Source organism: Maylandia zebra, linkage group LG15 (assembly GCF_041146795.1).
Source record: "Maylandia zebra isolate NMK-2024a linkage group LG15, Mzebra_GT3a, whole genome shotgun sequence".
Classification (NCBI taxonomy): domain Eukaryota; kingdom Metazoa; phylum Chordata; class Actinopteri; order Cichliformes; family Cichlidae; genus Maylandia; species Maylandia zebra.
In genome coordinates, this window is record NC_135181.1 from 9,516,697 (window position 1) to 9,577,644 (window position 60,948).

Genomic DNA, 60,948 nt, shown 5'->3' on the forward strand with positions numbered 1-60,948 from the left:
ACCAAGAAGAAAATGGTTAAATATTTATGTTACAGAGTTCGATCTTGATCTCTCTATCAGTGGCACAAATGGGTGACAGTAAAAATCACAAGTGCATCATGAGCAAATCAATATACACGTAATTTACAAACTACAAGGCAGCTAATCAATGGGTATAAAAGTATATGAAATATACATTACAGGAATTGGGCTGCGGCGCTAACCACAGACTTTAATAAATAGTTAAGCCATTTATTTTTGTCAGTATTGATTATTCAATCCCGAGAGTTCAGCAGAGTCATCTATCTTCTCCTCCCCTTTTCACTCAATCTTCCTCTGAGAGCTGATTTATGATCTTTTGGGTCAGATGAGCAGCTGCTGGTTAAGACACCTTGGACATGCATAAAAGAGATATGAAGTAACGAGGCCCGAATGGGATTTTTAAAAAGTGGCTTCCCTTGTTTGAAATTGTTAATTAAGAATTTAATACATTCCTTTTGTATGTGGTTTAAATAGATGAATGTAACATTGGACTCGTTTAATTTCCAATTTTTAGTTACTAGTTAAGTAAAAAAGCTGCTGAAATTTATGTGGCAATAACAACACCTGGCTAATGTCACAAGGTTCTGCATTTTTATTAAGCCCTTTATTCTTTTTTAAAATTTTCATCTTCTTGCCAACTTCAGATTTCCCATCTTTGAGCAGCCATTGCTTGTCATTAGAATAACAAATGCACCGGGGCTTCTGATTTAGTGTGGCACTCTGCCCTGTGATGTATATTAATACCACAGCTCTGCACACTTTACCCAGGGTTCATCTTTCATCGGCGTAAAAAAGGTGGAATTGAAAAGCAGTCCTTGTTTTTGCGGGAATCTGTATCATAGTCATTTATTGTGTCATGAGACAGGGCAACCACTCCGCATGTCCTTCATTTCCACGTGCAATGCCAACCTCTGTTAGGCACTACACTGTGTTTGGGTTTAAGCAATCAGGTGTCAACATGGATGGCAGACTTGACCATTTGTGAAAACGTAGGATACGTTTCCGAAGCAGCTCATCAGGTTAAATATTTCTTCTTGTTTTTTTTTTAAATGTTTTCTAGATTTGTCTAAATGTGACTTACGCTCAGATTTCTGAGGCCAGCAGTAAAGTAAAAGGATTTGCATTTCATTTCATGTGGGTTTTTAATCATATCTCTCTCTGGCTCTGCCCAGCATTCCCATTTTAGTCTGGTGAGATTTTCATTGAGTGAGTGGTGCAGCTCTGGGTTGAGTTAAGTGATGACTGCTGATGACAGATTGTCCTCCACCACATTGCTAGCACTTCTCCCAGACAGAACGTCCATCCCTTTTTCATCTCTTCCTGAGTGGACATGAGGGCTCACCCAGCAATACAAGACAAATAACACTTCTGCCAGGCCATCACTCTTTCCAACAACAAGGCAGCTTACCTTTCACTTGACTATAGTCCATGTAGTATCAGACTCAGCATCACCTCAGCTTCTTGTTCACTGACTTGTCCTCGGTGCTCTGCCTGAATGCGCAGGGCTGAATCAAGACATCTATGTTTTTTATCTGTTGATTTTCACTACAATGACTGTAATAACATTTAATCAGCAACATAAAACAAGATAAATAGAAGTCTTTTAAAGCAAGAACTATGATAAAATGCTTTTTAGTTTATGGTAATCAATAAGCTCAATGATATAAATGTTCATAGTATGATATATTACTCAAACAGTGTATTTTCTGCAGGTCACAAGGTTTGTAAAACCAATACTGATATTTCAAAAGCTGATATTCAGATGTTTGAATGGTGTTTCTTTCATCTCTTTCTTTTTTTTGTTTCTTTTGTTTTGTTTTTTTATGTACTAGCCATTAGAAATGCCAATGCTGACGTACCAACTAATAGGTAATACTGGGGCAGCATAGGGGCACTGAGGTTAGCACTGTTCCCTCACGCTGGATCCAAATTCACCATCTAATCAGGGCCAGCATGGGTTCTCTCCAGCTTTCACTCACAGTTCTAAAAGCCATGCAGTGAGGGGTTAGCTACAGGTGTGAATGTGAGTGCAAATAGTTGTGTGTCTTCCCGTGTTAGCCTGAAACAGACTGTAGACCTGTACCCTGCCTCCTGTTCTATGGTAGCTGGGTTTAAGCCCCACCAGCTCGAGTAGGATAAGAGGATGAATGGGTAGGTGATAATATTGGCTTGATAAATCGGCTGAGTTCTCCCCACAGAAACTTGTCAGAAGGCAATCAAGTAGCCTGACCAAAAATATTTTCTTTGATGATTCATTCTTTGGTAGCAGGGGATCGGTCCGCCAGGACCTCCGCTGCTGGCCACCGTCTGACTCACAATGCACTCGACTCTATGGCGCCTCCTGCAGGTGTTGGGCCTGCATGTCCCTTTTTCGGGCTGTGCCCTGCCGGGCCCCATGGACTAAGGCCACCAGACGCTTGCCCTCGGGCACCCTCCCCAGGCCTGGCTCCAGGGCGGGGCCCCAGTAACCCTATCCCGGGCAGGGTGAACCGTTCCCTCGATGGTCTTCTCACAGATATCTCTTCTCGTGTCTCTTACAGATAAGGTGAGACGTTTGGCCATCTGGGAGGAGCTCAGAGTAGAGCCGCTGCTCCTTCACATGGAGCCAGTTGAGGTGGTTCTAGTGATGTGTTGGTCGCGAACGAAATGGCTCTTAGAGCCGGCTCTTTGAAGTGAACGACGCAAGCCGTTTTGTTTTTCTTTCTCCCACCTTCTCTCTCGCACTTTTTTTCCGCTTCACTCCATACGCGAGCCTTGTGCTTGCGCTGGGCAGAGGGGGGTAGCACAGGAACAGAGCGGGAGGGAAAGAGAGAAAAAGAGAGCCAGAGACAACAACGTCACAAATTCAAATCAAATTCAAATTTTATTTGTCATGTACACAGTCATACACAGTACGATATGCAGTGAAATGCTTAGACAACTGCTCGTGACCTAAAGAAAAAAGAAAAGGCTATGAATAAGATAGGAAATAAATATGAAAATTAAAAAGGGTAAATTTAACTAGGAAGGAATAAAATAAAATATATAAATTAAAGTTGAAAATAAAATAACTGTACAACAAAATACACAATACACAGTATAGAAATATATAAGAATGTATGAAGAATTATAAATATATATATACACAATAACAGCAGCTGTACAAGTATTAACTGGAAATGAAGAATATAATGACCAGTGTTGTGCAATCCACATTATTTAATGTCTTGTGCAGTGCAAATATGCTTAAAGTGATTTAAGTGATGAAGTGAAAACAATGTCCAGAATGTCCAGTGTGTGTGTAAGAACTATATGTGTGGGTCAGTACTGTGTGGTGGTGTGATTGAGAGACCGTATCGCCTGCGGGAAGAAGCTCCTCCTCAGTCTCTCTGTGTTGATCTTCAGGGAGCGGAATCGCTTTCCTGACCTCAACAGAGAGAACAGTCTGTTGTTGGGATGGCTGAGGTCCTTCACGATCTTCCTGGCCTTGGTCCAGCACCGCCTGCTGTAGATTGAGTGCAGGTCAGGGAGCTCGGAGCGGATGGTGCGCTCAGCTGATCGCACAACCCTCTGTAGAGCTCGTCTGTCCTGCATGGTGCTGTTCCCGAACCAGGTTAAGATGTTTCCCGTCAGGATGCTCTCTATGGTGCACGAGTAAAAGTTCCTGAGCACCTTGGAGGGCACATTAGAAAGGTATATTATTGGTCCACAACAATTTTTAGTTACGGATGATAAAGGATTCAGAAAGTTTATTCACGCAGGCCCATATGACTGTGAATGTGCATCTTCTTTGTGTTTTGCATATTTTAATTTATATTTAATTGTGTTGTGGTTTGCAGTGTTTTGTGTTGTTTCACTTTAAATTTGTTTGAATGGAAAAAGCTGAAAATTTAAACAGTTAAAAGTTGAAATGTGAATAGTTGTTTTTTGTATTATATGATTTATTTATTACATTGTATGTGGAGTGAATAAATAAAAGTATATTTACGGTGGCCCCTAGAGACAAAACACGTACAAACTCCAAAACACGTAAAAACTCCAAAACACATACAAAACACAACGGAAGTGCTCCAGGATGCTAGGGGGCAGTGTTGAGCTTTTGTTACCTAGTGGCTACACAAGCCAAGAAGTACCAACGACCGGATTTGGTGTGTGGTAGTAACAGGTAAATGAACTTTTTTTTATTTTTTATTATTTGAATATATATGAGTGCTTGTGTATAAATACACAAACAATACGCATATCCTTTCAATTGTGTAATTTAAGTGATCTAGGTAGCTCTGTTTTGGAAGGTCAGTTAATGCTAGCGATGTGTTTTGGAGTTTGTACGTGTTTTGGAGTTTGTACATGCTTTGACTCTAGGGGCCACCGTATATATATTTATAGGTAAACATATAAATAAATCCACGTTGTTTTTTTTTACATTAGTAATTTCTTTTGTGCATAATTTTATATTGTTGTTGATAATCAATTAATTAAAGCAACAAAACAACCTGAAGAGCCGGTTGGGAGCCGAAAGACCTGGCTCTTTTTAGTGATCCGAGCCGAAAGAGCCCGTTCTCCAAAAAGAGACAGAATTCCCATCACTAGGTGGTTTGGACATCTGACAAGGATGCTCCTGGGCACCTCTTGGGTGAGGTGTTCCAGGCATGTACCAATGGGAGGAGGCTCCCGGGCAGATACAGGACACGCTGGAAAGATTATATCTCTCGGTTCGCCTGGGAACGCCTTGGTGTTCACCCCGACAAGCTGGAGGAGATGGCTGGGGAGAGGGGGGTCTGGGCTTCTCTGTTTAGGCTGCTGCCCCTGCTACCCGACCCCAGATAAGCGGAAGAAGATGAAGATTGATGGATGGATTAATTCTTTTAATAAAAAACAAATACAACAACTTTGATTTTATATATTTCAGTTGCATTTTATTTAGAATTATTGCTTTACGTTTGCAAGGACGAAGAGCGGGAAGATAGGACCTTCTTTCTCACCTAAGGCCACTTTTCTGTGGCCTTCCTTAAACTTCTACAACTTAAAAATGTGCAATTTCTTCCTTTTGTTCAGGAGCAGTCTCACATTTGATTCTCCACACTGGATAAAAACTCACTAAAACTGACAGTTGGGTTGCATGTGACTAAAATTATAATAAAATCATTAAAACTAGTGTATATATTTCTTGTGTCATAACTCTGGCGGTCTCATTGTGCTGAATATAACATAAGAAAAACAAACTTTGGCTCAAGACTGGCTCTACTACACATTTTACCTTGTACGGAAGCATTAAAATGAATGTGTGCAGAGGCGTATACAATAAACCATGGGAATCGCACAGAAAATGCCTCGCTGACAGCAGTGCTGAGGGATGAAATGGAAGACCATTACTCAGAGCTGTATCCAGAGCAATTCACATCTGATGTAAACTGAAATGAATGCAGCATGTTTCTAAAGCTGAACAAAAGACTGGTTATAAAATTTTGCAAGTAAATTTGTCATGTTATTACTTATAAAATAAAGCAACCCTAAAAAATGAGCCTCATTTAAAAAAAAAAATATTGCATTTAACAGAAAAAAAATGCAATAATTTAATGCATGTCTCATTTTACATGTATTTATTGTGCTGGTCTGCTCAAATATAAACTGGGCTCAAAATTTTAGACAACTTAAAATTATGTTTAAAAAAAGCTTTTTATATATATTTTTTTTTACAAAAAAAGAATCACTTCAAGGTTTTTACCTGAACTGCAAAAGGCACTAAATGTGTTGCCTGAATAACGGTATACGGCTGCTCTACCAGCCTATTACTCCGGAGGACGCTGGTGTGAATGTGCTTGTATGAAAGAGGAGCTTCGGCTGAATCTCGACTTATGATTCGTTAACTTCACAGGCGCTCTCGGGGAATCCTGAGGCCACACTCCCCCTGTCACCGCCCTGGGCAATTATGCTCTTTTGAAATGCAAATGATGGCATGTGCGAGTGTGTGTGTGTGCCTGTGTCGCTGCACGGGTGGGTGTGTGGGTGGGTATACGTACAGGTTTTTGTGTGTCTTCATTCACATCTGTGGGTATGGGTGCGTTTTTCCCGTAACTTATCTTAAAAGCACCTAAATCCACTGGCACCCTGGTGCAGCAGCAGTCAAATACAATAACATCTAAAAGCGCTGCTACCTTGTGCTCGCTCGGTCCATAGAAGAGACCCTCCAAAACGCAGCGCCGACAAAGAACATACCTTCAATTAGCTAAACGATTAACATTTTAGAGGAAGTCTGTGTTTGGGTCCCATGGGCTCCCTGTGCGCCCCACCAGTCTCTTTTCATATTCAAATTCACAACATAAAAGTTAGCCATATCTAATCCTAAAAATGGGTCTTTTACTGTTTTGTAAGGAGATAATGCCTGAAGTTTTTGCAAGCAGCATAATTGCCAGGTTATGGAGGAAGGTGTACCATTATGTTAGACAACCATCATGGGCCATGGGTGCTAAGAGCAGAACAAAGCTCTGATATGCAGCACAGAGCTGTATGATATTGTCTTTTCTAATTTACTCGGCGATTAGTCAATCATACTAACCTAGATTCATTTAAACAAGTGCCTCTCTGAGGGTAGCCTCAACGCTTCAGTGGCTTTGTGGTCATTATCATGTTGTGCCATGGTTTGGTCTTCTCCATGAGAGACGCCACTATTGATTTGTTTCATTTTTGTGTCTGGCTGCTGTCACTTAACCATGGCATCTTGGTGCGGTGTAAGCAGGGGTTGCCCATCTGCCCGCCCTCCATAATACAGTGTGACAGTGTAATAAAATGGTACAGCGTGGAAGCCGTAAACTTTGCGTGAACTTACACCACGCTCCTGCGCCATTAGGACTGGATGAAACTCCTCCCGGACGCTTAACCCCGGGTCGGGTAAAGTGAATTTCTCTCGGCTGGGCCACTTAGAGGATGCACAGAGGTGTCTGTTTAACCTTTTTTTGTGACTTTAGACTAAAAATTCACGGCAGTGTGCTGTCAGTTCTTAGTAATGCTAGACCTCACATTTAGCAGATTCAAATTCAAACTCTATTTGCATCCAGCAGCTTTAAGGTGACTTTATATAACCCACAACAGGAAATAGAGGTAAATCATTATTTATTATCAACTATTTTCATTGTACAATAAGAAACACAAAAAGAGCTTAACTCACAAAACAACTAAGTCAGAGTGGTGAATTGAGACATTGATTCAGTTGAAGGAAACACCCTCTGAAATGCTGAAATTATGTATTGATTTTCCTCCTGTCTTTCGCTTCAATGACTCTGGATAATTGCCTCTTTGCTGCTGCTACAGCTGAACTGAACCATCAGGGTGTCTCAGTGTCTCTGGCCTGTTATGTAGACTCGTGGAAGACAACCCTGACGACTTCACATTGCTTATGTGTCTCCACCACCATCAGCTGGACAACTGCAGATCTCTCTTTAACTTAAACATTAGGAAACATTTCAGGTTCTATTAATGGAATAAAAATGTTAATGTTATTTATAAAACAATACATTTAAAAGATGAAACCTTAAAATTGTTTGTTGGTATAATATCAGTCCATTAGGAGCCAGTTTATATGTTTTTATTTGAATAGTTTTAGTTATTAATTATTATTTTATTTCTAACCATGCTGCATGAAACTTTTACTAAATATTGCTTCGCTAAATAATGAAGGGGGTTGAATCTGTCATATAGATGACAAAGTAGATCAAACCACGTTCTAACATTGAGTTATTTTCTTTTTATAGTGTTGATTTTATTTCCATATTTATCCAACACAGTTAAGTTTCCTGCACAGTTTGACTGACTGGAAGTAGATCTTACAGTCCCAGGACTCCGGCAAGCTTCTTCAATCATCTCTTAGATTTTTTTCCTTACTTTCAGATCAGAAACATCTTTAGATTTCTTCGTTATTTTGGTCCTATTTTTTAACAAAGTGTTTTCTGAATATGGCCTCTATTTTCAGTCCAATTCTGATAGAAATTTTAGCATGTATATTTTGTATATTTTTTGTAAATATACAATTCTTGCACTTTTTTTTATCCACTATCAGCAAATATTAAGAGGTGAAATAAAATATTTTTTCTATATTTTTGATTTATTGGTCAAGATATTTCTTTCATCAGTGCAACTTTTATTCATTTCTATAAAATGAATAACTTGTGGATGGAAACCTGCTTTGCCACCTCTTTTGAGTGCAATCAGCCCAGTAAATAACTGTTGCTTTTGCTCCCATAATCATGCATCAGTGAGGCCAGAATAATTGAGATTTCTAGACTAATATCTTTTTCAAAACCATTAAATTTGGAAAGCATAATGCATACTTTTGTTACATCTAGACTGGACTACCGTAATGCACTGTACACTGGACTTAATCAATCATCTCTTACTTATTTGAAATTAGTCCAAAGTCCTTTGGCCAGATTACTGACTGGATCAAAAGAAGAGAGATCATATTGCTCCAGTGTTGGCAGCCTTGCACTGAGTCCCTGTGCATCACAGAATCTAGTATAAAGTGGCACTGTTAGTGTTTAGAGGCTTAAATGTTCTTGCACCTACACGTTACATACCTACATGCTGGGTCCATAGACTCTCTTAAGAACAACAAGGTCCCCAATATCTCTTAAAGATCCTGTAATGGTGAAGAGCGATTGGGAAGCTTATTTCAAAAGGGGTTTGCACGATGCACTCCGCAACGATCTCCCAAGTGACCTCAGACAAAGGTCAACTGTGACTGTCTTTAAGCAGCTAATCTCCGGGACTGTGGTTGAAGGATAGGTTGTTGTTCTGTTATTTCATGTAAATAGTGTATAAATAGTATATATGTATTTTTTTTATTGTTGCAGCCTCTTCCATTCAAGCCACAAGTACAATCACCTATGTGCTACCAACCAAAACACTCACAATTAGGTTTTTGCAGTGACCAATTTCACCCACAGACAGACACCAACCACTCATCAGCTGGTCAGTTGCCAGTGTCTAGGCCTGTATGCATGAGGCCTGAGCCAGGAGGTGTCTATCATTAATTCTGTCATTGACAATCACATAAGGAGGGCACAAGTGCGCATAACATGTCCAGTGTTGACCACCGTACTATCATTGAAAGCATTTGTTGAAGTATCCTACTGGTTCACTAGAGTACCTTGTGTTGTGTTTTGAGCTTGTATTGGTGTGAAAAAGAGGTTTTGTCCAACAACTTGAACCCAAAGTACGATCTTTCCCTAAAAGTTTTCTTTTTTTTTTCTTTTTGCAAAAACTAAACAGTTTCTGATAACTGTGAAAACCTGGACAAGAAACTATGAGTAAAAAACTCCATCCGGTGGCATATACCACCACCAACACCACCATCTAAGGTGTCATTTTTTGCTACTTCAGCAAACATATGTATGTGATCTGTGCTGCCATCTCCATTCAGTAAGCTTAGCCCAGTAAACAGTAGAAGAGAAACCGTGTTAGCTATAACAGTGAGAGTAATAACAACTGATAACATCCTTTTAAAGAAAAACCTCAAAATCATATGTATGTTTTTCCTCTGTTTTTTTTTTTTGTGTGCCTTTGAGCCATCTAGTTTGGAGATCGACAGCTGCACAGATGCCTACAGTTTTATGTAGAAACAATTTTTTTTATAACAAGCTACTTGTCTTATCACTTTGCAGAAGTAAGGGTCTCTCAACCCATAAAGAGAGGCTCATGACAGTATGACAACGTCACTTTGTGGCACCACCAATCAGCTTGGCTGAGCTGTTACATTAATGACCTGCACATTTCTTATGGCTAGTAAAAAGAAAATGTCCCCGGTGTTCTGGGAATACATCCTACCCCACAAACCATCCTACCCCTTGTTTCTGCATATGTGTGCGCATGCGCAGAACACAAAAATGCAAGTTGCTAGCATCTGGCTGTGATTTAACACTACTCCGTTTTCATATTTTGAACTATTAGCACTTTATTGACATGGACACTGTATTTTTTAAGCCACTGTGATTGTTAATTGTACAGTGAAAAACTATCTGCTTATTGCAGAAAACTATTGAAATCAAATTTCCAGCTTTGGTCAAGTCTAGTTTCAAGTTATTGCTTCTGCACATGTGCACAACACAAAAGCGCAAGTTGATAGCATCCGCCTGTGATTTAACGCCTTTTTCATATTTAGAAAATAGCTAAGTATTAGCACTTTATTGACGCGGGTACTTGATTTTAATATGCCATTGTGAATGTTTGTTAATTTTCAAGTGGAAATGCCATCTGCTTTTTGCACAAAACTATCAAATTTGCAGCTTTGGTTGAGTAGGATGGTTTGTCAGAACAACGGCATTAAATCACTCACCACAAAGTGATGTTGTTGAGGTTGTGATGGTTGGAAAGAATTGCTGCCGATAGTTCAAAACCAATTTATTTATTTATCATTTATTTAGTACTAGGTTAATGGTTACTTGGTGTCAGGATATTAAAGAGAAGGCCAATATTTTTATAGCAGTTGTTTCCACAAGTCAGGCAACACGGTGAAATAATTAAGATCAGCGGTCCCCAACCCCCGGGCCTCGGACTGGTACCGGTCCGTGAGTCGTTTGGTACCGGGCCACGAGAGTTGAGGCTCAGGTCTGAAATGTATGGTTTTCAGGGTTTTTATCGGTTTTCAGCGTTATTTTGTTATCGTTTTTATCGTTAACTCGGTTTTCCTGGGTCTTTTCACGTGTGTTATGAATAAATCTTCTTTTTTTCGGTACCGGTACTAGTTTTATTTTCTTGTATTTATCCGCGACACCTTAAAGGCCGGTCCGTGAAAATATTGTCGCGTATAAACCGGTCTGTGGCGCAAAAAAGATTGGGGACCGCTGATTTAGATGAATAAATAGCACCGCGGGCAACTTTAGAGAAATTTGTACATTTCATTTCCTGGTCAGCTGTTCCTGAGCTTTATTTTTTGGTATGAATACTTTACCACTTTTCAGATGCAGAACATAAGTTTAAAAAAAATTAATATAAACATGTCATTGCTGCTGAGGATAAAATGTGATTTCCACCTCAAACTCTTGAGATAATAAAAAATCTTAGGCAAAAAAAATGCAAATAAATGTGGAGATAAAATCTAAATTTTTATTTGTGTTTTGAGATCAGTGCTTCACAGTAGCTTACATGTCATGTAACTGTCATGTTTTTCAGTGGTTTTAACAAGCATGAGTAAAAGTCTGGAGGTGAAGCCCGATAATTGCGATGTGTCTGAAGCACACTGCCTCACTGCTCCTGTTTGACAGGTGCCAGCTTTTGGTGCTACAGACAGATTTAATGAGCAGGACCTTTTCCCTGAGAGGTGACACGCTCAGGTCACAAATAGTTTTGCCTTTTATGTCTCGGATATTGGTGAACAATTTTGACACTGTGTTTTGAACAGAGCAGAATAAACCGCTATTTTCATACTTGAGGACTCGTCAGTACACTTTAATTCTGTCAGGATGCTTGGCTGCCTTTTGAAAATGGAAGACGATGAGCCCTCTGCATGAAATGTCTTTTTTAGGACAATGAGCCTTGTGGGCTTTAGAGAAATATGAAGACAAACTGTTGATGACAGCCCCTAATTCCCAAGATCTAGAATAAATGTTTTTCCCTTTTTTTTGGTCCAGAAAAAAAATAGACCTCTATCCATCATCGAGTTTTCAGAGCACGCCTACAGAAAACATGCTCTTATTTCCAGGGCTAGATGTTGCTCATTTGGCTGAAAGGTAAGTGGATTTTTCTGAGGTTAAACTGTCGTTTAATGCCCATTAAAGGTTTGACGCTGTTTTGCAAACTGACATACGTCCTAGCAAAATCACAGGGCAAACATGGGACACGAAAATGGATAAAAAACTGATTCAAATTCCTTTGATGTGGCGTTGTCTCAGTCACTTGAAAAATCAGATGAAGACAGAGCTGTGGTAAATTGCTCTGTGAATGTGGCTGCTGAAACCAATACTGTTTTCTTTGCTTTGCTAATTATTAATTACCCATCTCCATGCATATGTGTTTATTCCTAATTGTATTTGATGGATGAGTGGCAGCTTTGACACCTCATTAGACCAGATTAATTGAACGACACAATATTTATGTCTCGGCAATGACCAGTTATCCTGCCATCTATCACCGAGATGATCTCACTGATTGAAAACCACTGGTCCGTGTAATCCTAATTATTTTGAATTAGAAAAGAATTTATTGCTTCTTGTGGCGTTTTTCTGTGATGATGGCAAATTGGAAACATTAAATGCATAACGAGGGAGAAAATGAGAGGAAGACACAATCACAGAATTAATGCGGGTGAATGTCGGAGAAGGGGGAAGGGCGCACAAAACAAACCAGGTGCGCGCCTTATCGAGCCACGGCTTTTCTCCTGCACTGCACAGTCTTAGACGCAGGCTGTCATGTTTTCTCAGGATTCTGCAATAATATTTGTCTCTTTCTCATAAGTCTATAAGGCAATGCCCACAGGATGCCTATTTAGAAGAAGGGTTACTTCTTTCTTTCTTTTTTTTACTCAACCAAACCTCTATATTTTCCAACTCCCTATCCACTCTCTTCCAAACAAGCTTGTGCAGAACATCTTGATCCATATTCTTGTCTTTTATTAAAAAGTTGGCTGAGTACTCGAAAAACATTTCCACTGAACTTCACATAACCCTCCTCCAACTTCTGCAAAGCTTTGCCCCTCATGGGAGGAGCACAAGCTAAAATCCAGCATTTGAGCTCACAGAGAAGCAACAAGGCCCTGAAGAGTGGAGCTTTTACTATCATACAGCATAGGAAAGCCTCAAGGAACAGACTTCTTTCCCAGGTAGTCAGAACTTCCTCATGCTTATTTTTCCAACTTTTCAAGTTTCTAACACCATTAGCCGGCTCCCCTGTGGTCTTGAAAGCAGTAGCGTTGATTGAATTAAGCTATTTCCTTCTTTGAGACACTTTGACTAGCTTTCTTATACCGCAGCCAGTCACTGCTGTAACTACACAAACGCCCAAAGCTATAGGCACATACAGCACACACACACATGCTCACCACTGTTTGTATATGTATATGCACAGACAGCGCACATTAAAGATTGCACACGACTACAAATGCAAACTGAATCTGACAAACCATCTGTAGAAATCTGCTGACCAGAGTCGCTCAATGTGATATAGACCAAAGACATTCTTAGAAGCTGCTCTATAATGCCATTTACACCATAGTATTTTAATCAATTTAACTGGCCTTTTTAGATATAGTTGGCTCAAAATGCTCTTTATAGTTTTAAAAATAGGACAAATGGTCTTTTGGAATCAGCTGGGGAGAAGTTTAATCTCATTGAATGGAGCCAAAGCCAGACGTTTAACTCCACACAGTGTAGAATACAAGATTATACCGGCCTGATATAGCCCTTCCACCACCCGTTTATTTTTATCCTCTATTAAGGCAGCGATATCCTTAAAGGCTGCCAAAATTATCCTGTAAAAATGCTGACTGGGAAATATGAAAGGTTCCAGGCGGGTCTAGTAAGCAATCTGTGTGCATGGCGGAGCAATGTGACTGCTGTGCTTGCTATACCAACAGGGGTGACCCCAGTTGGAGGGAGAGGTGAGACTAAATGAAAGTCATCCCTGGATCTTGGGGGAGCCGAGCCTGGAATACCAAGCCTCTCTCTCCGAAATGAGATTTGCTGCCAATGAGGCTGCTTTGCATAAATGTTTGCTTTTATTTATTTATTTATTTATTTTAACTTGATGATTTCTCGGCAGCTAAACTAATATTTAGAGAGCTTCTTTTACGGGCTACGCCACCAAATCTCCGCTTAACCGTTTTGATAATTCTTTCACCCATGGAGGTAATTCATTCACACAAAGAGCTTCTTTCCTTGTGGGTTTGGGACGAACGAAGAGGATAATTTCCCTATCAAACGCGCTCATTTAAAACAGAAAGTTTCGCACTTAAGTTAACCGTTCCTCAGAGGGAAGCTCGTAATTGAAGAGTCACTAGTGCCCTGTGGGTGTTCTGAGACGTTGAAGTCGGTATGAGCCCAAATGGCAGCTCTGTGACATGAATTTGAGAACGTGCTATATTTTTCTTCTTTCAGACACTTTCGGTGAGGCTGACTAATGTGCACACTTGCTATCATGAAGATCTAGATGCTCGTATGCATTCCTGTGTGTTTTATTTTTGTCCAATCAGTTGTGTTACCCACTTCTCTTTGGGCTAGCCGTTTTTATCGGCAGGGTCTAGACACGGACATGCGCGCAAGCATCGTAAGGCTTTAAAAAGCTGACGGCACCAGGCTCCCCTTTTTGCCAGCTTCCATATTGGAATGAACTTGAGATGAATGTATTGATCCGACAATGACACAACCTGGCTTTGCTTCAAAGGTGACTCCATCCCAGACCCTCTTGTGTTATGCAGTTGACGTGGGCGAGTCGCAGAGGATTCGAGCGGTGTCAAGGAGTCGTTTAAAATTAGAGCGTGGGGGGTAAAATTGATTTTGTTTATATGTGATGTGATTAAACACAGCGGAGACCGTTTGCTGTCGCTGGAATCACAATCGCGGCTTTCAAAGATGCAGCGCAGGTTGGAGAAATGTCCTTAAGTTAATATATGCCATTTGGTGATTGCCTTTAACCAAAGTGACTTCTGATGAGTGAAAACATTTAACAAAGAGCACAATACGTAACAGCACCAACAAGGCAGTGATTTAAGAGTTCATAACAGCGGATTTCTCTAATTATGATGCAGACTCTGCACTGAATACTTAGTCAAAGGTCTGATGGAGGCTGCTTAGCTAATTTGGGTGTCATCCCTCTCAGCCTTACATATTTATAATACATTTGCTCACAATATAAACTCCCGCAGGACCTTAAAAGATGTTTTTGGAGAAGCTGTATGCTCACATTTGGTCACACTCAGCCTGTTCCTTACTATCAGTGATGTCACATCAATATCCCACAATAGTAAATGATCAATCTTGAATTGACTGCATGGACATTTTTAACAGCACGAACCAGCAGAAGAAAAGTGAATCCAGTCACATTGTGGGAGTCCGGCTCTCGCAGTCAACGATATCGGAGCCCTGCAACAAGTCTCTCATTTACACAAGCGCTCACGTAGTTTTATTTTAACTGCCCTCAGTAAAATGAGAAATTAAGAGGCAAGAGATAGAGGCTAATAGCATTTATTAACCCAGCGTGAGCGGGCAGCGGGGCGACAGCGGTCCTCCACCAGCCCTGTCTCGTCCTGGTGGTTCAGTCGGCGCAGCCCAGAGAGGGGAGTGGAACATAATAAAGCCCAACAAATGCACCCAGCTGATTAATGCAGCCCTGTGGCTATAGTAATTATCCCTCTCCACACTCCTCCGGCAGACGAGCCAAACAAGTACGCGGCAGCGAAAGGAAAATGTGCAAATGATGGATTTGTGGGACTCAGTGTCTGTTTCGTGAGCTTTGTGTAAGAAGTCGAATGTTGACACGGGGTTTGTTGTTTCGGTTTTGCTGTGGCGGCGGAGTTGAAGGTTTTGCACTTGCAGAAGTTTAATGTCAGCAGTTTAATGTCTGTCTGGAGTGAGTTACAAATTCCTCGTGGGTTTAAATAGATGAAAATAAATGTATCGATTTATTGCATGTAGACGAAAGAGATAACAGTATGTGTGTTTTCAGACAGCAACATACAACAAACTTTTAACTAGTATAAAGTGAATCAAATAATGATATGCACTTAAATGCAACACTGAATTTTTATTTTATCAGATTTATATGAAATGCTAGTACACTGATAAAGCAGCTTTGCAACGTGATCAAAAAGTCATATGTATATATATTGCACTATTCCTGTTAAGAATCACAAAGTGCTTGATGACAACAATCAAACGCATTAAAATGCACAAATCTCAAATGTAATGGCAAAAATAAATATAATAACAATTCTATATTTTAAAAGAAAACCACAAGTTTTTTGGTTCTACCTTCATGCACCTTGATTATTTTCCGTGTCACTGATTGCTCATTATGTCAGTAATTTGATTAAAGCAACTGATGATTTCAGGCAACGCGCTGAGTTCATCAAAGTGGCCGCTGATCGAGTGGTGTGTGGCCGAAGTGAAACTAAAAACACCGGCTCCAAGAACTGAAGGTATTGTCTCGTGTTCCCTGCATAAATGAACCAACAAGAAACGGTTTCATCTGTACCAGCTTCTGGAGACTGAATTGAATGCCCAGAACATTTAGGAAGGCGTACAGAGTGAACTTCCTCCTGCTGATACACTTTCTTCATGGCGAGGTCAGAAGGTCAGCCATAACAGGCAGTTTGCTCGTGAATCAAGAATTTAATTACATACAAGCAGCGTGACAGGAAGACCGTGTCCCTCAGCCCACTACAATATGTCATTACTACTTATTGACACGTAACAATTTTGTCCTTTTTTGCACTTTTTTGCACTTTTGAGAAATCTGCAAATTTCTGGTCCTCTACAGAAATTTTTTTCTCACAATCCTTCTCATCTTTGTTTTCATTCATTAACACTCACTGTTTACACTAGTCCAGATTTCACTCCAAAAATAAACCCCGATTCCCTTTCCTACTCAGCTGTTCTTCTCTAAATTACAGTCGTGCTGGGAGTTTACAGTGCTGAGAATGTAAAACGGCAAATGAGAACAAAACTATAATGAGAGCCTAAACTGCTGCCTGAAAATGCAGGGTGGTGCGAGGCTGGTCTGCACTGATCTCCTTAAAGAGACACAGTCACGGTCATAGAGCCGAAAATCTGTTTTTGCTTAAATACAGATTTAATGATTGGATTACGGTTTCTTCTTCTGAAGATAACGTGATGGTGGGATTACACAGACTGTGCGCTCAATAGATTTCCTGTCAGATGCCACAAAACCCTGTGTCTCTACTCTGTGTGAGCAGGCCGCGCAGAGGAAGGGAGACAAATTAGGTCTGGACGCAAGTATGTACCCACCTCAGAAAGCTGGCAACACAAGAGTGGAGCGGGAAAATGCAAGAAATGTGGAATTTAGCCTTGAATTAAGCATTGCCAAATAAAAATGTGTTTTATTTTAAGGTAGTCTGACATACACTTTATATTTTGCATAAAGTTATTCAGTCTTAAAAATACCAAAAGACCACTTTTTTTTTGGTTTGACTGGCACTGGCTCTATTTTCTGCATGTGAAATCATACATGTCATCTGAACATCAGTTCTCATCTTCTCGGTCTCATTAAAAACATAAACATATCCCCCCTATTGATTATGTCTGGATGTCTTAATCGGATCAGCGGGAATAGCCAGATTTTCCTTCGCAGGAAAGTACATTAAATGCTAAAATATTGATCAAAAATGAAATGGAGAATGCACAGCTGCTTTAATAAAGCAATCAGCCTTTTGCTCCTGTGACTCTGATATGGACTGACATGAAAAGAAAACATTCAAATGTATAATTCCTTTTCATTTAAAAGATGGTTGGGAAACGGGAGTCTGTCCTGAGGCTTGTGGCGACACGGCAACGCTGTGATCAATAGGAGCGTGTGATGGGTTTTGCATCGATCGGGAAAATGTGGGTTGATGAAGTGGGCTGGAGGGGTGGGTGGCGGGGCTTTGGGTTTCCTCCGATGGGCTGCCACATTTCACGTACGTGGTAAAGATCCACTCAAACTTCTCTGTCGTCGTCATCATTATTATCATTCCTGCCGAGGTCATTATCACTCTCAGTTTTCCTACATCCTGCCTCGCTAAGGACGGGTAGATCCCCTCTCTTCACAGCGTGACTGGTGGAATGCTGTGGGAAGCAGCTGTCATTACTTTAAAGGAGGGCAGGCTGTGGAAAGCCAGATCCATGGTGGAGAGGATAAAAGACTAAAGGGAACCGTTTAGCTCCATAATCTGGCACTGAGCCCTTTAAAGCACCGTAAACAGACCTGTTCAAATCACCCTCAGCGAACGTGCCTCTACTTCTGTTTCTTGTCAGTTACTGCTGTCCACTTTTGTTTACCTCATTACTTTGAATAGCTATCTATCTATCTATCTATCTATCTATCTATCTATCTATCTATCATTTCTTTCTTTCTTTCTCTGTTTTGCAGTGCTCCCTTGTGAATGGAGGCCGACTAGTGGCCCATTAGCCCGTCTCATCTCAGTAATCTTTCATCACCATTGGCTGCTGGCAGGACAACCTTCCTGAATCCAGCCAATAGTGGTCGCTCCATATGCACCTAAACCACTCCCTCCTGTTCTTAAAGAGCCCCCTTGTCTTCAATGGAGACTCAATCCCCCCTCGCCGACTTACTCAGCCTGAGTGCGCTCTCACTGCTGCTGCTCTCCATCCATCCCTCTTATCTTTTATTCTCTTTCTCTGTCCACCAATCCCATCATCTGTGTTCTACCTCCTCTCGTTGCTCACCGTTTCCTCTCTTCATCTCTTCCTGAGGTTCTTTTTTTGTTTTTTCCTCTCTCCTCTTTCTCGGACCACCACTTTTCTTCTCACCGGCCGTACTCCTGAGCCCGAGCGTGCGGCACCTGTGCAGACTGGAGTTTGTTGGGCCGAGGCAGAAGGTTTTTCTTTTTTTTTCTTCTTCTCTTTTTTTTTTTTATTTTAAGTGTGCAGGTTGAACACAGGAGGGAGGGGAAGCAGCACCCGGGACCACCTGACCAATATTTATTGAGAATATGAGGAGATTTAGGAACTGATCTCCTGCTTCAGCTTTTCCCCAGCTGTTTATCTGTTGTTGTTTTTGAATTTTTTTTAAAATTGCAACATCTGGAATGCTTAACAAGGACTGATGGATGTTTCCGAACTGTGTATCCCTGACCCTCTCTGCTACCACAACCAGTAGGTGCTTCTTTATACAAATCCCTTTTTTCCCTTCTTGGTTAGCTCATCTAAACTTTTCTGTCTCTCTCTAAGTTGATAAAAATTGTTTAAAAATGTTATAATTTGTTTCTTAAAAAAAGCAAACGAAACTATTTCCAAAGACAGGGAGTTGCTCTTGTTCATGTACAGGACATCAGAGCTGAGCGGTGGCTGCTGTGGCGTAGCCTGCAGGGAGACCGGGGAGCTGGTCTCTGTACAGCTCTCTAGCTTCTGCAGGGTTTAAACTCAGCTCGTAGGAGAGAGTCACAGGCAGATTAATGCAGCCGGTATCCCGTGCACTGTCCTCCAGCACCAGCCGGTGTCCCGGGGAAAGTTAGTTGTGACTGTACTGTGTAAGCGTGACACAGAAAAGTGTGTAACTGAAGAAGTAGATACATGTCTGTCTGTGTTACTGATACAGCTCATCTCATTTTATTGTCATTTATAGTTTTTATATAAAATTGGTGGTTATGATTAAATAACACTGAGAGTTTAGTAAGTTTGGTCACCTCCAAATGTGGCACAGTATGTGAGTAAAATGCAGTTAATACGAACAACAAAATGTACACTTTAAAACTTTTTTTTTCTTGCGCATGCAAATGGTTATTGTGCATTTTCTTAGCTCAAAGGCAGGGATCAAGCAGCTTTTTTCCCTAACAAATGAGAAGTTAAAGAAACTCTCAAATCTCATTTGGAGCTCCAGTCTTTATCATTGTTACAGTTCTTGGATACCTGGAAAGATTCACTGGGATCCTCTTAATGTTAATCTGTAGATGGGATTGGAAAGGTTTAATCTGCTAAGCACTTTTTACAGGACTGCGATTAAGGATATTTCCAACTCTGCAAGGCTCCACAAAAGAAAAAAAAAGGGGGAGCATCTCCTGAAGTGTTAAACAAGTGTTTATTCTAACTGCATCAGAGCTGCCACTGCACATAATCAAAACAAATGAGATCCTATCGGTTTGTATTGGTTGAGCAAGTGAAACGACAAAGCAGCTTTGGTTAGAAGCTGTTCGCTCAGTAGAAGTATGTGTCGTTTTAATGCACTTTGCACATGCATCAAAAAAAGCTCATTTTGGTGTTAAGTGTATGTAGTTCTATTGATCACGAAATAAAATGTATACACTGCTGCTGCTGCTCATGATGACGATGATTCAAAGCGCTTCAACACTTCAGTCAAAGGTGTCGTGCACACCTTGAAGGATGTACATAAATTTGATTTATTCACTGTAATCAAATGAATCACATAAAATTCCTTTTGAAAAAGGATGTAAATCATTTCCAGGCTGGAAACTTCAACCACAGTTTTGTCAGTTGTTTTGATATTTTACATAAAAGTAACAGATCTCAATTAAATACATCTGTTTCAAGCATCGTCTCTGAAGGCTCTAACTTTTAATATCACAGTTAATTCGTGGTGGTTTTAAAACACACAATCGCAAGGCTTTCATTTTTACACTCAAAAAACCTTCAAATGAAAACTCTGAAGTTTTAATTACATCTTTAAAGAAAAAAAAAACTATGCCAAATAGAAATGATTAAAAATGACAAATCCTACGATATGATGCTATTAACCCATCGTGACCCCAGACTGTGTCTGTGTCCATCTATGTGTGTGTGTGTGTGTGTCTGCATTTATGTATGCAGATAAAAAAATATGCATGCGTGTGCTGACAAGTGAGTAGCTGGTTATGCATGCTATACCTGCATCCTTAAATACTTGTTAGGTCATATTTGATAGGCCAGCACTACACTAACACCACAACTCTACATATTTTTACTGGTTCTGCTTGAGATGAACGATTCTACACTTAGAATTTTTTTATTTAAAAATGTATTTGTAAGCGTTAAAGTTGCATTAACCATGTTGTCCTACATTTTCCCACATCGAGAAGTCGCACGCTGAAAATCTGTGTGCTCAGTGTCACATATATCTGTGATTAGTTAGGTTTGCCTCTGCTTTCAAACCCTTGGAGACTTTTGCCTTACAACTATCATACTGGCCCGAGGTGAAAGGTCAAAGGATTTTAGTGCCCAGCTGTCAAACCACATTTCTGATGCTAAAGCAAATACCTGCTTTGTCAAGAGACCAAAATATTAGTTACATCTAGTGATTTATTCTTTATGAAAATGTGCACGTCGGGATCGTGTTTGCGTGTTGTGGACCAAAATCACAATAAAATGCAGCTGTACATAATTGCATATGACCTACTATTTGCATCAGCCTCCACAGGTGCTCTCCACTATTTCTTGTCAGTCAGAACCATCTGCTTTAAAATTAATGGAGGCAGTTTTGAATTAAGAGTCGCATTAGACACGTTTTTTTACACATATTGCTTTATTCTTCTTTTACAATAACTGCATTTTTTTTAATTATAGAAATTCTAATACTTATTAATTAACTTATTATTAACTGACAAAGGCGTCACATGAAGATTAAATATACTGCTTGCTCAAATTTTTTTTCAACTTGTTTTACCTGCTATTCCCACAGGTGTCCTCCCCAAGTAAACAAACAGGAATGCATAAGCGAGCAAATGTATGCAGACACAGATAGACAGACATATGCACACACATGTAGACCAAAGAATCACACACTGACCTGGGATCTAATTTTAGCCGTCCGATACATAGAAACACCTGACTGTGTCTGTTAAAGAGGAGCACATCATCTTATCATACATTACATCTGTAATTTGTTACGCTTAACACACGGGTCTTGCTGTGATTAAGATGCACCCGCAATTTATTCTTTTTTTTTTCTTTTTTTTTAACACTTGGTGTCACATACGGATGCTTGAGGTAAAATTAATTTGATTGCAACGGAGTATTTAAAACCCTGAACATAAGGAAAATAGTACCTGGAGTTGCCAGTTGTTTAGGGGAATTCAAGCATTACAAATTTGCAGTGAGTGCAGTTCACTATCTGCAATCAGTGTTTTTTGCAACATAAAACATGTAGTGGCAGATTTATTTCCATCCATTCGTGATCGATCTTGCACTCATTGCTTCTTTCGTGTGCTGTCCAAGGTTCGAGTTTGAATATTTCACTTTATGTGTACTCACAGCTCCCGGCCACCTTTTCGCACTTCACCAGTCACCGTTTGGTTTGTGTCAGACTGCTTGAAAAGGATCCAAACCTTACACAAGGGCTGTGATCTCTACCAACTTTGTTTGATAGTTGGCTGATCTGACCAGCAGAACTGACTGGAAAGCCAAAAGAATCCACTGACGGATGGAGGGAGCAGGTGGTGGGAAAGTGCTGCGTTGTGTTGAAACTGTGGTGAGGGGGGGAAAACAATCTGCTTCCTTCCAACTTCACCACCAGCTTTGAGTTTTCATAAAGCTGACAAAAACTGGCCGAGATAAAAACAGCTCTGAACGTGTGAAGTCGCTGCTGTGTTTTCTCATGACTGTCGCGTTCACTGTTAGCAGTGGCTACTCCTTATGAGCCGAGCTTTGTTGGTTCTGTGTGATGGCATGAGGGGAGAAATAGCTTCATCACATGTCATGACCGCCCCTCTTGTTATAGATATATCCTTTAGGTGGCCTGTTAAGACTCTGAGTTCATCAGGCTGGAGATGGACACCTTTTTTTTCTTCACCTGCTGTTCAATCAAACATGAATGTGCCTTTCAAGTGCTCAGGCTGAGTGTAAGCAGCAGTGAGAGGACTTCTTAGAAGGAGTTTGTTTTATTGATCAAATGAAATTAACACACACACACGCACACACACAAGGAAAGAAGCAGTGTGCGTCTAATCATGGAGTGCGGGTCAGCCGGCATGTTTAATTTAATGGGCCTCATCGTAGCTTCACGAGGTCTCACATTGTGAACTTAATTCCTCTTCACCACGTTAATTTGCATTGTGTCAATTGACCGGAGCACTTACTGTATCAGCTTGAGTCTCACTTGAAATTCAGTCCATGCTCTAATACCATTAGGCAAATGCAAAGTTGTGTCATTTACACATTTGGGGGAGAAAAAAAGGGGATGTGGGGGGTGGAAGGGGTAGGAGGGGTGAGAGAAAAGCCAATTTGTGCCGAACAAGACTCGCTTGTGATTATCAGTGGATGTTATTACTGTGGAGAAGCAGACGTTTGAAGGTTATGTTTCTGGGCAGTAATTGAAATGCAAAATAACATTAGGATCGATGGCCATCTCTGTTTATTTATGAAATCAATATCGTAACTGTCCCTCATGAGTCCTTCTCTGATTCCCAATGACGGCTTAAGTCTCTGCTCGTTTATTCTTTCTCCCCCCGTAACCTCCTTCTTCTGTCTCTTTTTAAAAGGCAGTTAGGGGTGTGTTTGACTTTGCAGAGAGAGCAATTTCCTAGAGGTGCTGGATGTGTATGTAGATGGGGGTTGATACTCCAGGTAAGGAGACATCATCCATGTGGGAAATCTATGCAGTCTCTCCTCGTGGCAGTGACATTGAAGAGGCCATATGCTGGAAATTCTCTGTATGGTATGTGCATGTGTGTGAGTGTATGCGTGTGTGTTAGAGAGATAGAGAAGAAGAAACAAAGTATATCTATGTGATGCAAAACTAGTGCTGGGACTTACTACCTGAGATAAAACAACATTAAAACAAATATTTTTAAAAATGAAGGTGTCAGAGCAAAATAACTTACAGAATGACTTTCCAGCTTTGCAGCACAAGTAAAGGATATGCTTGGTTCCACAAACTTATCATCAAGCTTTAAACTGTGGTTTTAAAGCAGTTGCAAAGGAATACAATCTGATCCATTTTAAACCAGAATCACTCAGTATTATGTACAAGTCTGTGTGTGGAATGCACATAGTCGAACATTAGCATAAACACATATTAAATACACATGCAAGTACACTAAACATAAGCTCAAATGTATCCGAAAAAGAGGGAATAGATAAATCAGTCACACAACAATGCAAGAAAATCCGAACGACTTCAGGAATAAGATGCTCCGAAAAGAAGAAACCTTCACCCTTTAAAGGCAAATACAATAAATACTTCTGTTCAGTTGGTAGATTTTTTTGTTGTTGTCACATTTAACTGTAGGTTTGCGTTTCCTTGACTGAATCTGCAACGTTGTAGCAGATGATTATTAGATTATTAGAAATCCTCTTTCATGTGTTTGCTTCTATCAAATCAGCACATTACAGGGATAGCTCTTTTAAATGTGTATTCATTATAAATATATGAGGGGAAAAAAGCGATATTTGCAGCAGCGAAATTTAAGAACACACACATTTTTGATGACCTTCATTTGTGTCACCCGCATGTTGTTGTTACCACTTAACACTTGGAGACACACGCTACCCCCATTTTCCCACTCGCATGACCATTCATTTCCCAGACACCGCGGCCACTGACTAACAGTGTAATCTATGTGTCAGGCGGGAAGGGGCACTCCGTTTAAAGCTGATAGAGTTTGCCCCAAACAAGGACAGCCTATCATAGAAAGATTAATGAACTAATTTCATGCATGGCTCCTTGCCTCTGTCCTTCTGTGCTTCCATGTTCGACTGTGTGTTCAGCACCGTGATTTACGCTGTGTTCCCTGCTACAAGCTTAACCCCAAGCTCAACAATAATATTTCCTTTATGCGGAAAAGTACACGGTAAAAATTTGGAGAGCCGTATATATTCACTCCTTCACCCAAGACAAGGACAGCATGAGGTCATTTATGGAGAACTGTTTTAAATATGCATTTTCTTTTTCGTGTTTGAGTGGCGGTGTAAATTTATCATGCTGAAATTCAGGAGGCTAGACAACATATTTCATGGAGAAGAGGTGGATGGATTCGGGATTTATGTTGGGAAGCTGGGGATCTGCGGCTCTGCCAGCATGAGGAGGCATGCCAAAATACACACATGCACATGCAAACATCTGAGATTTCAGCTGCTCTGTCGGGACATTTTCCGCACCTATCTCATGTTAGCTTCAAAAAAGAAAAAATGGTCAATGATCTGAGCGTGCATCACAGTCCTGTCGCGTTAAACATTCTGGACGACTGTATTTTGTCGTACAGAGTAGTCTCTTGACGTGTGGTGGACAGACTGGAACGCGTGCATCTGCTGCTCCGTGGTGTCCATTGTGGGACTGTGTGGGCCTCTCAGAACAGAGAAGGCAGGTGACCTTCACGTCTGTCTGATGAGTCCTGCTTGTCTGCTCCGTTTGTACAATTTTTCTGCGCAGCGGAGCAAACACTACCCCATTAGGTATTAGGTGCAGTGCATGTGTGTGTGTGTTTTTTTGTCAAGGGAGTGGGACAGGTTGAGGAGAGTCAGGCTGTGGTTTGAAAACTCTATGTCTCTTTATATTGGGGCTGGTGGGGGGGGGGGGGGGGGGGGGGGGGGGGGCGACCAAATTATGAAACTATGAAGCTATTTCTGTCTGCACGAATTGGTGGTTCGTGCCATTATTTCATTTCGACAGATTTGAAAGGGCCCATTAGAAATTTCCATTAAACCTAACAAAAAACATCTCCCCAGCGTTGCCGTGTGCTAAGTGTGGAATGAACTACTTTTTACGTATGCCACAATGTGCTATTCCATAGGGAATCCCCCCCTATCTGGCTGCAATGATGTATTAACTATTACCAGGCTGGTCTCTCTCCACTTCAGCTTGGAGAAAATATATCGTCCAATTGACTCTAGGTGAATGCTGATTGCTAACAAGATTTAACATGAGTCATCTGAGTCTTTTATAAGCCACAATATCCTTAGAATGAAGGCTAACACAATGCTGTATCTCTCAATCTCGCACTATGTTAACAGTCTCGACTGATTAAAAATGCATAAGGAATGTCTGGGGCCCGTAAGAGGAGGGTTTATTTTTTCATGCCTCATCTGGAACAGGAAGGAAGCCGAGGATCAATAGATCTGATCTGGGCCCAGGGGTAGAGGCTATCTCCTCCTCTTTTTCTCTTCTTCTCACTACTCGTTTGCAGTTAAAAAAGAAAAAAAAAGAGGTTTCTTGGCTTTAAATAAACACTTGTGCAAAGGAGGCAAAAGAAGGAAAATGCATTCGGAAACACAACACCATATTTTAAAAAAAAAAAAATGGAGACAGCTCCTGGCAGTAAAAAAAGCCAAAAAGTTCAGACTGTAAAGCAGCATTAGCTTGCTATTAGTTTCAGACATTCCCATCACGCCTTTCCGCCACTCTCACCCCATATTTATGACTCATAAGAATTTAAGGGCTGAAGTTCTGTAAGATCAACACCAACTGTGACAGACAGAGCCAGCAGTTCTAAGACCAACCCGGGCCTCATTTCATGCTTCGTTTGAGAGAATATTATTGAATTACAGCAAGGAGCGCAACATACACTGGCTTTGCGGCCTCAAAGAGAAATGACTACCCACCAGTAGCAGTAATCGTTAAGTAAACAAGCATACTTATGGAGTTATAACATCACCGTTAAGCAAAGTGTATAATTTCTTATAAAGCTTAACAAGGCAAATAAAGAATACTCTCTTTAGCTTCTACCCTGCATTATGAGGATTTTTTTTTTTTCTTTAATCCTACCTTTGTAATCTTTATGATGAAATTCTTGGAATAAGGCACTTCCTCTGCCAGCTGTAACCCAGCACCTCCACTGGCAAAATAACTGGGACTATTGATTGGGTCATCTATTACCCACAATCCTCCATATGCTGAGTGTAACACCTCTCTTTGTCCATTAACAGCCTTCTGAAGTTTCATTCATTCATTTACTTCTGGCAGCCGACCAATTGTGGGCATTGTTTGCAAGATGTATGGGGCATCTGTTGACATGGTCGTTAGTTACCATTTTGCCTGAGAGGAATGAGCTACTGCACTATATCACTTGGCATTCCGGCGCATTAATGGTTGTGTGTGTAAGGCAATCTATCAAACTCAGGTGAACGGGCTGATGAATTTCTCGCAGAATGAGTGGCGGATGATGGTAGCAGGCAAGACTCGGTACAGTCACGGCGAAGCTTTTGTGCTCTGTTGTGCTCTGTTGTTTGGTCCTCTTTTTTTTGAGAGCCATTGCGTTCTTTTTATTTAAAGAAAAAGTTTTAAAAATGTGTGAAGAAAATGCGGTAAAACGGTTAATATTTTTAAAAAGTTTGCTAATTATTAATACTGAGATATGTTACTTTTATGTTATTAGTTTGTGTAATAAAATATTATTTTTATGCCAAAGCTCAGTGTCCCCTGATGTGGTTTCTATGCCAATATGACAGTTTTTGTGTTTTGTTTTGTTTTTTTCCAAATCCAAATCACAATTTTTTTCCTAAATCCAACCAAACAACTCGTGGAAACAAAAGTTGAAAACAACACAAACCATGGTGTCCTTCTGCCTACTTATATATGTGCTTTAAAACAAGTGGTTTGAACTCCACCATATCACCCAATGCTCTCCTTTTCTTTTCTCTTTTTCCTCACACACAGTCAGTCAAAGCAGATGGCTGCCCTTCTAACCTTGTTTCTCCTCGAGGTTTCTCCCACTTAAAAGGGAGTTTTTCCTTCCCACTGTCGCAAATTGCCTTCTCATAGGGGGGTTGTCTGATTGTTGGGTTTTTAGCTCTTATACTGTGGGGTCTTTACTGGACAGGATAAAGCATTTTGCGGTGACATTATAAAAATTCAGTTGAACTGAATTAAACATTCATTTCTTTTCAAAAATTTGGAAAACCATTGCATTCCCTGTAAATTCAGTTTCAAAACTGACTGACATTCCGACTCTGTTTGTGTTTCTCCAGGTTATTAACCAGAATGCCCTCCGAGGACCGGCACCTATCCTCGAGCTGTGGTTCTTATGTCAAAACTGAGCCTTCCAGTCCTTCCTCCTCGCTCATAGACACTGGCAGTCACCACAGCCCCAGTGGCAACTCTGACGCCAGCGGCGGCTACGTTAACGTTGGCAGTGGACGGTCACACACCCTGGACTCCCCCCCAATGTTCAACCCAGGCATGCTGGGAGGCGGCAGCGCCTGCTTACGCCGCTACGAGGAGTGCTCCGGCGGCATGGCCGATGACTCGCCAATCAAGTGCGAGTACATGCTCAATGGAATTCCCAAGAGGGTGTGCCTGGTGTGTGGCGACACTGCCTCGGGGTACCACTACGGAGTGGCCTCCTGTGAGGCCTGCAAAGCCTTTTTCAAAAGAACGATACAAGGTATTTTCCCCCTTTCCCACTTTTCCTTTCACATTTCACTGACTCACCTGAGCTGTCAGTAAAACTGTCTTTTAGGTAATGGGTTCTTTGTATTTTTGTTACAACTGGAGACAAGTAAAAGCACAACCGCAGCAATAGAAAATATGAGTAAAAATGTCTGCTTTTTGGATTAACTATAACTTGTGAATACTTAGAAAAATGCTCTGTGGTGCTCCCATTTACTGCTTAGACCATGCACTGCATTTTTGCATTTTTTGTTTGTAGCTGTTTAAGTACTGGTTTATTTTAACTACATTAGACACAATAATATTCATTCACAACACCACAGCTAACCAGATAAATCAGAGGATGTGGAGAACTGATCGATAGAAGAGAAATGAAGAACCCACACACGTTAAAAATTTTACAGTTTTCATTTTATTTTTTATTGGTTTTTTTCTGTGGATTATCAGATCAATCGATATTGACGGCCTCTGTTTTTTGGATTTTCAAAATAAGTAGCAAAAAAGAAAACCACTTGTCGATAGGTGTTACCAACTCACAGACATCAAAACAGCGACAGGTGAACAGCGCCAGATAAAAATGTTACATTGTTATCTTTTTTTCCCTTAAAGTGGCCATAAAAAAACAATGATTCCTGACTTTCCACCAGTACTTTTAAGCAAGGTGTATTTTCACTCTTGTCACAATAGAGAAGTGCTACTTTTTAATGATTTTAAATACTTTACGTTCACTTGAATACGTGGTCGTGCGTGTCACAGGTTCCTCAGTGCTTTCATGGGGCTAATACGATGTGGTGTCTACCGCAGGCATTAGGCCCAGACCGCAAATCTGCTCTAGTTTGTGATTTTTGATGTCTTTGCATGCGAATCATACATCTGGCACCGAATCTGCCATGTGTGGGATCCGTTCCAGAGTAATCTTTTGGACAGAGATAATGCGCCACTTTTTTTTTTTGATTTGATTTGCAGCATTTGTGTCTGGATACATGGAGTCAGAGTGAGGGCACATTAAGTCAGGCAAATTTGAAAAGTATTCTGCCTAAATCCCTCTCAATTACTGAAGCACGAAGAAACAGAAGAAGCATCTTTCGGCACTGTTTTTTCCTTTTATTTTATTGGCTTTTGTTAAAATCCAAAACAGCGCATTACTGTCAGAATAAAGATGGAAAACGTGGGACTGATGTGAGAGCTGGTTACCTCACTTGGTCTTAAGAGTGAAACTCTTCGGCACTCTCTCTAATTACATCACATGTTTACAAAATTCTGACTTTTTCTAATAACTCTTAATGTGATGATGACAAATATACCAAGCCTCATCCTGATATATATAATTTTTCTTTTTCTTTGGCAGCGAGGTTTTTTTTTCTAAAATTTTCTAAAATATCCTATTTCTCATTATTAATTATCAGACATTTCTAAAAGAAAAACACACACAAAAAATAGAGACAGCAAAGACATATTTCCCAAAACTTATTATTTATTTACATTTTTTGGCTGCCCATTTTTAGGAAGGCCTTTCCTGGCTTAATTAGCCTATATGAAAATGGCTGGATTGTTTTATCTTAGGAGAATTTTCACTTTTCATGTACAAGAGGCTAAAGCATCTTTGGATCGGGAGCATCAGAAAATGTAGGAAACCCCTACTTTCTTTCAAGTCATCAGCACAATATCTGTTGTTCAGTCCGCATGCTACACTTTGTTGGGTTTTACTGAATGTTTTTGGCCTTCTGTCCAAATCCTGCATGCCTGTTTATGATCAATCATTGGTAGTTAAAAGGCTGCTCGTGCCCCAGTAATGCTGATGTGTGACTTTGCATTGTCTTGCCGAGACCTCTCTCTCTCCTTCTCATCTTCTTCCTCGTCACTGTAGTCTTCTTCTTCTTCTTCTTTTCACTCTCCTTCTTGGAGGACAGGCCTGTAATGAGCTTAATCTGTCCGTCATTCGTCCTGAGCCACGGGAGTTTCAGTCAATAACAATCAGTGTTGGGTGACTGTAATTAAGAACCAGGCATTTCATTGGGAGAAAGTCAAGAAAGGAGGGTGGGAGGTGTGGATCCGTTCCTTTTGCCCCCAGGCCCCTCAAGCCCTCACCCAAGGGGAAGGAGATGGGGTCCAATTAGAAGCAGAGGCACGTGTTGTGGTGGCAATAACAGAGGAAGGGAACAGCGAGACAGAGACGCTGAAGAGTCCTCTAAATAAAGGCGGTGGGACGAGGGATGGGGTAGGTGGTCATTCACAGAGAGGAGAAGCTGCTTTAATGGAATGGTAATCAGGAAGGGGGTCCCGGCCTCGGTAAAGGAGGAGGACAGGAAGAGGTCCAACTTGAGTGGAGATGCACGTGGATAATAGCATAGCATAATAATATATCAAAATTTAGAGGGAAAATAAGAGAGGTTAAGGAAGGTTATTAGAGTGGTTGAAATGTCCTTTGAGAAATAAAGGTGGACACAAGACCTGATTAACTAAGAGGGTTGCCGACAGTGAGCTTTTAGAGGTAGGCAATTTAAGTCTATTGTGGACCCTCGTCTCACCCACCCACACCCAACAAAAAAACACACACATGCAGGTCATATTTGACCTATCCTGTTATTTTTGGATTACTGTTTGATTTTGAAGGAAGAAAATTTGATATCCAAGCAAGTTCATCAACCTCAGAAGGTCATGAAATATTGCATGTATGTAGTACAGAGAATAAGTTCAACATTTCAGGCATGCAGCAAACTGTAATGTTGTCTGCTTGTTAAGGCAAAGCTCAGAATCACTGCCTTCAGTTAGTGAAAAATAACATATTGCTCGGTGCTCTACAACAATAGAACAAACAGCAGACGTCAAGGAGGCAGCTGAAGAAAGATGAAAAAAATGAAAACTATTGTGTTTCATTTTGTAAAACCGGAATTTTATACTCACAGATTTATTAATGCCTTTCAACATATCACATCATTTTCATCATTTTGTGCTTGTGCAAAATGTGGTTATGTGATTTAACGTGAATTAGATTTTCTTTATGTATACAACATGCATCATATATAACATGTGTGTATATACATATATATATATATATATATATATATATATATATATATACACATTTATTCTTAATTGTCTCTAGTGTGAATTGTGGGACATTACTGTGCATTAAAAAGTATTAAGTGTACTCATTAGATTATGTAATTTTTACCATAAGAATTTACCCTCTAGTATTCGCACTGAGAATAAAACTAAAGTACTATATATTAATACTGCAAATATTATAACGCTCTTGCTGCATGCAGTTAGTTTGCAGTGTAGTATGCAGTAAGGTACATGGCGTGCATCTCTACATACGAGCGCTGCAGTGTACTTTATTTCCCCTCTGCTAATGCCTCTCAGTTTAACAGACTTTACCTACCCCGAATCCAGCAGCAGCCTCTGCCAACATGCTGGCGTGGTGCCCTCGGCCCCTAACTGTGCGTGTGACCCTGCTGGCACTTTCGATGCCAGGGATCCTGACAAATGTTGGCACCTTCTCCTTGACCAACAGGGGGTTGTGTGTGTGTGTGTGTGTGTGTGTGTGTGTGTGTGTGTGTGTGTGTGTGTGTGCTCCTCTGGCAGACCTGCAACAGACAACACCTGGTTTGCTGTTTTTAGGTACCATTAATACATCTCTGGACTTACGGGACATTGTTCAAACAGTCAATCATGGGGTTACGGATACTTGGGAAAGAGGATTTGTCACTGGATTCTTGGTGTCGTGTCAACTTTTGAAGTGTGTGCGTAATGATTTGGGGAAAAAATAAATAAAAAAAACTCTTAACCGGAATCAGGTGAGAAAGACGGGCAGCGGTTAAATTCCAGCAGATTCAATATGTCTGCATTTTCTGGCTGTTTTTGGATCTGAGTGATTAAATTGCATAGGAAATATTTCCATAGTGAGCCAACAACCGTCAAGACGACTTGAATAATACATCGAGCTTTGCTACATGATATCGCAGTCTTAGATTGTCCAGTCTAGCAGCAGCTCCTGGTCTTTGCTGGAGAACATTATGCAGAGTGCTCAGCTGTGCGTCCGTCTCTTAGCCCCGTGCTGTTGAGGGAGGGCAGTTTTCCCATCATCCTTTAGGTGAAGAAGGATGGGCTGGAAAGGGTCGTGGTGAGCGTTGCAGAGAGGACGCTCTGCATTAATGAAGCTAATTTATCTGTGAATCAAAATTTGAGTGTGACTGCGGGGCGGGTAGGTGCTTTTTACATGCCCCATCAAAATGCCACTAAACCCTCCTCTCCTTCAGGAGTGTCACACGGGGTCACCTTGGGACAGGTGTGTGTGTGTGTTCACAGGCACACATGTGCACACACGTGTTGTGTATTTTGCAGTGTTCTCACTCCGCGCCTGGTGTGATTTGATCTTCCTGCCAGCGCAATAATTCCAAAACAAATTATTCCTAATTGCTGATGTATATCTTTTAAGCACACAGAATAATGGAGTCCTTTTTTTCCAATCCTTTTCCAGGGAATATCGAGTACAGCTGTCCGGCTACCAATGAGTGTGAGATCACCAAAAGGAGACGAAAGTCTTGCCAGGCCTGCCGCTTTATGAAATGTCTTAAAGTTGGCATGCTAAAAGAGGGTGAGTACTGGTTTTTCACACAAGCTCACACAACATATATATATGTGAGTGTGTGTTTGCTTTATCCTTTTATTTTTACTCTGCCCCTTGTGCAAAGCTGCATTATTTGGGGTCTCTGTTCAGTGCTGCTCCTCAGCACTATGAAAAAATCTAAGTACTGTTGTATCCATGGTTGTATATCACATAGGAAGCAGCGTGAAGCAGTTGAGTTCACAGTTCGCAGAGTGACGAGGGCTGCGGTGGATGAATGCTTTAAAGACTTTTGTCTGGAGTCTGTGTCCCTTATAAAACCACACACATGTAATTTTTAGACTTAATTTCAGTCACACTGTGGCTAAGCTTGGGTAACAAAACTAGCTCTTTATGTGCAGGAAAAGGTTATAGTTGAGGTGTTAGAACGCCTTTCTGGCAGTGAGTGCTTGGGTTCAAGTAACACTTTTGGCTACGGACACCCCGGTGCTTGTCTCTGTGATGCCGTATATGCCATGCTATATACTCCCTGGTGTAAATAGCCACATTAACTTTTCCACCCACTGGTGCAAATAGCATTGTTGGCTATTGACACCTTGGTGCTAATAGCATCTGTCTAGATTAATTAACTGTCACATCAAAATCCTAAAGATCATATGCTTCTTAGGCAGCTTTCTCTGTTTATTAGTATATAAACTTTAGACTCTCCTCTATGGCACCAAATTGTCTTGTGATTCTATATTTTAAAATATATGAGATGGTGTAAAGATTTTATGATCAAGCTGAAATCAGGAGGTTTGCCTATATGTTAGAGTAAGCTGTCTGTTTTTCAATGGTTGTGGATCTGTGATGGTCACTCCGGTCTAGAGGATGGTCAGTGATATTAAAGCCAGCTGTGGCCTCAGGGAGACACCGGTGACATCACCCACAAGCCTTACTTACTTCTCCTCACACTGCCGAGCCTCTGAGTGTTTAACTCAGCCGGGTGGAAAAAGCTGCTGAGCTGGATATTCTTACCAAGACCGACTGAGATGTGTAACAGTACTCTTAAAAAGCACAGGCTGTTCCCCCAAGACTTCCCTCTCCCCTGGGCTCTGGGTGTCTCTCTCTCCATCTCCCACTCTGTCTGTCTGTCTGTCTCCCTTCCCCTCTCTTGCCTGCCGTATTGATCCACTAAATGCTTTCCGAATATCCCACCTCACTTCCTGCACGTGTTGTTTTTCCTCCAGTGTGAGTCCTCTGGGAGTACAGAGGGAAAATCTAGCCGATAGATTTTCTTTTTTTCTTTTTTCTTTCCACGGGAAGAGCATTTTTTTTATCTTTTCAGTTTGCAGAGCGAGAAGAACTATCCTACACCAATGCAAAGTCTATGAAAAGTCTAAATCATGCTATTTATACGCAGAGGGCTTGTGCTGAGCTTGGACTTCAGTGAACATTTCTGGACAGATGTCCATGAGAAAAAACAAAATCTCAAATTGCTGAAATACAGCCTATTTTAATTACATTTCTTTGTCTTATACTGAAACAAAGAATAATTTTTGAGCAACTGTGGTACGAACGCTGTATAGGACAATAAATGCACACTGACAGTAACAGTAAATTAATTGAATAATGTGCTGAAATAAGGCAGAAGTGTAGGCTTTCCATAGGTGTTGATGGCATAAAAGATATAAGAAAATAAAGATTTAGAGAAAAAGAAGCAAAGGAATTTTTAAAATATTTCATTCACACATTAGGATTTCTTTATTTCTACCAACATTAAGATTAAGTGTAATTGATTAGAGGAATGACCGCATCGTACATTTTATTAGGACGTAATATGTGCTCTGATAGCATTAATGTGTGTGTATGTGTTTCATAGTCCACACTGAATCCTAAATTAAAGAAACATACGATTTATAAATTTATTCATAAGCTCCACATAGAGAAAAACAACTGTTTCCTAAAAATAAAACCATGGCCATATAGTTTTGTACACATCTGGTAATAGCAGCCTGCACAAGTTGACTGCAATTTGTCCCAGTAACACAAGACTGCGTGTCTCTCTTTTAGTTCACTTTCACTGACCCAGCTTCACTGTGACGTAGCTGCGTTTGTTCCTCTCAGACAGAGGGGCCGTCCGTTCTGTTTGGCATAACGCTACTATTTATACATGCAGCCATTTTTTATGTCTTAATCCTGGCCAAAATATCTCACACTGAGCCTTTGACTCTTGGCCAGAAGAAAAAAAAAAAATAGCAACACATTTGCTTCAGAAATAAAGCTGAAACTATTAGTGCATGCTTAAAGGAAAAACTGTGGGGTATTGTCAGCGGAGAGCCAGGCTAAGCCGGCCAGTGTGTGTGCGAGGCGCAGCGTCACAGCCACCGCAATATGTGGCACAGTAGGCGATTTTCTAAAAGTGATGGTGTTCAATTAAGAGTAAAAAGGACACTTAATCATGGCATACTGCAGTGGCGTGGACTCTTACAGATTTAAGGGGGACTTTGATCAGTGAACCAGTAGGGGGGAGGGGACAGCGGCTAGCCTCACTTTATGCTATGAGATCACCCTGCAACAAGTGACCAAGGGCTGGTCACCGACAAGGAACAATTACATTGTGTAATTTCTTAAAATGTTAACTTAAATGGTGTTTAACACTCTATTATCCTGCAAGGTTAGTTATATCATCAACAGGTTCAAACACGGAGGACTAATAACAGAAGGCACAAATGCAGACTCTGAACTGCAAGCAGCAGAGTGACATTGTGGGTAAAATCTAGGAAACACTAGCAAGGATTATTTCATAGATTCAATTCAGTTCTATTCTATTTTATTTACATAGCACCAAATCACAACAACTGTCACCTCAAGACGCTTTACCGTAAAATAAAGATCCTACAATAATACAGATAAAATCCCAACAATCAGACGTCTCCCTATGAGCAAGCAGTCGGTGACAGGGAGGAAAAACTCCCTTTCAATGGTTAGAAACCTGCGGACTCCGCTGCAACTGGTTTGAGTTAAGGGGAGGGAGACAGGACAAAAGATACACTGTGGAAGAAAGCCAGAGATTAATAATAACTAATGCAGCGTGGAATGAATCCAGAGGACTTAAAGACAACAGCACATTCCACAAACAGGAGATGGATACACTGAAAAGAATAAGGAAGCGTAGTGTTAAAGTATTCGCTTAATAAAGAAGGTTTCTATTATCCTCACAATTATCCAGACTCAGATTTGAAACGCAAATCTTTTAAACCAACAAAGACGAATGTTTGAGCGTCTACTGAAGGGATATTTTGAAGACACCCACAATTGTAGTGATGCCTCCACAGTCCAGACCTAAATACAATAATTACAGAGAAACCAGAAACCAGTTAACTTGTGTTTTATATCCATATCCAAGCCAGACCTAATCAGTTTGGCCCAAATATGTTTTGTGAGATCGCAGTAAACCTTGATCTTTGACATAAAAAAATAGCTGACTGACTCTCTGATGTGGATGAACTGAAAGCTTTTCCAGCTTAAAAACAGATTTTTTTAGGTGTAAACTCATGATTGTGGTGTCCAAACAGAAAAATGGTTTTATGTTGAAGGTTTACACATTTGAGCAAATTTCATTTTTCGTAGCAATCCTTGTCAATATTAAGCAGGCTTGTGTTTTTTTTACTTCTTTCCTTTGAAATGAAACCATTTTAACTTTTTAATTAATAAAATGTTTCCAGATACGTTTCTATTTTAACTATTATAATCTTCAGCTATTAACAGGTAAACATTGATAAATACATAAACTGGATATTGTAAGTTTCATAAGTTATTCATTTGTTCCCATTGCAAATTTCCCTCACGTTGGCAGTGGCTTCCTAAAAAACGCCTCCCTCGGGGTGCTGTGAGAGTTATATATTGTGATGAGTTGCTCTAGAAGTTTCCAATATTTCTCTTCCTCGTGCCAGTCGTGCCATCCTGACTTTTAAAGGGTAGCTGCCAGGGATTTTGAGCCCCATTAGTGGGTGGGGAAAACCCTTCTGCTGTGCGCCACCTGCCACTAATCAGCTGACTTTACTTCTTCGAACTTGGTTTGGTGGCTTCAGGTGTGATAGGGGTCTAAATAAATCAGGTATTCTAGCTGTGGCCAGTGCCAACATAATGCAAAGGGAATTTATGGATTATGCTTAAGGGTATGTTGAGCTAAGCTGTCTGTTTAAGATGTAACAGATTATTATTTTTCCAAGAAAATCGAATAAATAATATAGATGACAGGCCTCTCTCCTGGTTCGGCTTTACTGCTTTGTCAAAGCAGAGCACCTGGATGAGCCGGGTGGACGGCAGCGAAGGGCAGCTGTTCGAGGAAGCCTCATTCACTGACCCCTCAAATGTACAGCTGAGACTGATGAAAGGTCACAGGTCAGTGGAAAAACTTTCACGTAATTACAACTCACGGAAGGTATGGTGTCAGTCACAACTGCCAGGAGTCAGTGCCCCCAGCTAATAGCGGCGCTAATATCCCGTAGCATTACTGTACGGTGTTAAATGATGCAAGAATCTACCGCGTGTGCATTTTTCAATTTCCGCTTTGAGTCACATCCTGCTGAAGAAGAGAGATGGATTCTTTTTTTCTTTTTGTGCCAGTAAGCATGGGTATCTATGTTGGTCCTTGAACAGGTGTCCGATCATCATGTTAACAAATTATCGTGTTCAAAAACCATGTCCCACTGGAACAGAAGCATATCGCCTTATACCCACTGAGTGTCTGTCCTGGAAGAAGCAGGTCTGAGCATAAAAGGCGCTTACAGTTTGGTCTTTTAGTCACTACTGGTGGGTTCTAGTTCAGTGATGTTAGCTCGGTGTTTCTGTGGTTTATTCTTTGCATGCTGGGATTTTCTGACATCGCTGTAATGTGGTGGATGAACACAAGCTGCCAGACTATTTTGGCAACCTACACCGCTGTCTCGCCCTCTCCTAACCACAGATAGGGATCAGCAGTCTTTCCTGAGCGAACGTGGCTACCAGGGTAATGTTACAGCCTTATTTTCCTCCGGTCACATACACAAAAGATTAGTAAAGCCATATCCAATATCACAGACTGTCAGGTCCCTTCCAAATCAATAAGCTTAAATCAGAAACCAATCTATATGCTAAGATTACATCACCATAATAAAGATATACCCAAAGTCTATACTCTGTGGGCGTCTTCAGAACCAGAATTTTTAGCATGTGTTGGTCTGCACCATTCGAAGTACTTAAACTATAAGTGAGAAGGACCCCTCCCTTCTTGCCACTTGTTTTTTCTTGTACCGTAAACTTGTCTATCTAACAGCACATGTGTGGGGGCTTGTTTGCTTTTTAGGGTGTCAGAGTAGCTGGCAGAATGCAGCTGAAAGTCAGCGCCCACCCAGAGGCTCTGCACTGGCCTGTCCTCACTGTCTGGCAGGTGATAGATCAGACACGGAGGCTAACACGTGTTCCTCCGAAGAAAAGGATTTAGCGAAGCGCTGACCTCATAACAACCCTTCTATACATGTACTCGCTTCCCGACACACATGTTAAAATGTATATCACCCCTGACAAGGGGCTCAGAATCGCTCCTTGAGGTCCCATGCTTGTCACTGACACCGTTCTAGCTTTTTAAAAACATTTTATTTTGTCCACTACACCAGCTTCAACTTCATGAATGATCTCGGCCCTTCTCGAGCTCTGCAGATGTTTTTTATTAGAGCTGCATCTGTGGTTAGGGCGGCACTGCGAGACAAAATAATAGCCCTTTGTGGACACGCTGGCTCAGATTTATCTAAGTGTAAAACATGATAAAGAGTGATACAAGTGCCATGGCAGTTACGGTTAAGCAGTGCCAGCATTGCCAGGCCACCGGGAGGGGGTTGCAGCAGATGGTGCGCCATGTTAATACCCAACCCAATCCAGTTCCCTTCAACTTTTTGTGTCGTCTTTTCTTCGCCTTTCCCTTCTTATTTTCAGCCCACCCAGACTTAAGAAAAAAACCCGATGACAGCCTTTACTGTAGCTCTTTCTGACTTTCCAGATCAGATGTTGAGAGGCAGCCCTGGAAGGGCAGAGCGGCTGCGCTTTGCAAAGGGTGAGCAGGCTGCGTCGGAGGGGGCTGCACGCCGCATCCCTCTGATTTTTCCCAGCTAAAATAGGGAGCTCCTAATCTCCCTTTGGCAGCGTTAGCCAGCCAGTCAATTCTGACACATTCTCTCGAAAGAAGCGCCTCTGACAGGTGAAAGGCTGAAAATAGTTGAGAGTGAGAAGCTTAAACACGCATGTACACACGAGCACATGTTCACATAGTAACACACAGTCTCGATATGAGACACATGCACCTTTCAGTGATGACAGCTGCTCTGTAGAGCATCTTTTTGTACCAGAAGAATGAATCTCATTTATATCATGAATGTTTTTTTTGGACACTTTTTTTTGTTTTTGCTCAACCTTCTGTCTTCCTTTGTGTATTTTTGTTTTTCTGGCTTCAGTTTTACATTGAAGACACTGCTGATGTGGGTGTTTTTCAGCATATAGACCGATGTTTCTGACCACATTGCGAAGAATGTGGATTTAGACAATTTGGGTGGGGGCTTTAGGCCGAAAATTTAATCACATACTTAACTCAGATTTCATTTTGATGTTTGTGTTTTAAGGTGGGCTTTAAAAATGTTATTATGTATTCTTAAGGGCCGTTTTTTTGTCATTTTTTTCATTGTGGGCATAAAATGAATATTTTGGCAGCTGCTATGGTGAAATAGATATCTGTCGATTTAATGTGCAAATAATAAACGCATAGCAAAATAATCCGCAGGACACACCCGGCGCACCCGCGGCCAGCGCATGAAGCGAAACACTGTCACTTTAATAAGAAATTTGCCTTAACGTTTTAACAAGTCAATAAATGTTGTGTATGTGAAAGCAAAACAGATCAGGTGGCTGTAAAGATTGCTCCAATGTAAATATGCCTCATCGTCTTGCCACACACATGTGCACGCACACAAACACACTCACATAGCAAGAATAGACTTTCAGCCAAGTATCTCAGCCCGTCTTTCTCGCAGTCAGCACAAAGTTATGAGCGTGCTGTAGTATGTGAATTCATATTATCCAGCACACACATTTCTTTTACCCCATAACCTCACCCATGCATCCATACTTTGCCTGTCACACTTTATGAAAGGCCAGCAACCATAAAAAAGGATCTGGATGCCTTTAAGATGATCTGTGGACCCGCCTGGCCCCCGCCGCCCCCAACCCATGTCAGAGGCTCTCGTCTGGACCCGCATTGTCTTGAAGCGCGGAGGCCGATGTGGTTTTGGGCCTGAGGTTAGGAATGCGGTGCTGACGATGACACACACTGCCCCCCTCGCACCCTCTCCGGCCCTCTTCCAGGGGCCTCATTCAGCTGTCTTGTTGTGGTCATATTCTCAGTACTGTTCCATATCACATGGGGAGGAGATAATCCCGCACTGGTGAGATCAGGTGGTCATTGGGACAGGCAGGGCCGACAGAGAGAGGATGTACAAATTGAGAAAGAAGAAACCATCAGAAAACAGATATATTCATCCAAGCACAGCAGATTGTTCTGTTTGATTTTCCAACCCTCCCACTCTTCAGCCTTATCTAACCCTTGTTTTTTTCCCTTGTCGTTGTCCCTGCCCTCCTGCCTCGGGTCTCTGCTGTTTGGAGCGCCGCTAAGCTGTAAACTGAAACTGGTTAGCGCTGAGCTCTTAATTCTTGTCAGCGTCTATTAATTATGGGCCAGTTGGATGTTCGAGTTCAAACAGCCCCCGCGGATCTTGGAATTCTAACTCTGGCTGTTTGGTCACTTGTCGCTTGTTGTAGCTACATGACCTAGCAGCCCACGGCAGGGAAACTGGTGTGTGTGTGTGTCAGTGTGTGTGTGTCTTGATAATGTTAGGGGCAAAAGCAGCAACAATTCACTGTCAGTTAGCCTTACAAGAACATGCTGCATGAATTCGGTTTTGGTACCTTCTTAATATATTTATGCATTAAACAAGCTTATTATTGTGAAAGGCTTAACTAACTGCATAACCCTTTATTAGGCCTCTGTGTACCATTAAATAGAGAGAGAGAGGCTCCTGAACTGATTTAATATCTGGAGTACATGCACACTGTTTCCTGAAGCCCAATTTATCATTTTAAATTTAACTTAACCAAGAGTAATGCTAAAAACAACCACTAAAGCTCCATCTATCGCAAACCCAGCTCCTGCCTGCCTAACTGACTAATTAAAACCGCATCCACATGTGTTCAAAGAACAAGAAGTCTATTTGCAAGCCTTATTGATTACTTTAAGGCGTACAAATGGAAAGCTGTGTTAGGAGAGGGGCTCTCGATTTAGCTTCAATCTGCCAGGCATAAAATGATCTCACTGTGTTTGCTGGGAAGAATGAGCTCCCTCTGGGCACGGTGGGTAATTAGGTTAGTGGATAGTCGGTGTCAGGAAATTGAAAGACCATCCTAATCGGATTCTTTTGTTTCCAGGGGAATCAAAGGAATTTATATGAGTCACTGGGAAATCTCACACGACTTAATTCCACTTGACCATGTAAAATCTGTTTGCTCTCCCTCAGTGCTCAAACAACTTTTAATGCAAACGTATCAATTCAGGAGACAAGGTGCATCCAGCCCGCATCCTCTGTGATGGCTTTGAAGATAATCCTGCATGTGAATGCTTAAACTTCCACTCAGAAGTCCTGCTTGATGGTTGAAAGGTTAAAAATAAAGGAATGTAACTGTTTATGTAGATAAATGACAGAAAAATGCTGTTATCCTAATTTTTGTACTGTATATTATATGAAGAATGGTTATATAGTATTTGTCATATACAGGGTAGAAAATTAAAAACCCTGAAATGCTCGTGAGAGTCTGATGACACAGCAAAATAGGTCAAGTTTCCCCCCCAATAAATAGGCTACAGTTTTATAATAAGCTGTAGCAAATACGATGCCATAAAATAGGTCGTTATAACTGAATGTAACTTTCAAAAATTAAGCATATAAAAAGAAAGTGAGAAAGTCAGCAGCAACGCCTACTTCCAAACATAACAAGTGAAAAGTTCCCTTTTATTTTATTTTGCTACGTAATCATTACGTTTTGTGGATTCGTCAGAGTGGCTTTGGTTTATCTTATGCATACGTGATATTTTTAATTATTTTTCTTTGCAGGTGTGCGTCTGGATCGAGTGAGAGGGGGGCGTCAGAAGTACAAGCGGCGGTTGGATGCCGAAAACGGCGCCTACCTCGGCCTCACCCTCCCCCCTCCAGCCAAAAAACCACGTGAGTTGCTTTTTTGTTGCTTTTTTCTTTTTTTCATTTAAAATCTCACTCAGTAACAATGTGTGTATTACCTGAGCATTACAAAAAGCATTAACTTTATTAGTTAATATGATGGGACATAAAGCTGTGAAATGAATCCCCTTGAGGAATATGGCGAGAGCATTGTTATCTACATCCAAAGATGAGATTGATGTGGCACAATATGATCATATTTTAGGCAAACACTGTTGCCTAAAACTGTCGCACACCACAGTACATTTATATTCCTTCACGCCCTCCGTCCTTCTCTCTATCTCTCTCTCTGTCTCTTCCCCCTCTTAGTGACAAAGATCGTCTCTCATTTGCTGGTGGTGGAGCCAGAGAAGATCTATGCCATGCCTGACCCCACCATGCCGGACGGAGACATCAAGGCTCTGACAACGCTTTGTGACTTGGCTGACCGCGAGCTGGTGGTCATCATTGGCTGGGCCAAACATATCCCAGGTAGAAACATGTGACTGCTCTTGACTGAACCTGTCATCAGGGCTCTGGCTTTCCAAACACTTGTCTTAATGTGAAATTTCAGACATAGGTGCTTTTTATACAGGCCATCTATTAAGTTGCTAAAAAAAAAAAAAAAAAGGTTCACGTGTGGTCTTGTGCAGTTAGTAAAGCGGAGGAGAAACTGCTCCCATTTGCTCTTTGATTTGCTCAAATGTTACAGTGTGAGATTACTGGAGTACTTCACCGACTGCTGTACATAACCCGCCACCCCCTCCCGTTCATACGCATGCACACACACAGGATAATTAACATCTGCTACTCATCTGCACCTAAGGGAGAAGCTAGTCCCATATTCTAAAATCTAATCAATAAAGAGCAGCTGAAACCTTTGATTTGACTGGGGTGGGGTGGAGTGGGGTGGGAGAGTCTGTGGGGGGGACCCGCCCCTATGTCAATGTATTCCATTTCAATCCCAGACTTAAAGAAAGCAATCCTCTTACTTACTTAAGGAGACTACACAGGGCCTGTGGTGAAATTGATTTATTTAGGGAAATACTGATGGATTTCCCTTCTCCTTGTTGATGAATTCTTAAATAAGACTTGCTATGCAAATGTTCTTAGATCTTCCGTTCTTCTCATCTTTATCGGCTGAAGGAGACACTTTGGACCTCCGCGTGTTCATAAGGAGCACTGGCTGGTTTCAAAGTATATGCAAGCCATTGATCTGGTTAAATAAAGCATGTAAAAGACACACGTGTTGTCAATTCAATTATTATTCAATTAAAGCTAGTAATATTCTTCACTGATGCATTTCTTAAAGGGGTTCCTAATTGATTAAAATAAATGGCAGCAGTCAGGACACAAATTTTATCTTCAGTTGTCTTTTGTTGTGCATTTATTTCAAGGTGATAACAAAAAAAAGCAAATCCTTACGTCAGAGTAAGGAACGAAAAAAGGTCTCATGCTTGCTTAAACACAATTAATTAGTCGTAAAAACAAAAATGAATTTATTCAGAGTAAATAAAAAATGATTTTTTGCCAAAACAATGGAGTTTTTTTCTCTCTGTCTCCTTTTGGGCTGGCACAGTGCTGTCCTATTTGTCCCATTTACTGACTCATCGTCCACACTTAAAGCAAGACTATGAATCGTTTGCTGAGCAGTGGCCCAGAGTAGTTATAGGACGATGGCAAATACGGTTATGGGAAAAAGAAAGTACATCCTCTTTTAATTTTGTGGCTTTACATATCAGGACATAATAAAAATTATCTGTTTAAAATTAAGTAAATAAAGCCTCAAAGGAAATGCACATGACATGTAACCTGTGTCATTATTTATTTGACAAAAACTAAAAGATGTAGAAGTGTGTAAACAAAGTACATCCTTACTGCTTCTGTAGGAAATAGAAAGATAAGTGGCAGCAAGCTGCTACTAATCAAGTTAATTAATTGATCATCAGCGAGGGTGAGCACCTCTGTGAAAACTGAGGTTTTGGCAGTTTGCTGGTCTGCGGTATTCAGATGTGTGTTAATGTAATGCCAAGCAGCAAAGATATCAGGAATGTATGGGCTCAAATTGTGGTCATAAATATTTTGTACTTGTAAATCAAATGCGTAGTTGTGAACTGAGTTTTGTAACCTTGTAAACCAAAATATCTGAAACTTTTATATGGAAAGCGCCACTCCAACAGCCAAACCCATCTGTTCTCTGATTGGATTGTTAAATTTGTGATTGAGATGACATTGACCAATCAGCTGAAAGGAAGAAAAAACGGGTCAAAATTCGTACTTGTATGTTGAAACTCACACACAGCCAGGAAACTTGAACGCAGAGCTTTACACATAGTTTTTTGTTTTGTATCTGTAAGCAGACCTTAACAAAAAAAAACTAACTTGTGTAAATATTTTTACAAACACAAATCTTTTTTACACACACAAACAAATTCTCATCTACGAATGCACAAACATAAAATTTTCAGATATTTTGGTTTACAAGGTTACAAAACTCAGTAGTACAAAATATTTATGACCACAATTTGAGCCCAATGTTCTTGCACATCAGTCTGGTAAGAGTTAAAGTTTGTTTTTTTTTAAATTGAACTCCAGTGAGAAAGCTTATTCACGGGTGGAAAAAGGATCAAGGTGTTGTAATGGCCCAGTCAAAGTCCAGACCTCAATCTCATTGAAATACAGGGGACCTTAAGAGAGCTTGACATAAACAAACCTCAATGGGCTAAATCAGTGGCGTAAAGAAGGTTACAATGATTTGATGTCATACAGAAAACAGTTACTTCAAGTTATTGTCACTAAAGCCGGTTCTACTAACAACTGAATCATGGGGCGTATTTATTTAGCATTTTGGCTTTGTTTAATAAATAATGACACTTATATGTCATTTTGTTGTTTGCCTTCAAAGTAAAAGTTGACGCTTTTGAAATGCATTGGCTGATGCAGGAAAATTTACTCTAATGGTAAATATTTTTTATTTCCGGTTTGCGTTGTACTTTTTTAAGTTTAACTAAAGCTCAGAGAGATGTCTGCAAGTATTTGCAGTACTTCCATGCAAACTACTGACAACCCTGGCAACTAACTAGGGACCTTACCTGACAACCTTATGACCTTTGTTTGCCAGATGGTCGTTGACAGGCTCGTGTGATTGAGGCCTTAGCAGTAAGAAAAGTTCAGGAATGGAGAATGACATTAGGAGACAACTCCTCCACATTATGTGTCAATTTGCTGTAGACCAGTGATTCTCAAATGTATGCTGTGTTCCACTAGTGGGGCACCTAGCCACTTCATCCACAGTCAGCCAAGTGGGCAACCATCTGAAAACAGCATCGATTGCATAGTGGAGTAACATGAAGGAAGTTACCTGTTGGGGAAAGCTTACATCATCTGTTTGGACTGTGGGCCAAAATGAGCTGAGCCCAAACCAGCCCTTTGAACTTTACATGAATGTTTAGGAAAAGAGAAGCCTTATTAAACGATTAGCCAATGGAGGGTTGCTGGGGTTTGAGACATGCTGTCTCACCACTCTCGAGTTTACATCGAGAAACAAGCGTTAACAGGAACAAAAGGAGCTTCCCTGACCCAAATGCACAGTTTTTGGGTTTTGTTTTTTGTTTTTTACTCCTGACCTCTTTTCCATCCAACATCTTGTGAACAAGGGAAAAAATCTAATTCAGGTGTATTTTTCATAAAAGAGCCAAATAGGGTAACTACAGTCAAATTCCTCAATTTAATGGAGCCCCATGGGGCCTGTAATGAATTTTACTGTAATGTTTTTCCACTGCCTTATTCTCATTACATTTTTTTTATATATATACATATATATATATAAATATAAATAAAAAAGTATTGATCTTGTATGGTGTGAGGATCTAAATCCAGATCTGTCAGAGTTATTAAAGGCAGCACGTGACACTCTGGAGACATTTTACCCGCGGCCACTGGGTCAAAGTGTCACCAAGTAACGATTAAGACAAAAGGGGTCCCTACAGTTTAACAGTCCACTCCCTCCATTACACTCATAGCCCACTGCGCAAATGGCCTTAACGATGAGGTAATAGGAGTCATTAGCGCAGATCGCTCCATTAATGTGAAAGTCCTTCAGCATCCACATGTGGAGAGCTGGGAAGAAACATGTAATACTCCTTAGGTATTGTGGTACACGTGTTCATTGTGAAGGCTTAAATATTTGTGTTTTACAGCTGGAAAGAAGTAATTTGATGAATTTTTAATCCTCACAGTTTAGTTTGGTTTAGGTTTTTTTGTGTGCAAAGGAGCCAATTAAAAATATTGAAGTTTTTAAAAAATAAAACAAAAACACACATTTTGGCTTCAAGAACATGATAGGAGACATGTTATTGTGGCCCTTGATTTGTAACCACACACACACAGACCACCTCACAAAGCGTAGACTACATTCAAGTCAAAAGCGTACAGCGCCCTCTATTCACTTTATCTAATGCTCGTTCTTTTTCCTTTCTTTTTCTCTGTTTCTGTCCTGCGCACCCTCTGCCATAATATCTTTCACACACACTCTCTGGCTTCCTTGTTCTCCTGTTCCCCTGGCTCTCCCTCTCCTACTCCTCCTGCTCATATAGGGCCCTCAAGTCTCATTATTACCTCTGTCTTTTTATTAGGCCCATTAGGGCTCTTAGGAGGCCTGTAATGATACTAAATGAATAGAGAGTGAACTGCTGTCTGTTTTAGACCTCGCTCTCAATGACAGCTTCAAGCTTCACTGCCAACCACTCAGTCTCCTCACTGTACTGAGCAGGGCCTCAGTTATCTTACACGCACCTGTATTTTTTTGTTGCATTACCAGAACCCTGCCAAACAGTTCTTTTTTTGGGGACCTGGGGACCTTTAAAGAAATAGGCATATTGCTGACTAACATGCTACATTGGCTAAATATGGGTTTTTACAGTGTTACAGTATTGTAATGTGTTTGGTGAAACGGCAACACCCCTCTCCACACACACACACACACACACACACACACACACACACACACACACACACACACACACACACACACAACAACAACAACAACAGCCTCCCCCTGCAGGTCAATGCATTACTACAAAAGCTGCCCCACAGTTTGCAGAGCACAACATGGTTTTAAAACAGTGAACAGTGTGATAGATGTAAAAGCAACAAAAATACTTCTGATTTTGATTTTAAAGTTAGCAAAAAACAGTCCCTATTTATTTTAATGCTCAAATAAATAGGGACATTTTGTTATATAACCTCCTGTCTCTTTCTTTATGGCTAAAAAATTTCATTTTGATTACATTTTGTCAGCGTAGTAAATCTTTTTGTAACTATTAGCATTAAAATGTATTTGATCACTAAAAAAAACAGCAGTTTACATAGTTGGATCAAAATTTTGCAGTGTTACAAACCTTACTATTCCCTGTAGCCATGCACTTGGCAATGGGAAGAAAAAGACTCCCTTTTAACAGGAAGAAACCTCAGACAGAACTAGGGGGACGGGGAGGGGCAGCCATCTGCCTCAGTCAGCTGTGGGGAGTGGCGAGAGAAGAGATGAGCGCAGAGCAATAACACACTATAAACACTGAGCAGGTTAGTTGGGCTCGTAACTACAGATCATAAATGTGTAGCTTGTGCAGAGAGGTGCAAAGAGAGAGTACAAAGCACAAGCTGGAGGAGAGAGAATTCAAATTTAATGGCATGCAGTAGTGGCAGATAAATGCTTTTTTCAGGGTCACTGAGATAGTTTAATTATCAAAAAGAAAATTGTCAAGCTTAGTTATAAAAGTAGAGAATGTGTCTCTTTCCAGTCCCTGTTGGTATACTTGCTGTGGCATTTTTGTAACAAGGAGTTCAGCCTGGAATTGAAAAATGTTTGGACTAGTTCTTCTAGTATCTGAGACAGGGTGTTCCTAATTTTGGCAATAATGCACAGAGTGAAGAGGTAAAAGACATACTTTGGTGAAAAATGGCCTCGTTAGCAAAACTTAGCTTAAAAGAGTTAGCAGTAACTTCTGAGTTTTAGGCATTTATGGGTATTTGAGTAGCCCTCTATTTACATGTATTCAGTCTTTTTTTTACAGTTTTTTTACAGCAACCCTCTATACTATAGATTAGATTAGATTCTATAGATTAGTGTCATAATTTTCCTTTTTGATAAAGCATTTGTTAGAGGTGGATCAGGTGACCCTATATCCTCCCATAGTTATGCTGTAGGCTGCTGTTTCTTCTTCACTCACATTTTTTCACTTACTATGTGTTTATACACCACTCTGCATCTAATTATTACTTATGCTTTGGAAAACAGCCAGAGATTAATAATATCTTTTGTCGTGTCTCCCTCCCCTCGCCCCCAAACAGTCATGACAGACGGCTGCCTCTCCCTGACCCTGGTTCTGTCGGAGGTTTCTTCTTGTTAAAAGGTTGTTTTTTTTCTTTCCCACTGTCGCCAAGAGCTTGCTCATAGCACTTTGTCTGATTGTTGGGTTTTTGATGAATTATTGTAGGGTCTTCCTACATAAAGCGCCTTGAGATGATGGTTTTTTTCCACTATATAAATAAAATTGAGTTGAAGTAAAGTGAACTGTAACCTCCAAAAATTAGGCTTCATTGAGCCCTATAAGTAGTAATTTGCACTCTTGCACTGACATTTTTTTATTCAAAGTGTCTTTTAGGCATTTTCCAATAGTCTAGATTTCTTTAAAATAATTTAAAGAAATCACTTTAAGTTTAAAATAATTTTACCTAAACCTAGTTTCGGGTGCTTCTTTGTTCACAAGGGTCACCACAGCTGATAGCTCCCCATGTTTTTTTTTCTGACGCAACCCTAAAGGGGATTTCTGTCTCAACTGGAATGGAACCAGCAACCTTTTGTTTGTGAAGCAAATGTCTAAGTCACTACACTATGAAGACGCATAGCGATAAAGCCTATAGGATGTAAAATTAAGGATTTTGATTTATTCAGCTAACAAGTAAAACATAAATACTCTAAAACCCTGTAGTTTAGCAGAACAGCGTCGCTGTTCATGTTCTTCATCTCCATGCAGAGAGACTGCAAACACAGAGATGCTGACGTTGCCTGGTTTGCTCAGTATTGTGTCATGTTTGGTCAAACGGCATCAAATCACTAGGGTGAAATATTGATATTTCATCAGGGGGATTCACCCTCCACAGTGACACTTAACTCAGCCACCTCCAGGCGACGCACATCCAGCTCCAGGCTAACCCAAGGGAAACCAGGAAGTCACTAAATTGCTTCAGTAAATTGAGTGTTTAAAAAAAAAGAGAAAAGAAAAAGGTGGCCAGGAGTGCTGGGGGAAAATAAGGGAAATATATGCATGTCTTCACCAATGAGTCACAAAATGAAAAGCACAGTGCAATGTTCTGCTGGGAAAACCTTTAGTCCTGGCCTCCATGCAGATGTTACTTTGACATGTCACAAGTTCCAAAATTGCACAGGAGCAACTGGAGGAATTTTACAAAGAGCTCGAAACTTTATTTACAAAGTCCAGTTGAGCATCTGTCCCACATGCAAAAACAGCCCAGGTTCACGAAGGCCACACCCAGCAGCTCTCAAGACTCAAAGCATTTGTTACCAATGTCCTGATGCCTGACACTACAGGTTACCCATGATAAGCAAGCTTTTGGCATCACAAAGGGAGGGCATTCTGCACAATTGGTGGTTTTATGTTGAGGCAGTATATTAAAGGTATGCTACATTAAATGGAGCTAATAAGCATGATTTTTAGCCTTAAGTGTTCTTGCTTTATAGTTATTTAAACGGGTTGTTTCTGTATGTAACTATGCTACTTTTTTCTAACTGTCAGACTTATTTTGTCCTGCCTAGGGATGGGTATCGTTTAGGTTTTATCCGATACTGGTGCCAAATCGGTACTTTTGAAACGGTGCCGGTGCTCAAACGGTGCTTAAAGAATGGAGAACACAAAATTGGTCCAAAAACCTCTCATGTTCAGCTGTTGTAAAAAATATAACAATGTTAGCCTTTTCTGCAGTTATGGGGCATATATGGTATCACTCTTGGCTGGAAGCAGTGCTTAAACAATGGAAAAAACACAAACTTTGTCCTAAACCTCTCATGTTTAACTGTTTTCCACTTTTTCTTTGGTCATTTTAGCCTTTTTAGCCAGGGTGAAGGGAGTATCTGCCATCAAACAAGAAGACAGCCGCATGTAGCTATGATGATGTTTGCTAGTTCACCTTACATGCATTAATGTAATAACGTGGTTAGCCTACTCAACGTAAATTAGCTACTCACGCAGAGAAGAACGGCTGCTGCCACCATCATCTGTCATCATTTCTGCTACACTGGCAGGGCTAGGGGCCAGGACTCTCCTCTTCGTGTTTTTGGGGGATGTTGCATAACAGGCAACCCACCCGCAGTAGATGTGCTCGGTGTGAGGTCTCGCAGCAAGCTATCAAATACGGCGCATTTCTGGGCTTTTAAAAAAAAAAACGCTACGCGTCGCCAGGTGTTTCATCGGATTTGAGGTGTTACCTCCTTTGACAGTATCACAGTATCAGCTTAAAGCACTTGTTGCAGGCTGCTGAGTTTGCATATTTTGCTGTGAAGTACAGCCAGACTTTTGACCGCTTCGCCTTGGACATTTTTAATCTGTAGCTCTGCTCTAACAGAACGTACGTACCTGGCCCCGCCTACTATCCTCGGAAACGTAAAATGATTGGCTAGAATCTAAAGTGTATCACAGCTCAGGAAAAAAAAGCACCGAAATAAAGCACCGAAATGTGCGCTGCTTTTCGGTCTGGTTACTACCGTTTATGTCAGAACCGGTGCCATCATGGCACCGGACACCGGTACCCATCCCTAGTCCTGCCTCACTATTCTAAATAAGCCTCACCAAATTTAGGCCATTCATTTCTCTTGCAGAAGTGTCTTTGGGGAATCTGGAGTAAACTCGTGAATTCCTGACACAGCATTGATATCTACATTCAGTGATCCTGTGGTCCTCTCTTCCCCCCACTAAACATGTACCGGATGTCCTCCATCAAATGTCTGTTTGTCAGATCTGAGGCTTGGATCGATACCCTTTCGCATTTGGTGGACTGATTACAATCTACTAATCAATGACACCCCCAGCACTCTTTTCTCTCTGTTTCATTCTCTCGCTTCCCGCCGTTCCTCTATTTGCTTGATAAGAAACATCGGGAGGACCCCTTTTAAGTCAACCTGTCCGATTCCGATCCATACAAGTTTCAAGATTTAAGTAAGCAGCGTGGTGAGTTCAAGGCCCTGGTCAATATCCCCCAATCACCTTCCTATTCACCATAGAGTAGTGAAAGGTATTGTGGCCATTGAGGTCCTTTCAGGTGTTTGATGTGGTGTGTGTGAATGTTAGAGGTGAAAGTTGATGGGTCGACCTCGAGATTTGGATGAATTGCCACACCAAGTTCAAAAGGTTGAACAACACAGGAAGAAGCCTGCATGTGTGCTTTGTTTTTGGATCTTAACATTGCTGCGTTTAAAGCATTCCCCTTCATAATTCCATCCCAATCCCAGTGAATATGTTATTCAGTATATGTACGGACCTGATTTCTCCTGTTGCAAAACTCTAAACAAATTCTCACACACTGAAAATCAGCACATTAATACACTTGTGATACATGATGGTAAATGTTGTTGGGAGAACTACACCACAGCTACAGAACAGATCCAGTTTCTTAATCATGGTGGCTCAAAATTCCTGTGAATGAACTAACCAATAAATACCAGTTCAGAGTCCACAGCCAGAAGAGGTGAGTTGAAAGTTGATGCCAATAAAGAATATGAACAATGTGATAGGCAGGAACAGGATTAGAGTGAGACACCATGTTCATATACAGGGAATGATTGTGCATGAACAGGAAAAAAGACATTTTACTATGATACGCAAATCTGTGTATGTCTGTCCATATGTTTTTGCTACCAAACTTGGTACGCAGGCTCATCTGATACACCTGAAGGTTGTTGTCTATATCAGATATTCTTATGCCCAGCAACCAGCTAATAACAGGTTAAAATGACATGATATTAGCATTTCTGAAGCTGCAGCAACTTATAAAAGGATTTTATAGTTTTAGTTTCACAACAATAACACATCCACAAAATTTAAGTTATGGATGATATGTTATGATACCTTCAGGTTCCATGAGAACCATATTACAAATGACTAAAATTACCTTTTTAACCTTGAATGTACAACAATCCACAATACCTCATGAAATCATCATCACCTATTGTTTTCAATTCACAACATTAACATCTCATTTATATCCACAAAAGTGGAATTACACATGATATATTATCATCATGTTGCATAGCAACCACCTGGCAGTGGGCTGAAATGACCCAATTTGTGCATTTATGGGGCTACAATTTATAAAGCATTGATCATTTTAATTTAATGGCCATCAGCAAAAACGGGTCAGAAAGTACCGTGACATGGGCATGTACTATTAGAGTTTCTTGTTGTAGTAAATGTTTTATGTATATAAGTATTATAAACCTGTAGGCTATATCTTTTATAGATAAAAGGTACTTTCACTTGCTTCCTTTAAAAGAAAAAAAAAATCATCAGATGGTCTTTCTGATGCAAACAGAGGTTGTTTTTTTTGATTCAGAAGTGTTTTGATTACTGTTTGAAAGGTTTTTCTTTACCCTTTTATGAAAAGGGTGGAGGAATCCCACAAAAGTCTCTTAGAAAATGCGAAAACTATAAAATGGTGAAGTCTAATTATAAATCCACACGATCTTCTTTTTTTCTCCTTCCTATTTTCTCAGTTGGAATTTCAGTACATTAATTTAGTCTGTTTTAAATGACAGAATTAACTTTGAAGTTGTTGTAAAGAAGAAGTGAATGTCTATTCACCCGTCCTTACTCTGACAATGATACGATATAATCAGTGTTAAGTCTGGATTTGTCCTCACTAAGCAGGGTCTCATGTGCTTATGCAGTGGGTTGCAGAAGGACTGAGTTGATGGCTGAGGCAGCCCTGGCTCATGTTTCAAAGGCCTCTGCTCCTGACTGATTTATATTGCTCCCTGAAAGCCACTGCATACAGCAGTCGGTCTCTGTTTCAAGTCGGACTTCTTTGAGGATTGCGCAGCAATTATACATAGCCCATAAAGCACACAGAGGACTGAAAGAGGCAACAATTGAGCAGGGGGGTTAATAGGCTGCCCTCTTACTATGTCACATGGTTGTTCTGTGTGAGGGCTCAGCAGTACCTAGAAAATGTTCAAATGTGACATATATTTTCTTTATACTCCTGCAGGCTTTTCCACACTCTCGCTGGCAGACCAGATGAGTCTATTGCAGAGTGCCTGGATGGAGATCCTGGTGCTGAGCATTGTGTTTCGCTCACTGCCCTGTGAGGATGAGATAATGTATGCGGAGGACTACGTGGTAGATGAGGAGCAGGCGAGGATCTCAGGCCTGCTGGACCTTCATGTTGCCATCTTGCCATTGGTCCGACGCTACAAGAAGCTGCGTATGGAGAAGGAGGAGTTTGTTACGCTCAAAGCCATTGCACTCTCTAACTCAGGTAATCTTCCATTCACCTGTTAGACTTAAATTCACAATCCTAATCTATGAGTTTGTGAACAGCACAAATATTGTAGGCTCAAATTCATAGAAACGTTGGATGAGTAGTGGGTTTGGATCTTCATAAACATCATAGTGCATCAATAAGTAGGCAGAGCAGGATTGTGTTGCTGAATGCAAGTCAAAATGATGGGATTACATCCTAAACCAAGTTCTGTTTATTGTATTTGGCTTCCAGAGAGTTTAAGTTTTCCAAAAATCATCTATTTAAAACTCCCAGAGATAGTAGTGGCTCAGTGGCATACTTGCGTTGACTACTACCCCCACCCTGTCACGGCAGATGGCTGCCCCTCCCTGAGCCTGGCTCTGCCAGAGGTTTCTTCCTGTTAAAAGTGAGTTTTTCTTTCCCACTGTCGCCAACTGCTGTACAGGGATCATCTGATTGTTGGGGTTTTCTCTGGAGGCTCTTTTCCCTCCAACTTAAAGCACCTTGAGGCGACTGTGATTTATCGCTAAAGAAATAAAATTAAAGTAAATTAAAATACTGTAATCAAGTAATCGAAAACCGATTAGTCACTTTTGCCAAATAGCCTTTATTTTCTCCGCAGTAATGACATAGACAGGAAGGTACATCTTTATATAAAATCTCAAGTAAAGCCTGGCAGTTGGCATTTAATTAAACAGACAAAGAAATAAAACACAGGGATAAAAAATGTCGAGTGGTTATCGGTATCTTGTGGCACCATCACCCCCACAATGAAAGATCCCCGATAAGAGAGGACATAAAGGTCAAGATCAAGATTTTTTTTTAATTTAACTTTGTGTCTGTGTCTGTGTGTGTAGCTATATTTTAATTTGTGTGCAGATACATGTGCACGTGTGTTTGTGTGTGACTGTCACATTGCACTCTCATTCTCTCCATCTCCATAACAGTAGCTGCCAGCGCGCCACAGCCGAGGGAGATATATTTAGCATTTCATTAGAAAAACAGGGGCTGTCAATAAAATGTGTTAAGTGGAGTGGAATGAGCGTCGGGGAGCGACGGGCCTCGTTTGTTCCAGTGTGAAGATGCTGCGCCCGTATTGACAGTTTGCTTTTCATGAGGCTGGGCCTGTCCCCCGCTAATCAATGCCTGTTAGGAGTCTTTTCTCCTGCCTGACTGAAAAAAATGCTGAGCCCAGAGCTTTAGTCTCCTGATGACAAACACTCCATGGGAAAGTTGGGGATAAATAGGAGGGGAGGTGATGGAAAGACAGGGAGGTAAAGGTATAAGGAAGACGTGTGAGAGAGAGAGGAAGGCTAGGGTTCAGAGGGGTTGCTCTGGGAGGGCGAGGGGGCAACTTCGGCTCGTTTGAACACAGTCTCGGCGAGCTTCGGCTCCAGTGGTCCTCTGGGTGTGACAGCTGTGGAAATTCATGGCCATTGATTTTGTAATTAGCAAAGTATCGACGGGATTGACGCCAGGCTGCTGACGGATTACATGGAAATTGTTTCTTCAAAGTTAGTTTTGCATTCCTCCCCCAGCCCCAGCCTCCTTAAACACACACAAACACACACACACACACACTCATGCTTTACGCGTGCACCCATTTAAAAACATATTGCTTATTTTCCACTCTCTTTCTCACATCTGAGCGCGCGCACACACATGATCGTGCAGCCTAATGAGGATCAGATCAGCATTAACATGAAGGTTTCAAATGAAGAGTGCTGGAACACATGTGCGGTCCACATAGCCTAGTTAATTTCCCAAGATAGAAATGCAATTTACACAGAAGGCGACTGGTAAAAGAGACTTAATCAGTCAGTTAGGAACATAATTAGCCTTGTACTTTCCCTTTTTTCTGCCTCATTTACATGTTCATACATGGTCTTACTTCACGCCACAACTTTCATGACACATAGCAGAGCTGATCTCATTCACTTACACTTCAATCAGCAGCCGTGTTTGCCTTCTCTTTAGCGCTACTCCGTATTACTACCAGGGTAGGACGAGTTTATCTCAGTCTGTGAGATTTGATTATAATACTGTATTGAATTCGCATTTGCGTCGTGCACTGCTTTATCTGTGAGTTAATGAATTGTGGATATGATGCATACACAGATTAGACCTGACACAGTATGTCAGTGCAGTGAAATTGGCTGAAAGCAAACCAGTGCTTGTCCATTAAAATGCTCGCTGTCAGCTCGTCCTTCGGAGGACAAGCCTGGTTTTTTTTCTCTCTTTTTTCCCCTCCAACATGTAGACTTATACATAGAGAGCAGTTTTTAATAAGTCTCAACTGGTTTTATTTTAGAGCCTATACATAAGGGGGCCAACTGCTCTTTCTTATGGAAATGAAGCCCATCTGCCACCATCATTCAGCTGAATGATATCCTAGTAATGCAGCCATCTGAATTCATTAGCAGGGGGGATGTATGTGGTCCATGATACCAAAAGAAATGAATCTTTTTTTTCCTCTCCTGCTGTATATTTATATATACCTACTGTACTTCCCTCTCTTCCTATGTCTCCCGAGACTCCCAGCCATGCATAGTCATTTATTTAAGGAGCGTCATTAAGCACTAAGAAGCAAAATTGCACGTTTGCATATACAAGCTACTGAGTTTAAAACCAGATGATGCAGCTGCAAAACATGCAGTTGTTGTCAATGTAGATATGAAACATCTGATTTGTCTTAGGCATTTTTGTCATTCCGACTTTCTTCTTCTCGCTCCAGACTCCATGCACATAGAGAATATCGAGGCTGTCCAAAGGCTCCAGGATTCTCTTCATGAAGCCCTGCAGGATTTTGAGGGTTCCCAGCACCCAGAGGACCCCCGGCGGGCAGGCAAGCTGCTCATGACCCTGCCTCTGCTCCGTCAGACTGCCACCAAGGCCGTTCAGCACTTCTACAGCATCAAAATGCAGGGCAAAGTCCCCATGCACAAACTATTCCTCGAGATGCTGGAAGCCAAGGCTTGACACCCGGGCCGGGTGTTTGACGTGCAGCTGCATCACCCAATCCGAGGCGAGGGACAGCCCATTAAAAAATAAATCAATAAATAAAGGTGGTGCCAACTGACAATGGAAGGATGAAGCTTGGAGTCATTTTAACACTTTTAAACAAAACTAAACTTAAAGGTAACTAAAGGGACTTGAAATAGTTTTAAAAGGTGGGCAATTATCAGACTGATTGACAGGGGATCACGATTATGTATATAAAGATGTTGTGTACAGAAATCAGGCAGCCGAGGTCTTGTTATAACCAGAGACCCGTTGCTCTATATCACCTGAAGGTTCTGTGAATTTGTTTCTTATCTTATTTTCATCTCAAAATGGAAATGTGATAATATAAATGTCCTCAAGAACTGTACAGCCACGTAGCCACATGTTTTTATTTCCTTCTCTCACGTTTTCTCATCGCAAGCTGTTAAAGCAATAGTCTCTAACTGGTCTACATATAATATGTGTACTGTATATTGTGTGAAATTGCACTGGACATGTGGGGTTGGGGGAAGGAGAACTGTTAGACATATTCTTGTATTGACCATCGAAGACAGTGGTACTCGTTACAGTAAGATTCTCCATTTCTTCATTATATATTTACCTCGTAGAAGCTTCATCAGCTCAGTGGTTCGGTCAACTTGGTGCTTGCAGAAGGACGGTGGTTGGCTGGTGATCAGAGTTCACTGAGAGTTTGCACTGAGCAGCTATGAATAATGTGGCAATAATGAGTATTGTATCAGCTCACTCTCTCGGTCCTTTTTGCTTTTAGAGGCTAAACTTGTCCCTCGCTTCTCTTTGTCCTCATGCACATCTATTGGCAACTAAACGTACTGTGAAACCTGCACGTGATAACGATAAGCTATATTTAAGAATGAAGTTAAACACAATGAATGCAATGTAATACGCCCTTTAATGCAAACTGACACCCCTAATATGAAGACCTCAGCAACTATACAATATCATTCAGTTTGTTTCGAAAGCTTTTTGTTGACGATGGTGCGCTAGATTGTGATATTTTGTACAGGCTTTGCCTTTTCTTGTGAAACTCTGCCCACCTTTGTTTTAGTTTGTTCTCAACACAACAAGTGTCACTATATTGATAGCCCATAGCTGAATATGTCTGTAAAGTATGAACAGTATTATTTGCTATTTAATTTAACATCATCTGTGTCGATATAAAGGCTACAGTCAATTAATATTATTAATTTGTGCGTTCAAATGCTTGTCATAATGTCCCAGTTGGTTTGTTGGGAAGTCTTTTTTTCCAACTGAAGTGTCATCACGTGCTTTGATGTAGGAATGTAGGAGCTTTAAACTAAAAAAATGATGCTTTACATGACTTTTTATCAGGATAACTGATAAAGTTTAAAAAAAAGACTCTTTGTAGACACCAATTTGTGGTTGTAGCATAAGATCATATTGCAAATGAGATGAAGGAAGAAAAAAGTTTATATGCAACATGCTAAATTATACCCAAATTTTATTTTTTTTTTGTCAGGAATCATTATGATCCTTACTTTCCTCACTTTTCTTTCGTCTTAATTTCTCTTTTCATCCAAATCACAATAATGACACTTGTTTGTCTGAGAACAACCTGAAAGGCTCTCCGAGTTCATTCTTAGTGGCAACAATAGTGGAAAATTATATATCTCACTGACCACCAGATGCAGCTTTCGGATGTTTTGTAGTTTTATTGGTCTTTAGCTCATTTTTAATGAAGGTGCTAATATTCAGACAGGCACTGTGTACAAACATACTCCCATTAAGGAGTACAGACTAAGTTAATAAATCTGTATATTCCAAAAGTAATGGTAGTCTTTTGGAGCATAATATCTATCAGTGATAAACCAGTTGCCAAATTACTCAATTAGGATAAAAGTGATAGAGTTATGAACATATTATTTCCTGTCCTGATGACCTGAGCAGGTTAGATGGAACATGTTACCATATGATCAAAACAGTATACTAATAATAAATGAAACAGCTGCTCTTAGGGTTTTAGTAAGACACATATTGTCCCTCGTGAACACTTAAAGTAGTCTTTAAAGTGTCAAGTGCCATTAGCTTCTGCCCAAACAATTATAAAGCATAAAGCCAAGCTGCCAGTAACTATTGACGATTCCCACAGGAACACTCCTGATTCACTGTAATGTAATGCATAGATAATTATAACCATATACATTAGAGAATACAATTCCCACGATGCACTTCCTCACTTGTTAACCAGCTTTTCTGTCCCCGGCTGAAATGAGGGATTCATCACCTCTGTACAGTAGCAAGCCAAAGCATTATTGTCTTTTTAATACACGTTATGAAAGCTGCTGTATTAGGCAGACATGACTGCTGTTTCCACATAAATACAGATTTTAATGGTGAGCATACCCTTTCTGCTCTGTATCCACTAAACCTAACAACAAAACATGCTGGAAATCTTTTATCTTCTTTTGTTCGCTCAATAGAGGCATTGATCGATCATTAGTTCTGTGAAGTCTCACTCTGAGATAAAAACAAGTCTAAAAAGTGAAAGGATTTTTTTTTTCTTTTTCTATTTTTTTGTACTAATTTGAGGAGAGTGTTTCTGTAAATGGCTGCAATCCAGCTCGACCAAAACAGGAAAACTGACCCTCCCTCCTGATCAGAGTTCATTTACACACCTCCATGCTCTTTGAAGACTTGATAGCAGATTAATTGTTTCCCAACTTCCACCCCCCCCCCCCCCTTCTCCCAAATTAATATAAGAAAATAAAAGAAAATGCTTAATTTATTTCCAGACTTCTAAAACGGTTCGACTACATCCAATTAACTCTAATTGTCTCCTAAGCTGAAATTCTCAGTAGAAATGGAGCAATTAAATTTCTGCTTTGGCTCTACCTTGGGGACGAGAGACGTTTTACTTTGGTTGATGGTGGGAAGGGTTTGTCTAAACCTTTACAAAGACGATTTCATGAGTCTCTGTAATAGTTTCATAACAGAGCGATCACTGGGCTATGCAAGGCAAATATGGCCACCCTATGTTCCTTGTGTTGTGGAGCATCAGACTGACATTTATTTGTTCTTTGTTTACATTGTGGACATGCTGTACAAATGTATTATGTGCATATTTCACTATACTACGACTGCTGTTCGTTACTATAACTATGATCCTTTGATTTGCCAATTTAGGGAGTTTTTCATGTTGGATTAGCAACAAAATTTAGAGCCCACTGAAAACCTGTATAATACAAGTCACTGTATTGAGTCAATGGGTAATTATTTAAGTAAGTCTTTGGTGAGATATTGTCTTATTTTCTGTTTTTTTTTTTCTTCTGTATCTTTGTGTATCTCAATGCTGAAACACACACACACACACACTGCGTTACCATCGATTTTGCTTATCGGCACAGCAGGACATATAGTGAGTAAAGTCGTCTAGACCCTATACCTCAATTCATATTTTTTGAAAATTACACTGGGTTTGGAAGCGGGCCATGGGTTCCTCTTGGGAATCTGTGGCACAGAAATAAAGTGACATCACTGGCTGGGTATTAAAAAAATGTAGATGAACTTACGGCGGTTGGGGAACACATTCCTCGGAGGAGAAAGCTGCTTATTCGCTGTTCCATTTGCGGACTTTACCTTAACTCCGCGCACGCTGAGATGACGAGATTTACATAAAACATGGAGGAACCTCCCTGGCCGTTCTGGTCCACGGTGTATAAAGGACCCTGCTAGGTGTATGTACCACAGACATGTGATTACCCAAGAGGATTAACCCTCCCCTTCTCAAAAGCAATATGTTAGCATTTGTAATATATGAATCAAGATAAAAGGGAGCTTTGGTTCATTTTGATTATACACTTATGCTTGGGAAAGGACAGGCTAACTATGCACGCACAGTCCTGGGAAGACAAAGGGAAAATATTGGAAGTTAGAAGCAACTACAGCTGGGTTTCACTGGACAGTATTGTGTGGCATTTTCTTGTGTTTCGTTTGTTGTGTTCATGCCTACTGTATCCATGTGTAAATATATGCTTTTTTTTTCTTTTTCTTCTTTTTTTTTGGAGTGAGTCAAATCTAACAGTGCACTGAATGTACAGTGACAATAAAATCACATGGTTTATGTAACAGCTGCACAGGATTTTTATTGGATAGCTATGCTTAGTTTTGGTCTTCAGTGTTTTTTACTGATAATGTAAGCTTATCGTGGTTTAGGTTTATAACTTTCTTTGTTTCTTTTTTTGCAAATTGTCACCCGGCACTTTTCAGATGTCTTCTGTAACAAAGTTGCCTCTCTGGGTGCAACAGTAACATCCTTTGTTGAAGCGAGGATGCAACCACATCTACAAAATGAGCAACAATGAGGTTTGTTACACTATCACAGTATATACATTTTTATTTGCACAACCTACTAACAATATAATTGCAGCCTATGCTTAACCTGCACTAGATATAAGATGAAATTCGCATCAAACTTACACACAGATGCACACAAAATAAATAGTCCTTAGGCAAGTTGTAAAGCAATAAAACTGGTAGTTTATGTGCAGTGCCTGGAAGACCAGTTGAGTGTCTACACGTGTGTATGTGTCTATGCGCGCTTGGATATTATCAAGACGG

General features: G+C 40.6%; 1 protein-coding gene across 2 annotated transcripts; it reads left to right on the forward strand.

The window, feature by feature from the left end:
- Positions 1 to 18,255: 18,255 nt before the first annotated feature.
- LOC101467647 (estrogen-related receptor gamma) lies at positions 18,256 to 60,439 on the forward strand. Of its 2 annotated transcripts, XM_012916432.3 has the most exons (7): positions 18,256 to 18,815; positions 27,552 to 27,967; positions 32,456 to 32,572; positions 41,716 to 41,826; positions 42,148 to 42,309; positions 53,095 to 53,364; positions 56,084 to 60,439. In XM_012916432.3, exons 1-7 carry the CDS (start codon positions 18,766 to 18,768, stop codon positions 56,326 to 56,328), a joined length of 1,371 nt encoding a protein of 456 aa, XP_012771886.2. In that variant the 5' UTR covers positions 18,256 to 18,765; the 3' UTR covers positions 56,329 to 60,439. The 2 variants fall into 2 exon arrangements, with proteins under 2 accessions (XP_012771886.2, XP_076729944.1); XM_076873829.1 differs by lacking the exons at positions 18,256 to 18,815; positions 27,552 to 27,967; positions 32,456 to 32,572 and adding an exon at positions 36,272 to 36,928.
- The last annotated feature ends 509 nt before the right edge of the window (positions 60,440 to 60,948 follow it).

Coding starts and splice junctions, on each gene's coding strand:
- LOC101467647 (XM_012916432.3), top strand. CDS start 18,766: ATGGATGTTTCCGAACTGTGTATCCCTGACCCTCTCTGCTACCACAAC. Junction 42,310..53,094: donor CTGGGCCAAACATATCCCAG/GTAGAAACATGT, acceptor ATACTCCTGCAG/GCTTTTCCACACTCTCGCTG. Junction 53,365..56,083: donor CATTGCACTCTCTAACTCAG/GTAATCTTCCAT, acceptor TTCTCGCTCCAG/ACTCCATGCACATAGAGAAT.